At 36.9% G+C, this 72089-nt stretch overlaps 5 protein-coding genes across 5 annotated transcripts in view; 3 read left to right on the top strand and 2 right to left on the bottom strand.

The window, feature by feature from the left end:
* Positions 1 to 11252: 11252 nt before the first annotated feature.
* Positions 11253 to 24903, bottom strand: Smp_045490 (putative annexin; the record flags this gene model as incomplete). Its single annotated transcript, XM_018796595.1, has 6 exons — positions 11253 to 11458; positions 12283 to 12425; positions 13802 to 13988; positions 16664 to 17045; positions 17727 to 18136; positions 24804 to 24903. The coding sequence occupies 6 exons, from the start codon at positions 24901 to 24903 to the stop codon at positions 11253 to 11255; spliced, it is 1428 nt and encodes a 475-aa protein (XP_018651722.1).
* Positions 24904 to 28005: 3102 nt separating this feature from the next.
* On the top strand, positions 28006 to 37275 carry Smp_045500 (putative annexin; the record flags this gene model as incomplete). The annotated part of the gene is made up of 6 exons (XM_018796596.1): positions 28006 to 28695; positions 29418 to 29799; positions 33330 to 33516; positions 34087 to 34229; positions 34457 to 34638; positions 36679 to 37275. The coding sequence occupies 6 exons, from the start codon at positions 28006 to 28008 to the stop codon at positions 36730 to 36732; spliced, it is 1638 nt and encodes a 545-aa protein (XP_018651723.1). The 3' UTR covers positions 36733 to 37275.
* Positions 37276 to 40949: 3674 nt separating this feature from the next.
* Positions 40950 to 41528, bottom strand: Smp_045510 (ubiquitin-like protein sumo/smt3-related). The gene is made up of 4 exons (XM_018796599.1): positions 41470 to 41528; positions 41280 to 41399; positions 41171 to 41242; positions 40950 to 41134 (listed from the first exon to the last, which is right to left on the bottom strand). Exons 1-4 carry the CDS (start codon positions 41488 to 41490, stop codon positions 41075 to 41077), a joined length of 273 nt encoding a protein of 90 aa, XP_018651724.1. The 5' UTR covers positions 41491 to 41528; the 3' UTR covers positions 40950 to 41074.
* A 19451-nt stretch (positions 41529 to 60979) lies between these two features.
* On the top strand, positions 60980 to 64583 carry Smp_146660 (hypothetical protein; the record flags this gene model as incomplete). The annotated part of the gene is made up of 5 exons (XM_018796600.1): positions 60980 to 61276; positions 61315 to 61464; positions 61497 to 61739; positions 61771 to 61953; positions 64449 to 64583. 5 exons carry the CDS (start codon positions 60980 to 60982, stop codon positions 64581 to 64583), a joined length of 1008 nt encoding a protein of 335 aa, XP_018651725.1.
* Positions 64584 to 64754: 171 nt separating this feature from the next.
* Smp_211050 (acylaminoacyl-peptidase (S09 family)) overlaps positions 64755 to 72089 on the top strand; it is a gene marked incomplete at both ends in the record, with an annotated part of 19909 nt that continues 12574 nt past the window's right edge. The window contains 3 exons of the mRNA XM_018796601.1: positions 64755 to 65345; positions 67500 to 67794; positions 68808 to 69041. Of these exons, the coding sequence (XP_018651726.1) occupies positions 64755 to 65345; positions 67500 to 67794; positions 68808 to 69041 (1120 nt within the window). The remainder of the gene's footprint in view (positions 65346 to 67499; positions 67795 to 68807; positions 69042 to 72089) is intronic.

Consider the following 72089-nt stretch of genomic DNA (forward strand, 5'->3'; position numbering starts at 1 on the left):
AATTCGGCTGTTCCTAGTGACCATTTATTTTTGTCCACCGTTTCGAAAGGTAATGTTCATATTCAAAAGCGATTATATACATCCTTTGGTTCATTTCACCACTTTATTGTGGACACAGGTAGTACAGAGTCCATTATTTCAGTCAAGAACTTAAAATATTTAGATCCCAAAGTTGTGGTAAGACTCACTGAGGTCCCAATACTGGGGATTACTGGACACAGACTGCCCATACGACGATGCTGTGAATTTCTAATAAGAGATGATAATTCTTCATACATACGTTATGAATTTTAAGTTAGCGAAACAGGACTGTGAATACTGGGCTTAAAAAACTTGAAAAGGCTTAAAATGAAGTTGTCTTTACTATTTTGCAGAGAAAATTCTGATGCTTTACTTAAAGATTTAATGGCTGCGCGTGCTAAGTGTAGTGGCGGTATGAAAATGCAGCTTATAAAATTTCAAGTACAGGGTGATCCAGTCTTTTTTAAAAGATGAATGATTCCTTATGGTCTTCGAGAAGCAGTACATAAGTCATTGAACGATTTGTGTGCGAAAGGCATAATTGAACTGATTCAGTATTCAGCATGGAGTACTCCTATTGTTACTCCATTGAAGTCGGATGGCAAGACCTCTAGAATATGTGGCGACTATAGAATAACATTGAACTCCCGTTTGTTGAAGCAAACATGCACGACGGTAGAGGCTGAAGATATTCTAAATCGACTTCATGGTTCTAAATTGTTCTCGAAAGTTGATTTGGAAGATCCTTATCTTCAAATCCCTTTAGATCAATCTTCATCTATTTTAACAACAATTAACACTTCTTTTGGTCTGTTCAAACACAACTTCCTTCCATTTGGTCTAAGTTGTTCTCCAACCATATTTCAGGAAGTTATGAATAAGGTAGTCAGTGATCTTAAAGGTGTTGAAGTTTATCAAGATGATCTCATCGTTCATGGTACTGACAAAGAAGTTCACAACCAGAGACTTATTGGTTTATTGGATAGTATAACTGAGAAGGATATTACTTTGAATCCACATAAGTTTTCATTCTGTGTTCCTAGTGTTGAATCGACTAGCTTCACTGACGAATGCCCCGTCTTCAAAAAATCTTAAAGAGCTATGTTCACAAATGGGTGCTCCTCAATACTATTCCCGTCTTATTCCTAATTTTTCTTGTCGTGCCAACTGTTTATTTTATATTTTGACATCCAATTCACTCAAATGGGTTGAGGAACAAGAGTCATGCTTACGAAGTCTGCGAAAGTTTCTTCAAAGTGATACTGTTCTTCAAACTTACTCACCCAGTGCACATTCTGTACTTATTACTGATGCATAACCTGTAGGTATTGGTGTAGTTTTGGAACAGAAACATAGACCAGTTATCTGTGATTCACACAAACTTACTGTTACTGAACAGTGTTATTCACAAACTCAGCGGGAAGCGTTGGCTGTGTTTTGGGCTGTTAAAAGACTTCATAAATATTTATTTGGAAAGAAATTCACCACTGTTACTGATCATGAAGTTTAAGGTTCATTTATCATCCTGAAAAATCTTTAGCACGTTCTCAGCCGCTATGATTTAAAGATAGAATATTGCTTTGAGTGCCTATGACTATACGGTTCAACACTGGAGTGCCAAACAAGTCCAACATGTTGACTATATTTCTCGACAATCATTACAAGATAGACCTGTTAATACTTCAGACTGTTTGTTAGTGCAACCTTTACCGGTGAGACGTCCAGATCTCACTAGAGAAACTCGTACATACTTTGGATGTATACTCAGTGCTATACGGAAAGGTTGGAATGCTAATCTGAAACGTAGATTTCCTGTCTATTATTAAAAGTGGGATGAGTTATCTACTACTCCTGATGGTATTTTGTGTCTGAATGATCGTGTTGTTATTCCTCCTTCATTACGTAAATCTGTACTTGAAGATCTTCATAATGGTGTTGAGAAAATGAAGTCCTTGACAAGGCTCACATGTTGGTGGCCAGAAATAAATGCAGATATATGTCGTATAGCAAACAATTGTGAAAAATGTCATATGTTGAAAAGTCAGCCTTCGAAGTGGACTCCATGGCCAATATTGTCTGAGGCCTGGCAGAGAGTTCATGTAGACTATTGTGGGCCATTTTTGGCAAATACTAGGCACTTTTAGTTATTAATTCCTTTATTAAGTCGCCTGAATTTTTTTCAAAACTTCACAAAATTCTGACTTCACAAACCAAGCATTAAGGAAGGCGTTTAGTCAAGAAAGGGTTCTCATGATGTTAGTGACTGATAATAGCTCTCATTTTGCTACGGATGCAGTCACTAGCTGGTTGAATGGTATAGGGTGCAGACATCTATTTACTGCTCCCAGGCACCCTTGTTCTAATGGTCAGGCAGAAAGTTTTGTCAGAACATTGAAAACTGCTATTGATTCTATTTCTGCTTCAACATTTAATGAACTGGAGAGGGGAGTAGATACATTCCTACTGCAATATAGAAATGCTAAACATTCTGTGACGAAAGAGACTCTATCAGGTTACTGAAAGGAAGAATTCTTCGTTTGAATATGAGGTGTTTGGAGTCTGCAGGAGTAACATATTATGTTGGGAATGATCTTTGACCCTCACGGTGAATACGATGAAGATGTGAGGGTGAGGATTGGCAAAGCAAGAGCAGCATATTTACAGCTGAAGAACATCTGGAACTCAAAACAATTGTCAACCAACACCAAATTCAGAATTTTCAATACAAATGTCAAAACAGTTCTACTGCATGGGGCGGAGACGTGGAGAACAACGAGAGCCATCATCCAGAAGAAACGGGTTTTTCTTAACGGTTGTCTACGCAAGATACTTCGGATCCGTTGACCAGACACTATCAGCAACATTCTACTGCGGGAGACAACAAACCAGATTTCAGCGGAGGAAGAAATCAGGAAGAAGCGCTGGAAGTGGATAGGACACACATTGAGGAAATCACCCAACTGCATCACAAGACAAGCCCTCACATGGAGTCCTGAAGGCCAAAGGAGAAGAGGATGACCAAAGAACACATAAGGCCGAGAAATTGAGACAGACATGAGAAAAATGAACAAAATTTGGATAGAACTGGAAAGGAAGGCCTGGTACGGAGTGGATTGGAGAATGCTGGTGGGCAACCTATGCTCCATTGAGAGTAACAGGCGTAAGTAAGTAAGTAAGATCTTTGACCAGCCACGGGGATTGCGGTGCGGAATGTCGGGAAATCTGTGGTGCGAATTCTAGATATCAATTACTTGAGTATGAACAACCGATATGTTGATTAAATACAATTCCAGGAACCAGGTGAGTCTGTTCCAATTTCGGTTGTTAATTTTAATACTTATGAGTACATTCTAGATAATGCGTAGTCTTTATCCAATACACTGTCGGACAGACACAAGATGAACTTAAGAAGACGTACAATAGAATACAGACACTTAGACTCCAATTTAAGCTGTCGCAGATGTGGTGTTTTTGTATGAACTAACGATTCCTTTGTGCTTGATGACTGATTGATTTCAAATCCCAGTTACAATACTTTCGTTCGTGCTCATCTAGTACTTCTTGATTAAATTGCGTTGTTTCTGGGATTACTAGTTTGTTCCATAATTCATATACTACTAATCATCACAGCAAGCCAATCGCTGAGATTCAGGAATGGAGGAAAAGATGGACGGAACACTTTGAGGAACTCTTGACTAGATCAGCATCATTGAATTCACCGGACATCGAAGCAGCATCTGCGGACATTTCTATAGCTGTCACTCCACCAACAGTCCCAGAAATCAGCATGGTCATCAGAAAAATCACGAGCTAGAAAGCAGCGTGCCCAAACAACATTCCAGCTAATGCACTGTAGTCAGATGTAGAAGTAACTGAAAACATGCTCCATGTTCTATTCGGGAAGATATAGGAGGAAGTAAATGTGCCACCGACAAACTGTAGAGAAGGATATATCATCAGCATACCAAAGAAAGGAGATCTGAGAAAGTGTGATAGCTATAGAGGCGTCACACTATTATCGGTACCAGGAAACGTTTTTAACGGAGTGTTGCTAGACTGGATGAAAGATTCAGTAGTCACCTAACTTCGAGATCAACAATCCGGATTCTGTAAGGATCAGTCATGCACAAACCAAATCGTGACACTAAGGATAATCGTTGAACAATCCATTGAATGGAATTCATCACTATACATCAACTACCTTCACTATGAGTAAGCGTTTGATAGTGTGAATAGGAGAACACTATGGAAACTTCTTTGAAGATCGTCAATATCATCCGGAATTCATACGACGGACCACAATGCAAACTCTTGCATGGAATACAGCTGAAAGACGCTTTCCAAGCAAGGACAGGAGTCAGATGAGGCTGCTTACTCTCTCCCTTTCTCTTTCTTCTGGTGGATGACTGGATTATAAAGACCTCGATATCTGAGGGGAAGAACGGAATACAGTAAACAGCTTGAATGCAACTAGACGATTCAGACTTAGCAAACGAACTAGCCTTCCTATCGTATACACATCAAAAAATGTGCGTGTCTATATTAGAAGGCCTCAACATATACAAGGGAAAAAGCAACATCCTCAAATACAACATAGAGAACACCAACCCAATCTCACATGATAGAGAAACTCTGGAAGAGATGGAATCTTTCATGTACGTGGATAGTATCATGGATGAATGTGGAGGAACTGATGCGAATGTGAAGGTGAGGATTGGCAAAGCAAGGATGACATCCCTACAATTGAAGAACATATGGAACTCGTAACAACTGTCAACCAATATCAAAGTGAGAATCTTCATTACGAACGTCAAAACAGTCATTTCTACTGTACGGAGATGAAATTTCGAGATCTATTGTATGTTGTAATAACTCTTTACTTTATTATTACAAGAAATATTTCTTTTTCTACACATGCAAACGCGTTAATCGTCGCATATGTCTCACGAGTTGACGTTTGTAATCAATCTATGCATATCCCTTAAAATAAAACCATTATTTAGACAAATTGTTGTTTTTTGAACTTTGATCATATAGTTTAACACCTCGATAAATTTAATGAATGATAGTAATAATAATTCTCAACTCCGTCTGTACCTTCTCCGGGGGCTACTGCCGGTCTCGAGTCCGGATAAAGGAGGAGGCTTGGGCATGGGGTTAGCGACCCCATCCCGTAGAAAACTAACTCGCTAAAAAAACGCTAACCAGGAAAAAACTATTCGAACCATTTTAACTCTGCCCTGGGAGTTGAAGGAAGAATTATGACGCCTCGTAATGAAAGCCGAGATTCTTCGGAAGTCATGAGGCAGATGCACCTTCTAACAACCAGAACAACAATTTTTATAGGTCTATAGAACGTCCGGACAATGTGGGAGACCGGAAGAGTCTTTCAAATTGCTGCAGAAATAAGGAAATACGACCTTGGGGTGCTTGGGATCAGTGAAACACATTGGACGCAGGTTGGACAACAACAACGACTAGCTTCGGGTGAGCTTCTGTTATACTCCGGTCATGAAGAAGAAAATGCCCCACATACACAAGAAGTTGCATTGATGCTGTCCGAACAAGCACAAAATGCACTTATAGGATGAGAATCTCATGGACCAAGGATCATCAAAGCCTCCTGCAAAACAAAGAGAGAGGGCATTACAATGAACGTCATCCAATGCTAAGCGCCTACCAACGACTACGATGAAGACGTTGAGAAGTGCCCAACAAAGGACCTGACAATTCTGATGGGAGATTTCAATGCCAAGGTTGGAATGGACAACACTGGATACAAAGAGGTCATGGGACGACATGTACTGGGAGAAAGGAACGAAAATGGTGAGAGATTTGCAAACCTATGTGCCTTTAATAAACTGGTCATAGGCGGCACTATATTCCCACACAAACCGATTAACAAAACGACATGAACTTCACTGGACTACACTACACAGAACCAAATCGACCATATCTGCATCAACAAAAAGTTCAGGAGGACTATGGAGGATGTGAGAATCAGGAGAGGAGCTGATATAGCATCCGATCATCATTTGCTGGTCGCCAAGATGAAACTAAAACTTAAGAAGCACTAGACAACGGGGCGGACAACATCACAAAAGTTTATTAGGCCTTTCTTTGGGATACTGACAAACTCAACAAATTCAAGATAGCTCTCAGTAACAGGTTCCAGGCCTTTCATGATCTACACAATGGAGAGGGAACTACTATGGAGAGCAACTGGAAAGGGATAAAAGAGGCAATCATTTCAACATGTCAGGAGATTCTGGGCCACAAGAAGCACCACCACAAGGAATGGATCACTGTTGGTACACTGGATAAGATTGAAGAAAGGAGGAACAAGAAGGCAGTAATCAATATCAGCCGAACAAGAGCAGAAAACGCCAACGCACAAGTCGATTACACAGAAGCAAACAAGCAAGTGAAGAGGAGCATCAGAACCGACAAACGTAAATATGTGGGAGATTTAGCAATGACAGCGGAAAAGGCTGCAAGAGAAGGAAACATGAAACAATTGTATGATACAACAAAGAAACTCGCTGGAAATTACCGTAAACCAGAAGGAACAGTGAAAAGCAAGGAAGGCAAAGTAATCACCGACATTGAAGAACAACAAAACGGGTGGGTAGAACACTTCAAAGAACTCTTAAATCGACCAGCTCCACTGAACCCACCCAACATCGGAGCAACACCCACGGACCTCGCAATCGATGTTGGCCCACCAACAATTGAAGAGATCAGCATGGCCATCAGACAAATCAAGAGCGGCAAAGCAGTGGGACTAGACAACATCACGGCAGAGGCACTGAAAGCATATGTAGCAGCAACTGCAAAGATACTCCACATTCTCTTCAGTAAGATTTGGGATGAAGAACAAGTATCAACAGACTGGAAAGAAAGACTTCTGATCAAGATACCAAAGAAAGGCGATCTCAGCAAGTGCGATAACTACAGGGGTATCACTGTTCTCTCAATACCAGGTAAAGTCTTCAACAGAGTATTATTAAACAGAATGAAGGACTCCGTAGACGTCCAACTTCGAGACCGACAGGCTGAATTCCGTAAGGATCGATGAAGTGGAACAATCAATTGAATGGAATTCATCACTCTACATCAACTTCATTGACTACAAGAAAGCATTTGATAGCGTGGACAGGACAATACTATGGAGGCTTCTTCGACACTACGGCGTACCTGAGAAGATAGTCAATATCATACGGAATTCTTATAGTGGATTAAACTGCTAAATCGTCCATGGAGGACAGGTAACTAACTCGTTCAAAGTAATGACCAGTGTCAGGCAAGGTTGCTTACTCTCGTGCTTCTTCTTTCTCCTGGTTATCGACTGGGTCGTGAAGAAGTCAACATCTTCAGGGAAGCACGCGATACAGTGGACAGCTAGGATGCAGCTGGACGATTTAGACTTCTCAGATGGTCTGGTTCTTCTATCACACACGCAACAACAAATTCAGGAGAAGACGACCAGTGTAGCAGTAGCCTCAGCAGCAGCAGATCTCAATATAAACAAAGGGAAAGCAAGACTCTCTGATACAATACAACATGCACCAATCGAATCACACTTGACGGAGAAGCTTTGGAGGATATGAAAACCTTTATGCATCTGGGCAGCATCATCGATGAACACGATAGATCTGATGCAGATGTGAGGGCTAGGATCGGCCTGTTACTGCATTGGGAGTAACAGGCGTAAGTTAGTAAGTAAGTAATAATAACTCTCAGTTGCTCTATATCTTCTTTACTGAAAATTGGACTGGTGAGGCTGTAATACATGTTATCCATATGGAAATGATCGAATTTGAAAAAAACAGAACTTAATATTTTACATATTGTTGCAAAATCGTATTCATTAAACTTATCTTTTCGATTAAAACTCGCATTATCATTAACATCAGATTGAAAACTAGGACCTGAACTGTATTTTCTGACTATTTATAGTTCTTCGTGTGGTGTGTTCCATATTAACATTTAAAAAGGATTTAAAGCTCAGGATAGTATTGTTGCTCTTGATAGTGTAGTGTCCGGGATTAGGGTTAAGGAAGGATGGGAGGCTAGACGTATCGCTTTTGCACGCAAAGTTCAGGCTTGAATTAGTGGATTACCAACTCCTCAGCAGTGCGTAGGTTTTCAATTCGACCTCTCTTTGATCAAATCTTATTGACCATATAGATTACTTTATAAGGAAGACTCCTTTGGAGCAACGTGGCCGGAGTTGATCAAGTGTCCTGTATTGAGCTATAGGAAGCTTACCACTTTCCCTTTAAGAGCCACACTAAGTAATGTTCTGAGACGCGACTTGTTACCTGAAATTATTGAGTTCGATACATCTACTAACTGTTACTTAGTTTATCGAAAAATTTCCTCATTGATTATATCTTGATGCTCGTAAGTGTCTTAAATACATGAGAAGTTGAGATTAGTGAAATGTATTAGTTATGTTATGATTAATGATAGTATAGTTTTGTAAGCAAATCATTCGATTTATTTTAGAATTTTCCCCATGACTCAATAATTTAGTTAGAATTCTCAGTTGAACTTAACAGTTGATACTAAATATGTATTAACGGGTAGATTGAATCGGGCTATAATATCATGAGACAATTGATTTAATTGTTTCTTTCATCTTCCAATTTATCTGATCCAAATAAATGTCTTAGTATATTTATATGTAAACAGTTTGTTAGAAATATACCCCTGTGGTGTGGTCTACTTATATCCATATAAGTAGTATATGGTGATGGTCAGACATAGAATCTATTTTGGCAGAAGACCGATAAGGAAAGAACTGAAATGAAGCTCAATCGGTAGGAAAGTACATAAGCAGTGAAATTAGAGAAGATGGATTGATATTTACAGAAGGAACAGTGGAGATTAAGACAATTGCTTGTTATTTTGCAAATTAACTGTTTGCTATGTGGTTATCAGAATTTAGTCAGATAGTCTGTAATTTGTACTGATAATACATTCGATTGTCCCCAACTAGTGTTTTGTTCACCACACCCCTTTAAAGTAACACATAGTTCCAATAAGTCTCGTCTTCTATGTCTTATAGTTGAATGATGTATATTTCACAACTATACTAGTTTGCTCACACAGTGTTACCAAATCATTCAAGTACTATATTCATGTAAGATGCAGTGTAATCCAGTTAAGTATCAATGCTTTTATAGTCACACGAACAAACTGAAACTGCAGTTAAATAATGAAATACAGTTTAAGAATCCTATTTATATTCATTGTTTGTGAATGAAAAAAAAAGTAATTTATAGAAATCCCCATCTAGGTTGTACTTTGAATTTATCCAGTTTGAAAATCTAATTAATTAAATCTAATTAATTTAAAGTTCAACATAGATCATTCATTAATCGAAGAATAAAGATGCACCTTAATGAAAAAATAGCCATGATAAAAAAATTGACATTCAAGATAGTGTTAGAATTTCTGTTGAATCCTCTAACAGACTAACCTCTTACTATGTGAGTATTCGATCATCTCGTTTCGAATAGGGGAACTAATGACAATGATCGTATCATTCTGATCGTATTATAATTATGAGATTTGGGTAATTAGTCAGTAATGTCCACTCCAAACTGATATCAACCATCAAATCAGTGTAGACTGACTGATGTTTCACTTTAATTATCAGTGAATGGAATCAGACTAGAAAAAGTAAATAGCATAATACACTTCCAAGCATTTAGCAAGCAAACTGATCTGGAATATAGTTTCAACTATTTTATAAGCGTATTCATAATTCGTCAGTCAGCACGAAAAATTATTGAGAGGATGGAGATTAATGTTAAGGAAACTGAAGTTCAGTTAAATATATTCGTTCAACGAGGTAGTCTTCACAAGATTAGTGAAGGTCTATTACTAGGTCGGAAACAGAATGTATTCTCAAACATACATATTTCATTCTAGTTGGTCAATACGCAACACGAGGAAGTCACGGTTTGATTTGTTGCATGATGTGTTTCAAAGTCATGAAGTGACGCTGAATGTATCTCTCTTTAGTTGATCACCAATTTGCCTTATTAGGGAATTCTCGATGAACAACCTAATAGTCATTCAGTTGAATAAGCTAATATCTATCACCAATTTTCAACCTGCTTCAATCCACTCACTCACTCTCAATGAAAACTTTACCAAAGCAATTTCAGAACAAATCATTTTATTCATTTAGGTAAAACAGTTAAGCAAATATATCTGATTACTACATCTTCGTAGGAGATGAAACAAATGGAGTAGAGGGTAAAGACAGAGCAAGAGAGAGAGGGAGAGAAGGAGAGTGAAAGAGAGAGAAAGGGAGAGAGAGGAGGGGGCAGATAGGAAGTAAGTGTGAACAATATTTTCATTTGTTAATATGGTGTTTGTTAGACGAGGCAAATACTTTTGTTCATTGTGAGTTAAAACATCAGCAAGTACATATTGTAAAGAAGAAAGTCGTTGACGTTTAAATAATGAATTCGTAATTGTTTGACGAATTTACTTATCCCCTGATAAGCTTCAATATCAGCCGACGATAATTACTTGGTGTTGTATTCCATAATGCGGGATCGATAAATAGATTTATCTGGTTTGATTCTTTGTTTACAAAATATCCATTATCAAACTGTAATGAAAGTTATTTGAGAAATGAAATTCGAAAAATTATATTTGAGATATAGAATAACACGGGAAAATAATCTTAATTGTAAAGCAAATAACTTTACCATAGAATCTATATCTCTCGTCATCATTGGCTTGTGAAGTTAGTTGGGCTTCATTAAAATCACGAAGTGATACAATTTAGGCAACTATTGAGAACTTGAAAGCACTGGAATGTTATTTTCTTCGTAGTATGGGACTCTTAGATGAAAATGCTTGATTATCGAATTTTATTCGTTCCCGTGTTTTTGGTCGATACTGACGGAAGACAGTGGAAGATTGTCTTGAAACATTATGGACTGATTGAAATTACACTTGTGTACCATCGGATCCGTTCATATACGTCTAGATTTTAAGGTTTCACGAGCGTTACCATAGTATCTGTGTCCGATTACAGATTCTTGGATTCATACTGATTAGGGGTCCTATACGACAACAGAACGGTCGTCTATGGCTCTCAGCTTTCCAGTGCTTGTCTAATTTCGGTGCGTTAGCGATTTAAACGAAGTATCTGATGATGTTAAACGTGCAGTAAAGTGAGAATAACTGTGGCAAATTATCACTCAATAAACATTATTCACACTTACACATATGCATTCGTCCAAAGTTTTTCTTGTCATTTTATAAAACTTTTTCAAAATATTTTTCAAATCAATTTCACAACGAGAGGCAATAATACGAATAAGTGTTGTGTCATCTGCTTCAACATGTTGCATGGCTTTTAATAATTTTTCTGCAAAATATCGTGGTTTATTTTGTATACAACGAACTGAAATGAAATTTAAATAGTGTGATATACATAAATAAAAGAAAACTTAATGGTCATTAATTTCTAAGTTTCTTGTGCTTATTATCTGGATTATGAACATAAAACCATTTTATGTTCTCAAGAGTATCCTTATTGTAGGATTGGAACGTGTTGACTCTACAAAATTATATTTATCACCTAGTTGGGATGCTTTAAATAGACAAATTAACTAGAGTGATAAGATAATCAGGGATAGTCGACTAAGTAATCTGGAACTAGATTTCGTTCTTACTAGAGATCGTTTGGGAGGCGAACTTGAAATTTCGAGGGGACCTCAAACCACGGTGGAATTGAACCCGCTCCTGAGGCGTTAACTACGAGTTATTTGGATCGCGGTTGATATAATCGCATTGATTGATAACTGAGTGATGTGCAGTATCATTTTATCCAGCTCCTATTGCTGATTGCAAGACTTGCTGATGAGTATAATCTAGTACGAAACCTATACCCAAGGTTCCATGCTGACTACTTTAAGCCAAATTACATAGGAACAGTGCATACAATGTTTGACTTACTTAAGTTAATAGCAATAATAAAACTTCTCAGCCAACAGAATTCGGGCAACAGTAACGACCAAACTAACATGACACTGAACATCAAACTCTGATCAATCAATAAAGGGATTATAACTGTTTACTACCAATCAGATATTGATCGAAATACAACTGCTATTGAATTCCAAAGTGATTACACAATACTTCAACTAATCCCTAATTACATTAATTCAAGTCATAATTATTAATCGACACATAATTTTTCGAAAAAAATTGTCCAACATTACTTACCTATAGAAAGTAAAGCACTCAGTGTATTTCCACGCATTCTGAACTTTAAAGTATCTTCCATACTATATTTACCAATGCGTATATATTCATTGAATACAACTCGTAAATGAGCATACGATCTTGCAGCCAACATAGGAAAGAATCTAGCATTTATAAGTATATTAAAAAGGGATCATGTTTAACATTTTTTTGAAAGACCGCGCTCTATGTTGCATCAAACTGATTCTTTATTTGTTGAACCATCACATTAATTTAGTCACCTAATTTTTAGCAGATGTCATTTTCAGATAATGGGACAGATGCATACATAAAACGTTTATAATATGACCAACATATTTTACATTTCATTGTACGGAGTCCTAATCTTCTACCTGCTATTTCAAATGGTTTTCATTAAATTAAACATATTTAAATCATTCATGAAGTTTGTTCTCCAATATTCAATCACTTTAGTCAAATTCACACCAATCACTCTATAATCACAGATAATATTCGGGAGTAATAATGGTTTGAAAAGTTTCCAATTAAAGAAAGTCATAATCACTCAAAACACAATTTGATTTACAGTCGTGACCGATTCGAATATAAGGAAGGATTCTGCATTAAAATTAATGTTCTTCAGAGATGTGTTAATCTCCGTTGGGTAAATTTAAACATGTGTTGCTCAATTGTTATCATCTTAATGTGCTCAGCATAAGAGATACTATAGTGAAGATGTTTAGTAAGCCATCATAACAATAAGGGCAAGTTATTTTCAGAGTTACGTGACTAGAGGTCGTTCTTATCAACATAGTAAATTATGTGATTTAGCATAATATAAACAATATAGAAACTTGGCTTCATTGCGTACCGATCTAAATTATTCCATTTCATATCGGAATAGTTAGAGAAAATCACATCATTGATACCACCTGCAAGATGATAGATAACGTGCCTATTTGCGCGATTACTACTAACTTTAAATCACATCATGCTTGTTACATTTGAGCTCCGTTAGTCTTCCTCTTTAAACTATTACCATAACAACGTAAACGTCTGGTTCGTTTGCAGTTGCACCATGTGTAACACAAGTTCCAAATATGTTAAACAATACATTTACGACTTCATTAATCAACTTATCATCTTTGATTGGAACTATTTACCTACCATCAGCATCATTCAGTCAATGATCTTAACAAACATGAGTGAGGCATTTATAGCCAAATGCATAGTCCAGTGACAAATCAATAGTTGAAATTTGAATCCTCCCAATATACAATCTCGTAAAGATTGTTGCAAATATTCTATTTATGATAGTTAATACTTTTTGAAGCTCAAAATCTGTAAATTAATTTTTTCATAGTTGGAAGCGTGAGTCAATTGAAGCTAGACCATCAAGGAAAACCTGGAAGCGCTGGATGGCCGTTTCGTCCTATTGTCGGACTCCTCAGCAGTACTTCCAAGTATTCTTCGGTGGTCTAGCTTCAATTGACTCACCATTTCAAGTATATATTATGTGTTGAGTAAACAATACACTTACTTTGATTCATCTATTCTAATATCTTGTTTCACTGTATTCAATAATTCTTCCACATCTCTTTGTACATGATTTCTATCTACAAATGTAAATTCATCTCTATCCCCTTTTAATAGAGTTAGGAATATACGTTTGAAATGATTTGTACTATCACTGTTCACATCATCCTCTAAATCACGTCCATTGAATACTGAAATTTAATGAATAAACTTATTTATTTGTTAAAATGTAAAGAGATAATTTACAATTTGTATGAATGATCAACAAATAATCAATTAATCCTTTCTAAAATGATCCTACAATACTAATGCATACATTTAATTTGGAATTGAAGATTGAACAAAGTAGCGTTCTATAACCGTGGCATTTCAAAATTCCCAAGTATTATGTACCAATTTTAACTAAGGATGTTCTTCTTCAATGATTGATATAGCAGTCTTTCATACCGATGTTTATAAACAGAAACCCTATTTTTAAGCTATGTAAATACACTTAATTTGATGAACGCTTTTTAAATGAACGATTAATTAAGTAAACGAGACTGCAAAGACAATATGACAGGCTGTTTCTGAATAATTTAATAGTTGAGTTCATGATTTAATTAAAGCTAGACCGACATGGAAAACCTGGAAACACTGAAGGGATGTTTCTTCCAATCACGGGGCTCCTCACAAGTGCGCGTTCACAATCCCACACTTGGGACTCGAAACCAGGACACTCGGTTTCGCGCGCCAACGCTTAACCTCTAGACCACTGAGATGGGTGGCATCCAACTGTGTTAATGTATAACTTCAATTGATCCACGAAATTGCGACAAGTAACGTTCTTGAATTCTTTTGGATAAAGTACGCATCGAACAACCTATATACCTGTCTTTACATGAGCAGGTAAATTGGTAAATGCACATCGGGTTGGTCAGATGAGATAATCTATCCCTAAGATTATTGATGAAGAATGATCGACTGGAAAATACTATTCGCAACATTGTTGCGAAGAACGTTCTTTTTTAAGAATCAGAAATTCTCCTCTCTAAGACGTATAAAGCTCTAACACCCTGAAAGTCAAAGTTCATGTACAATGTTTTCTTTCCGACTGAAGTTATTTGGTTTTCGACTGTTTCGGTTTCATGTTTTCGTCAATGAATATCAATGGATACCTGCTTTGGTAAGTATTTTCTTCATCAGGCCCAGTTCGTCATCTATGACCTCGAGACTAAAAATTCCTTGTATTCGCGTAGTAGATGATATTATTAAATTTCTCTTGCGACTCATGGGGACCTAGATGTATATATCTCAGAAACATGGTAGAATAGTAAATTAGTAGTGATTGAAGAGTTCTAGATTGCCATGTTAAACAATATTCCTTGCTCAACAAAATACAGTATTATAATATTCAGATTTAACTAAAATAGTTCTGTCGGATTAACTACTTACATCAAAGTCCTGTTTTAACAACATCCACACATCGTAAATTTGCTTCACAAAAGTAATTGGACATTACGTAAGTGTAAATTATATGATATCTCAAAATAAAATGAATACTCAATTATAAAATTAAAATATTTTCATTTATTAATCACCTTAAAATTAGATGGTTCATTAAATTCACTCATTTCATTGAACTCAACAGAACATTTCAAAGTTATCTCGGTCTTGGACTTCATGTTAAATGAAAGGTTATAAGTATGCAATGTCGATGAGTTGTGAAGTAGAAAAGTCACCATGATTTAAACTTTGTTTCCGTTGTTGTTGTTGTTTAGCTAATTCAAGATTATGATATTTCATTTATTTTCACAAATTTATCTCGATTATCACAAATCGTTTTCTGCAAGGCAAGTATGGCTCAACATGGCGATGAGGTTGCTCCGAACAGATATACCTTCGTTATATAGACCTCTGGCTCCTTTTCTAAGTCCCCACCTAAACACCACAAATACCTATGAGCATATCTATCATGCGCCAGAACTACTGCTTGACGGAACATGGCTTCAATGTCCGCCTTAAGATCTATTGGTCGTTGACGGAACCTGGTCAATACGTCTACTAAGTTATTGACTAAATAAGGTCTAGAATAAAAATTCTTGCTTAAAGATGTTACAGCTTACTGAACTGCACAATCAAACACCATTCTAAACTTGTTAGGTTTCTTGCGATGGAAAACAGAGTGATGAGGAAGATACCTAATTCGTCCGTCAGTGTGGTTATCGTTTACCTTTTCGACGTAATCTCGTTCTATATACCGAGTCACGGTGTTCGCAGTCTTGCAACAACTTTGTATCTCGAATAAGTCAACCGTTCAAACAGCTAAGTCTACGTTCTGCTCATTTCTTATTATTAGTTAACTTGTGTTCGTGCCTCCAAGGCAAAGCTATTTGATAGTGTCCATTCAACGTTTGTAGTGAATTCGATATAGCGCTGAGTGCTATACGATCCTCCACAGACATCGATGTAGTACGAATAAATGGACCTTTGAATTCAGTTGAGTACAGTTGTTCAAACTTATCCTCTAATTCCTCTCTATCTGAGAGGTAATTAAGTACACGGTTGCTTTCATGAACTTCCCTGTAGGGGCCGAACTGCGTCCAACCTAATGGAGCAAAATCTAGGTTTGTGTTATTCCTTGCATTCTGAATGACTCCTCAGTTTAACCAAATTTATGATGTCCAATTTTCATTATACATAAACCCAAAAACACTGAAAATTAACATAACAGTTTGTCTTAACGTTCTCAGAAATCTCAAATAATTGAAATTAATCACACTCAATCTTTCTTTCAACTACTGACCATATTCAGTAATTCATAACAATCTCAATTTTGAGAATGAATACAAAATGTGTTTGATGATTTTATAAACTAATAACTTACGTTTTGGATAAACATTCTTGATTCTTCTGATGTGTTCATTTGTCCTTGAACAAAGAATTTCAATTATTGTATCTTCATCAGTATCAGGTCCTCTCGTTGCTCTACGTAGTTCGATTGCATCGAATTCTGCTGGTGTATAGCACAACGCAATCAGACAATCTTTAAAACAACCATTTAATTTGGAACTAAATTTGGAAGGTAAATTTTCTTTATACAGTGATTCATATTTTTGTAGAATTGCTACACGTTGAACAACAGGTCGACGACCCATTACTTCAATTATTACGCTTTCTTTTGCCTTTAATCTATCCACAGCATTCTTTAGACGTTCACAGTCATGTTCAACACAGAAATCTTGCTTAGGTCCTAATGTTGGCTTCATCTAACATTAGAAGAATAAATATTTATATGTAAGTAAATTGTAGAATCTAGCTGAAATGGTTTAGGGTAGATTGGTTTAATTTATAGGTTGTATTCATCTACCTACCATTAAAAACTTGGAGAATACAAGCCTAGTATGTTTGCAACCACATGCCTATATAAATAAATTTACACCAAGTTAACAACTAGACTGAAATACCTACCAACATTTGTCTGAGTCATCATAATTTACTGCATTGAGTGAGAAAAACAACAACGCTGAATTCTCCAAACTACATCCAATAAGAAGTAAAATGTCGACTGGGAATATGGTCAGGTATTATAAGAGCTTTGTGTCGTGCACCACGTCTGTTCATAAAAACGTCTCTCACAATGATGTTCGTATTTTCAGATTTTCTAAGCTCACCAATTGCCCACTCGATCAATCCACTCACCTCAATGAAATCTCAATAAATTAGAAGATACCAGAGAGAACGGTATGAAATTCATGCAATCTACCAACATTTAGAATACCATAAACTAATCAGTCTTGAACAGCAAACTAGTGGAAATATTTGTAACCTATACACCACATAAGTAAAATAAATTCGCATTCTCACTCAAAAGTTATGTTCACAGTTGATTCATAGAACAGTCATTGAAATTAATTATTCAACTAACAATAATAATAATAATAACATACTATATCTTCGTGTGGAGCTGATTCAGCAAACCCATAAACTCTGCATGAGCCTGAAAACTCATTCGACTGAGATGAAATCGGAATGGGGAAGTAGTTTGTTTGGAAATTTTGTGAAGTAGGATTTCCAGCAATATAAGGACTTTGCATTTGACTTGCATAATCAATATTGTATGAGGTTGTACCTGGTACATATGATGTAGCAGATGGATTATTGCCATAAGAAGGATTTGTATAACCTTGTTGGTTTGAAAATGGAGCAGTTGCATTGTTCGAACGTTGGTCGGAGAAACTACCTGCTTCACTACCGGGTATCTGATTAAAATTTGTTTCTGATTGTCCAGGATACTCACTCAATGTAGGCCCCGTTTCTTCTGCTGTACATTCAGCTGTGCTTGAATCCGCTGAGCTCTCTGATGGTGAGTTGAGAGGTGGTATTTCTGGATATCCCTCAGAACTCATTCTCAGATATACTGTAGAGGGAGTACTTGAATAAGTTGTTTGATTATGTAGGAAATAGTTCCACTCAGAGCTACCAAATACATCTAAATCCGTTTCTCAAGCTGACTCAGTCCAACAGAACAACAAAATGGATTTTTTTGGTAAGACCACTAGTGTATTGAATTAGTTGGTTAAGATGAACATGTAACTGTAAGATGATTGGTTGAACTAACCACATAAATATCAAACGACCTTCACAGTGTCAGAAGATTTTCATAGTCAAAACAGAACAAATATTTTAACTCATTTTTGTTAGTATCGTTCGATAATGTAACTTCTGGACTATTTTGCTAGGTTTGTGAAAATTTAAAAGTCTATCTAGTGAATGATAAGTTACTGTTCTGACTAACAAGGCATGCTAGTTAATTTGTGATTTGGACCACCATTTGTAAGTTTAATCAATGGCTTGAAGATGCGTATGTAGATGGCATGGTTTATAATTCTGTTGTCAGTTACCAAACATCTTACTTAATTTACAAAATACTACGTTTTCAAGTGATAAGATAATTACATTTTTCAAATGAAAATGATGCTGTTCAAATAATTAAGCTAAATATGTAATCTAATGTAATACTTAATTGTAGTTTTGAAGGGACTGATGCTTCCTGTGGGATTCGAACTGGTGTGATGCCGTTTCAGTCTTTGACATTACTTAGAAGCTTCACGATGCACCATTAAACAATTTAGTAATCCCCATTAAAATTTCTTTGGAATCGATTTCACCTCTTCAATAATAAAGCTTTCTAAGAATACTATGTCAATGAACCCCACCATGAGCCATTCTAGGGTCACTCTCGGTCTTAAACCTGAGTAACGGTAGAGTGTTTGATGTGGATTCAATGGTCTGATACCGTTAAAAGGAACCCTGATAAAAAAGACACCAACCAGAGCTATTCACATTATTTTTTTAAATGTCGAAAACACACACACTCTCCTTCTCTCAACTTCGTGAATTCAAAATACTATATCAATAATTCAGCTGAAATATATACGTACAAAAATACTGGTTCCCATCAAATTCACAAGACATTTGAACAAAATTATACCTTTTATCCCCAATTCCCCTCACAAAATCTGGTGGAGATACGACATTTTTTAACAACTTGGCAATCTTACGCCTAAAATAACAGATGAAAACGCCACTATCACTTTTTCATGATATTGTAGTGTCGGTTGATATGTTAAGCATATATACCCTATTTTAGCTTCTGGAGAAGCCAATTTACCTATCCATCTTGAATCACGTTTTCACCTTGTTAATTATTCACATATCAACCCTGACTGTTTTTTATAAGACCGTAAGTGTACACTTTTTATCTTATCTGTAATTTATTTTTATCTGACTATAAATATTGATTAACGTTTGGTTAAAGCGAGTCGGCATACCCTCCATCTCCAATGCATGTAGTTTTTGCTTCGCTCTCTTCTATTCGCTTCATCCCTCTAATTCATCAACGCAGATTAACTCATGTATTACATACGAGGATAGACAGGATGTATATTTTGACAGTCAATCATTCATAAGATCTAAATTGAGTCGGACCATGGCCCACAAAAACATGACTGGTTAATATGGATTTGAAACAAGTTAAAATAATTAAAAATAGAAATAATTTCACATCATTAAAAAATCTTTATTTAGTCAAACTTTATTAGATAAAATAATTAATAGATTCATTGATGATGAGACTATTGCACACATTCGTCCTCTTAAATATTTTTTGTCCTATTATGAATACTATTCTGGAAAAAAATGAGATGTAATGAATTAAGATTGTTATTACTTGTGGCCGCCTGGATGCCCTGATAATGTTCAACGTGATAAGACCCCCAATCAGAGAGCAGCGAATTATCGATCGGACAAATGATACATGAAAACCGTACGAGCAGTCTAGAGTACTCATCGGTCCTGCTTTCTGCCTAGCCTAGCCAGTCAAGTCCAGAACACTAATAACAGCCTCTGCAATATGAATCATTATATTTCAAACATACTGAGTTTATAAACCAATCAAACTGACCACATCGTACCATAAAATAGAAAATAACATTTGTAAAAGATTCAGCAAAACATGGCTGTGAATAAGAGACATAATAAATGATAGTCAGGGCGTAATTCAAGCATGGTAAATCATATAACTATAGTTTATAGATCAAAATAAAGCTCATAATAAGGGGAACATGAACATGAATAGTTTAGTTATTTAGCAATTATACGATAAAAAATATATGCATACTATTGGTTCATAAATAGATCCCAAAGTTACCATTCACTATCATTATCGGGGCATAACAGAGATAAATATTAAATAACTACATTTTAGATATTCACGTATAGTTATTATTGTCCGATTTAGTAAATACAAAGATAATTATCATTCCTCAAGATTACTGAAGATATTTACATACACTTCAGTAATCATTCTTCATTATTTTTTAAACAAAAGTAGTAGTGTAGTGAACAAAACACTGGTGGGGACAATCGGATGTATTAAATTAAAAATTACAGACTATCTCACTAAATTCTAATAACCATTCAATGAACAGTTAATTTGCAAAATAACAAGCAATTGTCACAACCTTCACTGTTCCTTCTGTAAATATCAATCCATCTTCTCTAATTTCATTGTTTATGCATTTGTCTACCAATTGCGCTTCATTTCAGTTCTTTCCTCATCGGTCTTTCGCCAAAATACATTCTATTCCTGACCATCGCCATATACTACTTATATGGATATAAGTAGAACACACTACAGTAGTACTCAATGATAGTAAGTAACACGAAGGTTTTGACAACAAAATAATAAAATGAATGATAACTGTCACGTTCTGAGATGCATAAATATACATTATTAATTCAAGACATTATCTATTTACCATGAATGTGAGAAAAAGGATGATTCAACTAGGAAAAGCTTATTAAAGTTTCTAGAATATGATATCAAGAATGACTTTTCAAATCAGAGGAGTGATGATGATGAATGTGAATTTATGTTTGTAACATTCCAAACAGATGAAATTTAAATAATTTCGACGTTTTGCCTTGCAGTCTAGTCAGAGATTCTTAAATATTATATTGATTGAAAGTAAAATGTAGTGGGTATTTTCTTTTGTTCAGTATCCGATTTCATCAATATTTTGTAACCGAAGTTAATAAATGATTGAGAAGTACTGAGATTTAAACATTTAGTTTACTCTACATTAAATTGTGTAAGATTCATCCATAGTTAAACCGTTAGATGTAACATTTAAGGTTTTAAAGACCTGTCATATCATTTATGCATAACTTTTAATATGATTATGATGCAAGACACTGGATACAAAACATATTTTTAGAAGTTGTAGTGTGGTGTGTCCTACTGATGTCGACAGATATAAGTATTATGTATTTCCAAACGATCGTGAAATATCTGGTGGTAGAAGATTAAGAAGATGGAAGAAAAGTGAATGAGAGCAGAAAGTGATTGGTGTAGAAACAAAAGAACAACAAACTCTGAGACAACTGATGGAGAAGAATTTATTGTATGGTTTTCAGACTTTGCTAAGAGATTCTGTAATTCTGTGTTCAAATATATTTGGTTGTCCTCGCTCGTGTTCTCGTTCACTACAGTGATCTTTGAGAATGCTCAAAATGATATGAGATTTACAGAGAGGAAACTCAAGAAAATAATATATAAATAATTCATTCAAAACTGTTGTGTCTTAACACTGGTGGTCAGAATTATATTAAAAGCTACCAAAACAGAATCCCGATTCTAATTTGGTCTATTTCGCATCTATTATTTACTCTATATCTTGATGTCTCTGACTTGGCCAGTTAAACGTTCGACCAACACTATCAACCTGCTTCCCACTAGAACTTCAGGAAATACCTCTTGGAGCCAGTCACTAGTGAGCACATGATCAGTGACCAGTGGAGTTCAACCGGATCTGTTGTGAGATAGTAACTCACTGAAGACAATGGTGGAGGGTCGCTCACTTTCGTGGATTGGTTAAAGTTAGACATTAACACCGTTGGACGCCGACCAACTCACTGGTCTAGAGGTGAAGCGCTCGCGCGCGAGACTGATAGGTCCTGGGCTTGAATCTCGCGAGGCGGGATCGTGGATGTGCACTGCTGAGAAGTCCCAAAATAGGACGAAACGGCCATCCAGTGCTTTCAGGTTTCCCATAGTGCTCTAGCTTCAATTGACACATGAATTCAACTATATAATCACTTCACTTCTACCCGAAGTTTGCGATGATGATGTCGTTCAGAAGGACAATGAAAGCTCCACGACCAAACCATCCAGCTCAGAGAACAAACCTACATCAAAATAAAATAGTCTTTGTAACTAGATAGTTTATATGAAACAAATTAGTAGGATTACAAACGTAAACAGATTTTACACATTTAATGAACCTATTAAAGTATTTTATAGGTTAATCTGCATGTGAACAGAAAAACTAATGACATGAATTCGTTTTTATAGATATAGATGATTGGTATTCTCAAATCCTTATAATGACCCAAAGGGAGTTTCGAAAATACTCATGTTGCTTTTGGTTGGGGTTATGTTTTAAGAATAACTTCTAACTTCAACCAATCCACGAGATTGCGCGACCGTCCCCAACTATCTTCAGTGAGTAACTGTCTCACACCTGACACATTTGAACTTCACTGGTCATAGCTTCCCACCAGAACTCAAGGAAATACCTCTTGAAGCCAGTCATCTGTTTGGACATATTCACTGTTAACATGATCTCATTGTATCATACCGTATGTACCATCCACGTTTGTGTTGGTTTGTATCAACAAAGAAATTTTGTGGATGAATTGTAGACACGTCAGAAAGAATATTTATCTACCTTACCATTTACATGAATGATTACATACCAGTCATAAAACTTGTATTTTGTAGCTATTGATTCACATATTAAAAATAATTTTCTACACCTCTAGTTAACCAGTAAATCTTATCAGTCAGTAATAAGGTGATCACAGCAAGTAAGTCATTGAATAAGCTTTAGAACTTTACAAATTAGTACTGCTTTTACTACTAAAAGTATTGAAATAGATCTTTTGTGGAATTACACGAATCATTTTTACTTTATTGTATTTCGAAATTACATTACGTGTAATTTAAGGTGTAGTGAATGAGAGCACGAGTGGGGACAATCGAATGCATTTCATGAGAAAATTACAGACTATCTCATTAAAATCTGATAACCATACAGTAAAAAGTTAATTTGCAAAATAACAACCAATTGTCTTAATTATGACCGTTCCTTCTGAAAATATCAGTCCGTCTTCTCTGATTCCATTGTTCATTCATTTTCATACCGATTGCGCTTCATTCCTGTTCGTTCCTTATCGATCTTCTGCCAAAATACATTCTGTGCCTGACCATCACCATATACTACTTATGTGTATATAAGTAACCCACACCACAAAGGTATTTTGTCTAAATGGATTGAAACTATGAAGACTACCTTACTGTTATAAATAACCAAAAGTTGATAAAATTCTATACAAGAAAGAAAGCAAATATAATACATGCAGATTTATTATCCAGTCAAAAATTGATAGAAAACTATATCTAAATATATTGGGTCAATTACGTTTTACTTAGATTGATCAGTTATACTTTGAATAAATTAAACTGTGTAGTTGTATATAGTTGAGATCATGAGTCAATTGAAGCTAGACCAACATTGAGAACCTGGACGCACTGGACGGCCGTTTCGTCCTATTGTAGGACTCCTCAACAATGCGCATCCACGATCCCACCTCGCTAGATTCGAACCCAGGACCTATCAGTCTCGCGCGCGAGCGCTTCACTTCTAGACCAGTGAGTTGGTCGGCATTCAACGGTGTTAATGTCTAACCTCAACCATGCGCACTGCTGAGGAGTCCCACTATAGGACGAAATGGCCGTCCAGTGCTTCCAGGTTCTCCATGTTGGTCTAGCTTCAACTTACTCATGATCTCAACTATATAAAATTTCTAAAATCTCCACGAAACCCCCTTCTGATAATAAACTGTGTAGCACCTAGAACTAATTAGTTAATGTACGATTGCAAATTTACAACATTTAGAGATTAAACTGCTTAAATTAAGAAATTCAATTAATTTACTGAACTATGTGATATTTTTTCTTAACACTAACTACGAAGTTATTCAATCTTAACAAGATAATATTAGTCGAATAAATACAATATAATTGAAACACACTGAACATCTTTTTTGATAGATAGTAGATGCCTACGACCTCAAAGAGAATTGAACCTATGATATTGAGAGATGACCCTGAGAGCGTTGTCTCTCCACAAATTGTTCATAGTCTGGTGAACTAAACTGCTCACTTAATTCTGTTTGGAGACCTATACAATTCATCGGAAAGGTCTTCAGAAGCTCAAGAAAAAGGGCTTAAGAAAGTTTGTTAGTTGAGTTTAATCGAAATGGACTCAAGAGTTTTATAAATAAAATGCGTTATGTGTCATACTGATTTATTTTTACTAATTCTAGTATTTTTGCAAATCTTTTAAAGTACCAAGTTCTAACACAAAACCTTAAATATCCTTTTTCGTAGCTGAACTAACTTGGCGGTAGAGCTTTCTTCCATATTTTCCTGCTTTTATCATCTATCTCGGAGTCAAATGTAAGGAATTTCAGGTAGACTAGGACGGGGCACGAAGCCATTGTTAAGTGCTTAAGTACCAGACATATTATATGCAACTCGCGGTATATTTATATAACTTGAGTGAGTAACATTGATGATACCTGTCCTCTTATCAATATAACTAAACGCACAGTCAGCCACAACTTGTTTTAAATTTACGGACTCATTTTAAATTTGATTAGTAGTAAGTGGGCATTTACTAACTCGCTGGATGATTTGTGGATAAAATAGATTACTTCACTGATTAAAACAGTAACTCACAGATGATATCGAATATTGGTGCTATTATGAAGTGTGTTACTGATGTCGACAGTTTTAAATAGTATATATCACCAGTCAAAAGTGGAATGTCTAGAGGCAAAAGGTTAAAAAAAATCGAAGAGGAGAGAATGAGAACAGAAAGTGACTGGTATGGAAACAAAGGAACAACAAGGTCTGAGACAATTGACGGATATTTTTCAAATGAAGTATTTACTTTTGGTGGAGTTTTGTTCTCTGAGCTGTATGGTTTGGTCGTGAAGCCTTCATTATGATTCTGAACTACATCATCAGTACAAACTTCAGGTAGAAGTGAAGTGTCCTGTTAGGCGGCCTGCTTAAACATCTGGGCTACCTGTTCCTGTAATCTACATATTTCAACAAGTTATCTAATATTGTTTGTTTTAATACATCATTATGGCTATTAAGCACACAACCTATTCCGGTGCGTTTCTGAAAACTGTACAACCTTTCGCTGTAAAGGTTACAAAAGGCCTAATCAGAGATGTCGTGTTTGCTGGGAACATGCAGCAAAAAGAATATACATTATTCATATGTCGATTGACTGAACTGCTGACATCCAACTGGCGATCACTGAATGTTTATCATCAGGAGCAACGAAGAAATAAGAAACGTAAACATGTTGAAATACTTTATGCTGAGAATTCAATTTTGTACCAAATAATATAATATTGAATAAAGCTAATAATAATAATAATAAATCCACCTGAGCTAAAAATTTTCTCTACCATCTCGAAGTATTTACTGTATGGTTCTCAGATTTTACCAAGAAATTCTGTAATATTGTAATAAAGTGCATTTGATTGTCCTCGTCTGTATTCTCGTTCACTACACTATTAATAGAACTATCTAAAGTTGGAAATATAGATAATGAAATCTCAACTCACCAGTGGTCTAAGAGTAACATATTTACCAAAAGACTAGACGAAAAGCTCAACTCCTTATAGCATTATGAATGGTTACAATTAAAAGATCTTAAACTAAAGTGAAACAATTGGAGCAGTGCATTTTTAATTTCTTTTCTTTCTTCAGAGAATCTCAGTTTGTGACAAAATCTAGTTTTAACTCTAAAAACTTTTTTTGGAATAATACAACTATAATTATCAAAAAACAATGACTACTCTTTAAACTTTAAGCATTAATAAAAGTTCAAGATAGATGAAGATAATCAATTTAGGAAGTATACGCTCATCACGTGATATGAATGATAGAAATTTATTTTCTACCTGATATTTGTTACCTTAGTTACTAAAAAAATTAATACAATAATAGTATCCAGATCACATAACATTTATATTGATTATTTCATAGTGAATTCTGTTTTAATAGTTGGATTTATGAGTCGATATAAGCTAGACCACCAACGAGAACCTGAAAACACTGGACGGCCGATTCGTCCTAGTATGGGACTTCTTAGAAATGTGCATCCATGATCCCTCAGTCGGGACTCAAACCCAACACCTTTGGTTTCGCGCGCCAACGCTCAACTTCTAGACCACTGAACCGACATCCAACGGTATTAAGTTCTAACTTCAATCGATCCATGATCATGCTCAACCCTTCATACATTGTCTGAGGTAAATACCTATCTCTACCTGACAAGTCCCATACTAGGGCGAAACGGCCGTCTAGTGTTTCCAGGTTTTCAATGACTGTCTAGCTTACATCAACTCATGAATTCAACTGTTACAATCACTGCAATCTCCGCATGTACCCATTCTAACTCTGTTTTAATTTGAAGTTTTATGAGTAAAACTTATCTTGTGAAAGATATTAAGTAAAATAATTAATCAATAATTTGTTGAATAGTTGTCGAGTAAATATCATCACAACAGTTTATCTCTAAATTCACTTGGTATTGTTTAATTGAATCTTCCCATTGATTTTTAGGACTACAATTGATCAGTCACTTATTGACATATGTGCATACTGTGCATATCGCCTCGATATTGCCTTGATTCACAAGCATTATAATCAGAGAGTTCCATAGTGAACATCAACTCTGAGATGCAGGTACACCCAGCTGACGAGTCCCAAATAGGATGAAACGCGCGTCCTGGATTTCATTGCTATCCACTATCCATCTTAGTATATCTCTAAGTTAAGAGTATGTGTGGAATGTGTACTGTGATTTTTATTATTCATCTGAACTATTCACTGGAAGTGTTTGACAATAGTACTGAATATATGTTCCAAGTTTTTGATGAATATTGCTTGACGTTGTAAATATGCATGGATATAAGAAAAAACGCTAAGGTTTAGTCTAATAAGAATCTAACTGTAAATGTTTGAGTTACAATAAATCTTTTGCTAAGCTGATGTATGTCATTTTGAAGTGATGCAAGTTCCTAGATCTTGTTGTAATAATACTGAATCCCACTTCTCTGATACTGTATACACTAAGGGACAATTAACCAAGTAAAATTCATCTGTTCTTCAGCCACTGATTAGAACCGGTGTGTTCAACTCCATGGTGAACATAATGTAGATATAATTTTTAAAGTTTATTTAAAAGTTCCTATAGTGTAGCATTTTCTTTTTGAATGTCTCTGAACGAAACTGAAAATATGGAACTAGAATTCCATTCACTTTCTTAAAACATGAAATCAAATGTCATAAGATATTTCTATGAATACAATACAGAATACTAGTTTAATTTGATCTACGAAAATTTTACATTGTGAAGGTTGTTTGTCTTTCTCCATTGGTCTATTTAACCAGTCCTAAATGCTATTTTTTTTATTTTAACCAATAACTGATCATATGAGTGACCTTGTAAAACAAATCAATTTATTGTTAGTTAAGTCCTTAGCTCTCTCATTTTAATCAAATCACCTTGATAAATGGATCCAAACTTTTCAGATCTTTCAGCATGGAACTTACATAATCCCCAACAGCCTAATCCAGGTTATCCTGGTATGTCTTCTGCAGGTTATCCAGGAATGACTCCAGGGGGATATCCTGATTCGTCTGGGGGTTTGCCGAGTTCAAACACAAGTACATATCCAGGAATGTCTTCTGGAGGATATTCTGGCATACCATCAGGAGGTTTTGCAAATTCAAACACAATTGGATATCCAGCACCTACAATGAGTGGGTTCGATGGACAGTCAGGAGCAAATTTCAATAATACACCTTACAATGCTCCTGGTGGTTTTCCCGATCAGCGTTTGAACAATCCAACTGCTCCATTTCCAAACCAACAAGGTTATACAAATCCTTCTTATGGCAATAATCCATCTGCTACATCATATGTACCAGGTACAACCTCATACAATATTGATTATGCAAGTCAAATGCAAAGTCCTTATATTGCTGGAAATCCTACTTCACAAAATTTCCAAACAAACTATTGCCCAACTATACCACCATCAGGTGGATGTTCGTTTAGTAACGACCCAGTGAACACAAATCGAGGATCTGTATACCCGATGTTTAATGATTTTCCCACTCCAATTTCATCTCAGTCGAATGAGTTTTCAGGCTCATGCAGAGTTTATGGGTTTGCTGAATCAGCTCCACACGAAGATATAGTATGTTATTATTATTATTATTGTTAGTTGAATAATTAATTTCAATGACTGTTCTATGAATCAACTGTGGACATAACTTTTGAGTGAGAATGCGAATTTATTTTACTTATGTGGTGTATAGGTTACAAATATTTCCACTAGTTTGCTGTTCAAGACTGATTAGTTTATGGTATTCTAAATGTTGGTAGATTGCATGAATTTCATACCGTTCTCTCTGGTATCTTCTAATTTATTGAGATTTCATTGAGGTGAGTGGATTGATCGAGTGGGCAACAGGTGTGTTTTAATATCATTCCCATTTGTACATCTTACGAGTGAGAGGTCTGCAGTAGATAATTATGTTAACAAGAGTTTTGGATATCATTATTTTATTCAGTTCCACTCGAACATTTTGTTCAAATTGAGCATATACTGTACATTTATTTTAATGAATGTGAAGTAGCAAAGGATTTTTGATCACTGGAACGATTAATGATTATATGGATCTATCGAATACTACTGGTGAATTATTAATTCCTTTTAAAATTATAGGCTTTTTCCCCTATAAATTCTTTCCACTGGTACACTCTTATTTCCGGTGAATTCACATTATTCTGGAGTTATTTCGTTTTAATTTGTTAATTATTAGTCTAAGTAAACAATAAATATTCAATAAACATCAACAACACTGTAAATAATTCTACAGCTTACTTATTCACTGATATCGAATCAATTAATTTTAGATGGAGCCAACTTTAAGAGCAACACCTAATTTCTGTGTTGAACGAGACTGTGAACGTTTAAAAAAGGCTATGGCTGGATTAGGAGCAAATGAAAAAGAGATCATCGAAGTAATGGGTCATCGAACTGTTGATCAACGTGTAATGATCGTACAAAAATACAAATCAATGTATGGAAAAGATTTATTTGCCAAATTTAAGTCTGAATTACATAGTCACTTAGAAGACTGTGTGATCGCGTTGTGTTATTCACCAGCGGAATTTGATGCAATTGAACTTCGTAGAGCAATGAGAGGAGCTGGTACTGATGAAGATGCATTGATTGAAATTCTTTGTTCAAGGACAAACGAGCAAATCAAAAGAATCAAGGATGTTTATCCAAAATGTAAGTTATTAGTTCGTAAAACCAAATACATTTTAAATTCATTTAGTATTGTTTGTTTGAATCTTCCCATTGATGTGTTAGGACTGCAACTGGTCAGTCTCTAATTGGCATATGTGCATACTGTGCGTATTGCCTCGATATAGCCTTAATTCACAAGCATGGCTAGCTACTATCCATCTCTGTTTACCAAATACATTTTGTTATGAATTACTGAATGTGGTCAGTAGTTAAAAGAAAGAGTCACTATGATTAATTTTAAACTATTCAAAAATTGTTTGCTATTTTCCGGTGTATTTGATCCTATTTATGAAAATAATTAAACAGTGTGAACTTGGACTAGCTGAAGAATCATAGAAATATAAGGATTCACTTGGAGTTTTCCACTTTACAACATCACTATTTTACATTCATAACCTTGTACTTACGACAGAACGTTTTTTCAATGGGCTTCTTAGGATCCCTGTCTTAGCTATAACTTATCTTTACTAAAATTTGTAACTAAAGTACAATATCGAGGTGATTCACTTAAAATTTACTCATGTTCATTGTGAGTAATGAAGTGTAGCACTGAATATCAACAACGGTAAGATACATACACTTATAGATACTATAAACCGGTTATATTCACTTCCTTTTATAAAGTTTACATCTAACCCTATAGAATTGGGAAAACAAGTTTTTGCTTAATACGAACTATTAAAAATCATAAATAAAATACTTAGTTTTACTTCTACTATAAACCTAGTGTAACGTAATTGAGAAGTCTTAAATTAGAACGAAACAATTATTCAATATCCATTGATTTTCGATAATTCTCTGTGTGATATTAGTTTGGTGGGAAAATCAATTTCGAACTATCCACATCTCTTCATATCATCTATTGTAAATTTGTTGACATACTTCTCAAGCGTTAGTACGATCAATCTAACACACTATATAAACTTTTGGGAATAACTAATCAATAACTGATCAATTGCAGTCCTAAATAATAATGGAAAGATACAAGCAAACAGCAAGTGAACTAGTAATTAGTTTAATTATACAGTATTATACATATAAAATACGTAGAAAAGAGCTATTCACGTGACGTCATTATATCGTGGTTATTAAACCTTAATTTCTAATCGATGTTACGCATAAATAACTTTGTATTTTGTATTATATCGACCCGCAATTACATTACGCGCGCGTGACTGTTAGGTCCTGGATTCGAATCTCGCGAGACGGGATCGTGGATGCGCACTGATGAGAAGTCCCACAATAGGACGAAACGGCCGTCCAACGCTTTCAGGTTTACCATGGTGGTCTAACGTCAAATGACTCATGAATTCAACTATAAAATTAGTAAAAAAATCTCCACAAAACCCCTTCTGACAATTACATTTTTATCAGAAGGGGTTTTGTGGAGATTTTAGTAACTCAACTCTATAAATTACATTTTTATTAAATTCGTTTAACTCAATTAATTTCTTCCTTTCAAAACTATCTATTAAATTTATTTAGTATTGTTTATTTGAATCTTCCCATTGATGTTTAGGATAACTAGTAATTTAAATAAATAATAATATTGAATAAATTTAAGGTTGAAATAATATGAAGGTCACCTATTTTGTTGTAACCTACTAAATAAAATGTAATGAATGTTTATTAGTAGTAACGTATGAATAATAATCCATCTTCTAGAAAAAGATGCTTAAATGTTACTATCTTTCATTTAAAGTAGTAAAGAAAAAAAGAAGCTATCATTCTTTTCAGACCCTTAAATAATTTATAGCAAATCAATGTACAATAGAATGAATACTAATTATTATTGTAATGAACAAGAACACGACCGAGGGACAATGGAATGTAATTAAGTTCAAATTACAAACTATCTTACAAAGATCTGATAACCATACAGCAAACAGTTAATTTGCAAAATAACAATCAATTGTTTCAATCTTCACTGTTCCTTCTGTAAATATCAATCCATCTTCTCTAATTTCATTGTTTATGCATTTCCCTACCAATTGCACTTCATTTCAGTTCTTTCCTTATCGGTCTTCTGACAAAATACATTCTATGTCTAACCATCACCATATACTACTTATTAGGATATAAGTAGACCACACCATACTATGTTCAAATTGATATGTACTGATTTAGTGTGTACATAGATTGAAAGTAATATCAATCGATGAAGTGAAGAAATCTTGCTACTTCAAAAATCATGACTTATTTGTTAGTTACAACAAATTTAAATCTTAATATAACATTTCTAAGTGAATATCTTAGGATGATTGGACAGTTGTTCTATGTAAACATTCAGTGACCTTGTTATACTTAACTTTTCTACTGACTTATATTAAACACGACCATACAGCTTTTCGGATATAAATAAAAAATATGTATACATGATGTATAACTGTTCGAAGTTGGTAGGCTTATTCATTATCATTCGATATATATTGGTAATTCAAAGCATTTCACTGGATATTAGGTACATATACCTATGCATATAAACTTTAATCAGTGTATATTTATTTATTTGAAATTCGTACATTATCAAAAACATTGTAGTTCTCAAATTTTAGTAATTTACGCAATGGATTTTTATCAATCTTTATTGGTGTTATGTCTGACATTCTTATGTCTGCGGAATACTTGACTGGAATATGTTTGATATTAAGACCCTGAATCTGACGACGCTTAGTGAAAACCAAAAACTGTTGATGAGGACTTATTTAATCCATAAATAAATCTAAATGATGTGTGAATACATCACTTTTATATGATCTACTTACAGTTAGACTTGTGTAAATTGAACTGTGCAGTATTTGATATTAGATTAATATGGCATTTGTAAGAACTAATTATTCCTTTGTACTTGGTTGCGCGCTTATTACGAATTACAAATATAATATGTTCATTTGTGCTCATCTAGTTCCATCTGTCTTGAATTGCAATATTTCGAGAACTCTTAAGTAGCATGTTAATTCGAATACTTCTAATTATCAGAATTAATAACTTATCATGTGAATACGCATTTGGAATATCATTCTGATCGATTTCATACAAACTAAACTTTTCTCATCTGATTCCATCTTACCAATTTGTCCATAACCAAGTTTACCCACAAAGCAAACATGAGCTACTTAAATCCCAGTGTAAGAATTAATGATACTACTTGTCTACAAATATCAAAGCGAAGTTCAAACCTATGGATCAGTAGGTGTCTCAACCATGTCTCAACCATCAAGTCACTGCTTTACAATGAGTTTGGCATGTGTATGATATATTTATCTGATTTATCGTTAACCCATCAAAAAGCTTCTAATATTGGTACCACTCTCTGATGAACTTGAGATATACATAATTGGTTCTACAGATTTATTGTTGCTTATTCTGTCGTCCTGACGGAGACTTGACTGTGCATTTCAGAGATGTCCCAATGATTCTTGGGCTCCAGTTACTAAATTCAGTCAGTCGTGTAAACTATAAATTATTTCTTCGCTTTTTAACTATTAGCTAATTTTTTCATATAATTTCAGTACTCAATGGACGTAACTTAGAAAAAGATGTCGACAATGATACTACACACCATTTTAAACGTATATGTATTGCTTTGCTGCAAGCAAATAGAGACGAATCTACATTTGTAGATACGAATCTTGCACGGAGAGACGCGGAAGATCTATATAGAGCAGGGGAGCAAAAAATAGGAACAGACGAATCAAAGTAAGTGTATTGTTTCCTAAGTCGATATCAGTATAATGAAGCAATTTTATAAAATTGAAGCATTCTGAAATGAGAAAAAGAATTAACTGACATAAACCGGATGTTTATATCATTGTATATGTGATTGTGATCAGTCACAATTTTAAATCAGAGTTCATTTTAATTGAATTTGACTTTAACTGAAAGCATGCTCTAATCATCATTAGTTTTTGATATAATAGAGAATTAAACGTGATTAGTGTGAACTACAATGAAGTAACTAAACGTGAACAGCACATCTGATGTTTGAACTAAATATATTTGACTCAATCACAACTGACTGACAATATAGTTAAAAGGCCAGAATGTAATACAATAAAGTCAAGTTCATAGTTCTATCATATTAGTCACCTTTTTTACTTTCTACTTATGTTTCAGTCCCAAAAACTAATAAGGGAAATAAGTACACCGTTATCATATTAAATAAATGTCATCCTCCAATAAATGAAAGCCAGTTTGATGACTTACACAACATCGATTTTTTTATGACAAACACTTAAAAGTAACTTTTTCAATATCTATACAAACTAGATTCATTCACATCTTGGTTACGCGATCCTATGCTCACTTAAGAGCTGTATTCAATGAATATACATCACTTGGTAAGCGTAATATGGAAGATGCTTTAAAATCAGAAATGCATGGGCATACACTCAGTGCCTTACTCTCTATCGGTAAGTAATGCTAACCATCATTTTTTCTAACATAAATTATGAGCTGATAAATAATGATGACCACATAATTTAAAATTATTTGATGAAATCTTTAATCACCAGAGTATTGAATGGTAGTTGTATTCAAGTTAAACTCTTGTTAGCTGTTCATCGATATAATCTTTGAATCAAATAATCCTTATATGGTGTTCATTATCAAGTTTTTCACTATTTCAATTTCATTTCAGTTCGTTGTATACAAAATAAACCACGATATTTTGCAGCGAAACTACTAAAAGCCATGAAAGGTGCTGGAACAGATGACAGGACCCTTATTCGTATTATTGTATCTCGTTGTGAAGTTGATATGGGACAAATTAAAAAAGAGTTTCATAGTTTAAAAGGGAAAACATTGGAAGCATGCATACATGTAAGTATGAATAACATTTATTAAGTGAACATTGGCAATTCTTATTGAAATCTAACCGCTATATATATAATCTACAGGCCATTTTACACTTTTCAGGACGGTTGAGTATAGATTGTGAGAATACGTGCAATGCTTTATGTAGCTACACATTAAGTGTAAAAGCAAACTGATCTACACCCAGAACGATTCCTGACTTAATAAGTGCTCTTATTGGAAAGTAAATTACATACAGACTTCGAGGCAACTGCTCGCGTTGCACAAGTTTGGACGTCCTTAATGTTCTCATTCTCTGCTTATTCAACTCCTCTTTGTGTGATAACTTATACTACTTATTAATATTTAGTAACCAGTCCCATTTCCTGTGAGCATATGGTGCATCGTATCTTTGCTGTACTTACATAAATTATTATTTACCCTACTTATTATCGTAATTACATGTTCATAACACTTGTAACAGCTAAATTCAGTTTTTTCTGCCTTTCTTGGATGTCCTTTTAAACTCAACAACTTCCATACTTTTGTGTTCATAGTCTCCGTTTGACTGTTGATAGTCATTATTAACTTTAGACACAGTTACCGGCTGCAATTTACGCTATCATATGTTGTAATTCACATTTATAAAATTGTAGCAGGAAGCGTTATCTTCCAAATGGATATAGACACACTAACCCCCACAGATGCTTCATGAGTTGAGGTTTGTAACTAATTTACATATATTTTATGCCAATAGAACTGTTCTTTGGGTAAATCTTCATTTCTAACTTGGATTCCACGAGTATTTTAGTTGGGTTGTTCGACAAAAGTGAGTGTTAGTATAGTGTTACTATAACAATCATTATGGCCTGATTACTTATATGTACCTAATTATTCGTAAAAATAATTCAACAACCGTTGAATCTAAACCTATTTATTCATACAACTGTCACATTGTAAAGCTGTACTACAAATGCATAACCATAACAGGTAAATTTGAAGACAATGTCAAAAGTACTGAACCACCACCAAGTTTTCTCATAACAATAATACTAAACATAATTTAAAGTTGAATAATGAACGTATGAGTTCAGTCCACGTACCTGATTGACTGCATACGTGACCGAATTACAGGAAGTTTTATTTATTATTTATTTAAGCATATAAATATTGATACAAAGGAGTACCAGATATATATGCGCCGCACAAATTTCATTTGATTTGTGTGAGGGCTGTGATACTGCCCAGGTGCTGAAGCAGGTGGTTTTCTTAAGGGACCACACTCGAAGCCTTTGAATTAAAGGTCTGATCCACAAGGCAGTGGAGCATTGTGAGGAGATGCAGTCCCATGGTAGCCAGTGACCAACCATTGATTCATACGCTATTCGTTCCTTCAGGATACTGGGGCCCATGTGCACCATTGGTTTGGAATCAGGGTTTTCCAACTCCCCTAGGTGGATCCTCTATATCCACCAACCCGGTTAAAGCGCCGGACATTCGCTTTTCGTCCTCTCAATTTCGTAAACAACAACCCCATCACGAGAAGGCAGTGAGTAGGACTTACAGGAAATAAGCAGCGTTTCTCTTCAAAATAAGTTTATCACTACTTATGAATAAAGAGTCAAGCGTTTTTATCGTGTTTTGTAAGTTGACAACATAATAAACTGCGCTACCTACCAAATGCGTACAGATGTGCGTCTGTCTCACAAAGATATTATCAGATAACGTAAATTTGTGTTGTAAAGAAAATCAAACACTTGGGCCAGTAGTTGGAAAAAACTCACAAACTACTATCATTTCGACTATGTTACCACTCATCTTTTAATATCACTCTGCTGATATGAAGTGAGAAAAACTGGACCAATAGGAAATTATACCTGACTCAAACACAAGAACAATTCCCAATGTGTCACTTCTGTAGTAAAATTACTTATCATCAAATTAAACGTGGGACCAACATTTACGGTCCATATTTCTATAAATTTTTAACCGGCTTCATTGTAGGCAATCAATGGTAATTTATTAAAATTAAACGGCATAAATTTGTTTACTTCTCACTCTCTGTAGGATGAAACGTCAAGAGATTATCGTCGTCTGTTATTGGCGCTTATTGGAGCATGATCTGCTGGAATACAATTTTATTTACATTCAATAAAGCTATTAATAATGAATCAGTTCATAAAAACATGATACTGAGTATTTTTAACGAATTATTTTATAGCTACAACTTTAATTAACACAAGTATTCCGCTAGTCTAACAAAAACTATGCTATGCGAAAATATTTATAAGTTATTTAATCGTTTTATCTACTATGCCACTTTTTTTATGTTCAGAAAACACCGTAATCAGATATTCTTATTTTACTGCTAGTTTTTATACAAATAGAGTGGTTTGCTTTGAGATGGATGAATTTGTTAACGTTTTTGGTTAAAGGGGGAAATGGAGTAAAGGGCTTTGGGAGAATATGGCAGATATTAACTGGTGCGATTACATGAAAATAATGACCTGAGGTTGGTTAGTTAGATTGTAGCTGACAAATGATTTCTGAAGAACTAGTATTTGCATTTTCCTATTCTTTTTTTGAGTTAAATTTGTTCATTGATGGTAAAAGACAAACAACAGTCCAGCCTGTACTGATTATACAATGGATATCAGCTTGGGGTGAATAGTGCTCATGGACTACTTGAACTTGGTAAACACAACAAAGTGAGCACTGGATGATCATTATCGTAAATACCACCTTTTCATTATAAGATCAAATCACACAATCAGAGGTCAACCGAAGAAAACAGGCGTACAATGCCATGTAAAAATAATAAGACCTGTGAAGGTAACCTTGCTAGAACAGAGCTGATCATAAAAAATCCACTCCAACTACCCTCAGAGTGTAGAAGAATCTTCATTTAGAAGAGTTATGATGCCTCATCATGGAAGTCGAGAACCACTGTTAAACAAGACAATCGAATGGAACTCGTCACTATACATCAAATTCCTTGACCATGAGGAAGCGTTTTACAGCGTGGATAGAAGAATCTAATGGAACTATATTCGACACTATGGGGTATCTGAGTAAATCGTCAACATCATACGGAATCCATACAACAGACTACACCGCAAAGTCGTGCATGGAAAACAGCCGATAGATGTATTCCAAGTGAGAGCCGGAGTCAGACAAAGCTACTTAATCTCTCCTTTCCTCTTTCTTCTGGTGGCTGAATGGATTATGAAGAACTCGACATCTGAGGGGTAGCACGGAATACAGTGGACGGCTTGGATACAACTAGAAGGTTTAGACTTAGCAGATCACCTAGCCCTTCTATCCCATGCACACCGACAAATACAGATGAGAACAACTAGTATAGCAGCAGCCTCTTCAAAAGTAGGCTCCAACATTCACAGGGCAAAAAGTTCCTAAAATACAACACAGAAAGCACCAACCAAATCACACTTGATGGAGATCTGGAAGAATTAGGAATTTTAACACACCTGGGCGGCAGTATTGATAGGCGAGGGGGATTTGATGCAGATATGAAAGCACGGATCGACAAGGTAAGGACAGCATCTCTACAAGTGACGAACATCTGGAACTCTAAACACTTCCTAGACAAAACCAAAGTCAGAATATTCAATACAAATTTTAAAACAGTCCTACTGTACTGAGCTGACGTGTGGAGAGCAACTACAACCAACGCCAAGGAAATACACGTATTTGTAAACAGTCGTCTATCCAAGATAGTCCAGACCCATTGGCCAGATACCATCAACAACAAACCAGGTCCCAGCTGAAGAAACTAGGAAAAAACGCTGGAGGTGGATAGGGCACAGCAGAAATCACCAAACTGTATCACGAGGTAAGCCCCAACGTGGAATCCTGAAGCTGACCAAAGGACATATTGAGCTGGGAATCGTAGGCAGACATCAAAAGAATGAACAGCACTTGAAACAACTGGAAAGGAGACCCTAGGACAGAAATGGTTGGAGTACTTTGGCCGGTAGTTTATGCTACACGAGGGGTGACAGACGTAAGTGAAGACGACCTATCAGGAACAAGGTTATCGGGACAGATTGACTTAGTGTTTATAGAATTAGAGAAAGTATTATGTAAAGTAGCCGCTGATTATGTTTTCCAGAATATCTAAGAAAACTTTACATTTGAACTATCTAGCTCAAGGGATACTACCATCTGATCTATAAATCTCCTACATTATTTCATAAGTAACAAGCCATAGAAAGCACTGTCTGGTCTTACCCGTACATACACCAACAATGGTTGGAGTTGAGATATTTATGTGGACCGACTAGTCTGACATCAAATCAGGAAAGTTTTCAAAATTTGATGTATGACAAGTGTCACATGGATATTTCGTTTTCAGTATATAATAAAACTACTCCATTTTCTTGACAACTCCAATTATTGATGTGAGGTGTGGCCATTTGGAGTATTAACATTCGCACTAAGTCCTCCGACCTTTCAATATACATTTAGGTAAGCTTGCTTTTCTTAATAGGAATTATATGCACATGGTGCCGCGTCACGTAACTATCACATACAATGGCTCCAGACATATTGAAAACGACTACTCGGTTTGTGAAGTTCTGTTAGTCCATCGAGGCAGCATCACAAGGACCAGAACCGACCAACTCAAGGTAATGGATCTCTGTGAACCAATTTGGCATTAAGTGAAAATTCGAAGTAAACATTTTAGGACTGCATAATCATTTTTTGTTCAGTAAACCTTCCTTACAGTTCCTTACAAATCTCAGGATCGATTTGAGGTACTACTTTTCAATCAATAAACGTAGTATGTAACTACCTGCCTCATATGAGTCTCTAGGATGTTTGAGTATCCTGTACAAGAGCACTTTGATTTTACGGCGCCATTGGTACCGAATGTTTTATACAAGCATGCTTCCCCCTTATTTCTGTGGTTTTTTATTATTTTATTTAAACACATAAATATAGGTACAAGGAAGCACCAAATACATATGCGCCTCACAAACCTCATTCGATTTGTGTGAGGGCTGTGATACTGCCCAGGTGCCCAGACTGAAGCGGGTGGTTTTCTTAGGGGGCCACACCCGGAGCCTTGGACCTAAAGGTCTAGTCCACAAGGCAGTGGAGCATCGTGAGGAGATGCAGTCCCATGGTAGCCGGTCACCAACAGTTGGTTCATACGCCATTCGTTCCTTCAGGATCCTGGAGCCCATGTGCACCATTGGTTTGGAATCAGGGTTTTCCAACTCCCCTAGGTGAACTTTCCATGTCCACCAACCCGGTTAAAGCGCCGGACATTCGCTTTTCGTCCTCTCACTTTTGTGAACAACACCCCCGCCACGAGAAGGCAGTCAGTAGGACTTCCCTGGCAGAGGCTTTATATTCGCGTGGCCATATGAGAGCATTTCGAGGAGAATAAACTCTCCCCACTCTCGGCCGTACCAGGGCATTTGGGGGCAACCACTAGTGTTTTAAGAGTTCTGACGATAAGTGAGGTAAGTAGTGTAATGACTCAAATGCAGGATGAGGAGTATCTTATATACGAACACAAAGTCCGATTCCCAGGTGTCCATCCACTTCCAGTTTCGAATCCCAGTATGAAAACCGGATGACCACTTTGAGAAACCATGAAACGTCACACAAATACAGCCTGTAACAGTCCACTTTATTGTATTACGCTAACTACCAGATCTCTAGTAAAATGATTCAAAGCCATCACATCTTTTCCATATGTAGCTATAACATGTCGGGAACCACGAACTCTGGCCCAAATACTTGAAAATTTGTAAAGATGTAGTCGTTCGGTACACCCTTGTCTAACCATGCTAGGGACAGATGATCACTGGCCGAAAATGCGTTATAGGGAAATTTGATTCGACTTTTCGATCAGCTTATTGAGAAAGGGGGTTTGCATCCAGTAGTTTGGTAATAAAGTCTTAAAAATGATGACATATATTCCTTTAAAGCACTTACGAGAGCTACCTACCTGAATCTCTCCGTCATCGATGTTCTAGGTTAGTGGTATTAAGACTCAAAAAACAAGAATAGGTTCTACAACTCCGCTATAAGTTGCTTTTGGCAATCAAGACAGTGATGTGATGACATCCCACCTGTTGACTGCTGACTTCTAGCAAGTCACCATGCGTTGTCTGGCCATTCCAACGCCATATTAAACACAAAAGGTGTGACAGCGCATACACTAAACCTTTACGTAGTGACTATAAGTAGTTGTAACACTACTAAATTCAGTATTCTAGCAAGGGCTACCTAATTGTATGTCGAACTAAAAAGATACCACCCAAACACGCTAGAACCTGAAACTCACATTAAAAACTTGTAATGAAACATCTTCAAGAATTATAATATTAAAGAAAATGCGTAGCTGAAGATTTGACAAGCCATCATCTATGGATGTCACATAGACAACAGGGAAATGTATACATAGTTCTGGGAGGGCAATCTTTAGTTACAATCCACCAGTTTGTGCCTGGAAAACCTCAACGGTATCATTTTCTTCCATTTCCAACTATAAATTTTAATGTGAACTATAAGGTTAACTTACCGAGCCAGGAGTATCAGTTTCATGAACGCTGTTTCCATCGAAAAAAAACCGCACAGCAGACTGATTAACGCCCTAAAGGAGATTGAGTATATGCTGATCAAATGCTTACTAATCGATCGCAGTAAGCAGTAATTAATTTCTTGAAAGGTGTGCTTTTCCGTATCTTGAAGTGAATAATTGACCCTTCTTGTCCTTGCACTTTGATATTAATGTGTTCTGAAGGAGCTTCCTGAATTAATTAAGAAATTCTTTGGTTACCATCATCAGAAAAATAGTATTTATATCGCAAAAATGCTTACCTTATTGGCACTATCAGTCATCCCGACAAATTTTCCCTTAACAGTTTAAAAGAATCTGCTCAAACAAACGCTATCTAGCTCCGTTGTCCAATGCTTAAGGGATTCAAAATACATTGAATATGAATAACGGTGTTTTAAAGGGCTATTTCTTCGTCCTATCTCTCAAAATACCACCGATTATTGCAAATTTTCTCGAAACTACTCCATGTGTTAAAGTTAGTTTATTATTGATTTAAGTTTTATTCAGTAAACTGAAAAATGTTCCAGTTCTCCTCAAAGACTTGAATAACATTTACGTGTAGAGACAAAGAGTTTGATTTCTGAGAGCTACATATATCAGACCAAACCTAACACAATGTCTCAATGGTGGGCAAGTAAATGACCAAAGTATTAGATTGCTGTAGCTCTAGCCCTTTTGACAGTTATCTAATGGTACGTACATTGTGAATTTAGGCGAAGCTGCATATACCACTACTATGCAGTTGTTGAGACTGGCTGCTCGCAAATCATCACTCAGCAGCCTGGTTAAGGGTATCGTGGGACTTGAGGATTGGCGTAGAGTAGAAGTAACAAACGATCAAAATAAAAAATTCATGCAAAAGACCTGGTTGCCGTTTTGCCGTTACATCTGGCATGCAATGTGACAACTGCAAAGGTTGGTTCCACGAAGCATGTACAGATCTAACAGCAGCAGCCTATAGCAGACTCAGCAAGTCCGATCGTAGGTGGGTATGTGTCACCCGCAACACCGATACGGTAGTTATGTTGGGTACTATCATTACTTTACTGACAGGTCTGAGAGATAAGTTGTCTAAGAATTCGGTAAATGATAGCATCACGACGGGTAACAAAACTGGAACGCATAGGGCAAATAAGAAAAAGGATACTGACAGGTCGGTTATCGACGGTGCTGTTAACAGCACGAGTGATGATGTGCTGAAACTCAGCACCATCTTAACATCGACTGTCATCGACTCCTTCAGTAAACTTGGGTCCCCCAGGGAACGGTCCTTGAATGAGACAGTGGTTCCCAAAAATCCTGTAGGTGGTTGGACTCACGTTAACAGGGGTAATAAAGCCCAAGCGTCCCCGCCGAAACTGAACGTCCCAAGTATCGTGCGGAAATCAATTGATGCTTTGGCCGCACAGTCTACCCCCAAGACTGTCCGCCCGGTCATCACTGAGCCCAGGAATCGAAAACGCGCCTCGACATCCAAACAACAGGATACCAAACCTAGACGCCCTGGAAAACCTGGGAAATCAATTACGGTTCGTGACGACTCTGTCATAATCATGAACCTTATTGACAACCCCGACCTTCCTCTCAGTTTGCAGGACAAAAACGATAGGATGCTCTGGGGAGAATTATACAAGAGGCTTGAACTCCCTAGAATAGAGCCTTTGACCGTCACACGGCTCACTCGGGGGAAGGACTCTAACCACCTAAACCACCCGAGGCTGCTTCGTGTTACACTTAAGAATGCCTCCGACGTAGAGGACGTCCTGCTAGCCAGTCACTTACTGAAGTCCGATGGGAACGTAAGAATACTGCCCGACATACCGTATTCTGAACGAAATCTCGTCCGGAACATCCCTAAGGAATCTCGCGAGGCGTTTTTCCGTGGAAGAAATATCATTGTGCAAGGTGTGCCGGAAAATATGGACCCAACTCAAGCAAACTCTGATATTCGGGAATGGAAATTCATTAAGCATTCCTTAAAACTTAAGAACATATTGACCCAACAGGTAATGCGACTAGCCAAGAGAGACGGAGACTATAGGCCCCGGCTAGTGAAGATAACCTTACCCTCCTCCCACATGGCGGCTGCAACTCTGGAAGCATTTCGTGCCAATAGACGTCGATTGCCAACTGGCATCCATATGCATCCAGATAGGCCCCACGACAGCAGGATCAAGCACAAACGAAAGCTGGAGCTGACAATTCCACTCGTGGACTGTCTTGATCATTAAAAAAAACGTGTTAAGGACAGGGACTACCAACTCGGTAAACATCGTATAAGTAGGCTACCTGTCCACTCACACACGGCTCATATAGACAAACAGAAAGAAGCTCACGTGTTCCAAATTGAAAGCATAAACTGCCTATACACGAACGCCGCGAGCTTGCCAAACAAAATGGATGAGCTATGTGGACTTAGCAACGCTAATGGTGCCCATCTGATAGGAATATGCGAAACTTGGATAACGTCTCAGTTTACGGACCAGGAGCTAGCAATAACTGGGATGTCTTTATTTCGCAACGACAGAAAAACAGGAATGGGGGGTGGGGTAGCACTATACATACGGTCATGCCTGGATGCGCACCAACTTCACAATCAAGAGTTTCTCAATCTTGATGAGTCAGTATGGTGCTCAGTAAGATTGTCTACCACCTCGAGGCGTCTAGTTGGGGTCATTTACAGGAAGCCCACTGCCGACATCGAGTATGATAAACGTCTGCTGGAAGGATTAACTCGCTCTACGCGTCTCGGATTCTCTCATATCCTGATTCTAGGGGACTTCAATCTTCCTAGAATCAACTTCGTGGAACATACATACATTGGAGGTGACAACTCTACTGAAGCTCTGTTCTTCAACCTCATCGGTGACCTGGGATTATTTGAAAATGTGAAGTCGGCAACTCGTTGGAGAAACAGTCAGACGCCGTCGCTCTTAGACTGGGTATTCACAAATGAAGAATTCCTAGTTGACAACCTCTCAATCCTGGCTCCCCTGGGGAAAAGTGATCACGCCGTCTTATCATTCAGCTTTGTCAGCAGAACGGAGCTAAGATATCCTACTAGCAACAAGCGCTGGAACTTCAAACGGTTGAATGTGTTAGCTTTACAGGACTATCTACAACAGGTGGATTGGGATGTTCACCCTGAACTTGAAGTGGATGGTCATTGGGATTTTTTACTGCACACGATCTTATGTGCTACTGAGCATTCAGTTCCTCAAATGGTCCCAAAAAGCTACAAACAACCTCCAATCATCAAGAACCGCACTCGTCATTTGCTAAGCCGCAAAAGGCACTGTTGGGCCGAATATAAACGAACTGACAATAACGACGCATACAAGCAATATAAACGCATAAGGAACATATGTTCAAAGGCAATAAGAGAAGACAGGCTTCAGTTCCAGATCAAGCTTATCGATAAATTCGTCTCCAATCCGAAAAGCTTGTTCAGTTACGCAGCTTCTCTTCGACAAGGCAAAACTGGAGTTTCCCAACTGCTTGGTCCTAATTGCCCGACCAATAACGACGGTGATGCAGCCAACCTTTTGGCTGAACAATACTACCGGACATTCCAGCTGATCCACATCAACCAAACTGACGAAAGCCTCACCTGCACCTGTACAGGACTTTCCGAAGTGGATCTGAGTGCTGACCTGGTGCTCCGTAAACTGCAGCACCTAAGAAAAGACACTTCTCCTGGTCCGGACATGGTTCATTCCGCTGTTTTGAGGGAAGCAGCTTCAGTCCTGGCGACACCACTTAGCGTGATGTTTGCACACTCGCTAAGCAGAGGCAAACTACCGGAAATTTGGAAGCTGGCCCACATCACACCAATTTTCAAAGGAGGTCGACGCAGTGAACCCTCAAGCTACCGACCAGTGGCCCTTCTCTCCATACCTTCCAAAATTATGGAATCCCTAGTATACGACGGCATACTAGAACACTTATCATCCTCAAATTTCTTCTCACCTCAACAGCATGGTTTCAGAAAAGGTCATTCTTGTATGACCAACCTGCTGACTGCGGTGGATAGATGGACAACCATCCTTGATCGCAAGGGGAAGGTTGACGTCATCTACCTGGACTTCTCAAAAGCTTTTGATAGGGTCAACCATATATGTCTTATCAAGAAGCTTGGACGATTGGGTATAAAACCCCCTTTGATTGATTGGCTCTCTTCATATTTAGAAAACCGACACTTTAAGGTCAGGGTTAACTTCACTCTCTCTCAGGCTATGGAATGTCCTAGTGGGGTCCCCCAGGGCTCAATACTAAGACCTCTTCTCTTCTTGATTTACATTAACGATCTTCCTCAACAAGTTTCATCTGACTTATTGCTTTTTGCTAATGATGTGAAACTTTGTAGAGAGATACGTAATCATAATGATATACTAGTTCTTCAGGAGGATCTGACCCGACTTCAAAGTTGGGCAGACGACAACGGACTTACCTTCAACACTTCAAAGTGCAAAGTAGTCCATCTGAGACATGTTGCAGACTATAGTTATAACTTAGGTAACTCCCCTCTAGAAGTTTCCCAAGTCGAAAAAGATTTAGGAGTGTTGGTACCCTACGACCTGAAATCGTACGTGAACTGTGACAAAAACGCCTCTCAAGCAAACCTCGCACTGGTAACATTGAAGCGCATTTTTGGCCAGTTTGACGGTAGAACCTTCCATATAATCTTCAACAGTTTTATTCGTCCCCATTTAGAGTACGGAAACATAGTATTTCCTCCCTCCCTCCAAAAGGATAAGGACACTCTGGAACGTATACAACGTCGAGCCACGAAATCAGTTCGGGGACTCAAATTCAAACCTTATGAAGAGCGCCCCAAATCACTTAACCTTTACCCGTTAGAGTACAGGCGTCTTAGAGGTGATCTTCTTATGACTTATAGTATCCTTAATACTTCTGGTCATCCCCTTAAACATCTTCTTAAGCTTAGTCATAACACTAACCTAAGAGGTAACACCCAGAAATTGGAGACCCTACATAGCGGAACAGACTGCAGACACAACTTCTACTCCGTCAGAGTTGTCAAGTGCTGGAATTCGCTGCCAACTGAGCTAGTCCAAGCGACCTCCCAGGAGTCCTTTAAGAGGAAACTTGACTTATTCTTAAGGACTAAGGATAACATATCATTATGATTTACCAAATTCTTTTTTTCCTCTCTTATCGTTTATATACCTAGGTTCTTACCTGGAGGTATTGGTGATCCACTGCTATCAGACACGGAAGCCCGTTAAGCGAAAGCTTCTTTTATTCGGTCCTCAACCATTTGAACCATTTAGATGAGTCTAATGATAATAATAATGATGATAATAATAATTGAAACTAGGTAAAGACTAATGTTATAGTATCAAGCAACTTCTGAAGAGAAATACAAGTAGGTATATTCGTTTCTAACTCTATGTGAATATTCATAATTCTAATTGAAAGGTAGTCTATGAGTAAATAGTTAATTATTCAGAACTTTCTTGAAACGGTTTGATGAAACTGTTGTGATCTCATCTACTGGGCCAGCGTTCCAGGTGCCTCACTGTTATTGTCCAACGAAGCGATTTCTTGAATGAATGTTCTACCTTCAATAAATGATTCCTTCATTCGAGCACAACTGTACTACTAACCACCGTTGCCTTCTCCCTCGTTTGTCTTCAAGTAAGCTGGATAGAAGGTACACCATTATTGTCCGATTCAGTTATATTGATTGTATCTCTACACTACATCACTTGAGAGGCTATTGTGACATGTATATTAAATTGTTTTCGTAATGACAAAATGAAGACCTCATTTTTCCTTTCTTTTCACATTTTACATGTAATCACAGTTATATCCATTATCTATTGCTTCTCTGTATTATTAGTAAGAAGAAACGGATAAAATTGTTTGGTTGCACTTACACACTACCGGGATTATTAAGAACATCTTTGTGGTTGGTTCTTCTGCCTTATTGACCACGACCTGTGAATGAAGATTATAATAGTGTCATGACATTCTTTTAGGCCAATCTACACTAGGTTGGAGTTTTGGCCCTTATTATTATTTGAAATGTACTATCCGGTTTAATCTTTCACATTACGCCGTTGGCGCTACCACGTTCAGAGGAATATCGGTTAATCAAGTGAACTCATTTGTGGTTATCTCAGAGAAACAGCTTACAAGCAACATTCATTCCATAACAACTGTTATCATTTCCGTTATTTAGTGTGCCATTTTTATTGCAAGTGTTGCTTGTTACTTTTCTCCTTTTCTCATGGACACCTAGGTTTTTAGTGTCAAGTCTTTTTGGCATACCATTAGTAACTGTGTATTGTCATATATTGGGTAGACTCTTTTGATGTGATCCACCACAAGGCCCAGTCTGTATTCTCCTTTCGTGTGTTCGGGGGGGGGGGGGTTGAACTCCTCACATATAGATTCCCTGTTATAATAACCCATGGTTTCACCTTTCGTTCACCCAAATTCTTCCTAATCTCTTCATTTATGTTCATCATCTTTTTAGTTCGTGTGAGATTGCTGTTAGCTTTTTGTTCACAATGATGGTTGTTCAATCACACTTTTGTTATCGTATAATATGTCAGGAATACCCTTTCTCCTTGATGTATAACTGATTTTGTTCTTTAGTGGTTTAGTTATTTGATGTAACACATGTTCGGTCGTGCGAAGTCTCCAGGTCAATTGTTGGCCATGTAACTTGGAACCCGTATTGCTTAGGCAGTTTGAACATATTGATATTTCATTTGTGTTTAGTCAGTTTAGTAAATATTGAGGAATGATTGAGGCTTGTGATTCTTCGCAGGTGATTACAGTTTGATCACATGCATAAGGTAGCTATACAGAAACAAACAGGAACTCTAGGAGCTTCAGTCACCAAGTAATCTTTGTTGCTAATGGGCAACTAATATTAAGGGCGATTTTAAATATTTTACTCAGATACAAGATTTACGATGAAGACTAGAGAACCAGAGTACCGCTAGCTAACACTTTATTCAGCACAGCTACAAGCAGTCACATTCAGTAATTTCGGAGTAGAAATCAATGATAGGAAAGGAAATCACATGTTTAGTAGTCAAAAGACTAAGTGCCTGTTTGTTTCTGCTCAATTACCAAACACGTTTTACTATCGATCCCACACATGAGCAACCGAAGTTATTTAGTAAGCCGGATCATTGAAAAAGGGATCGTTGCCCCGAAGATCGTTTCACCAAGGTGGAAGAATAGCCAAAACAAAGCAGTCATTGGCTGGTTGGAAACGGATTATTCAAATAGTCTAGACTAACTACGATAGGGAACGTTCAATTTGTTCCACCAGTTTTATCCGACTTGAATACAAACTGCGTAATAGATGGCGTGTATGGGGATACTCACTAAATTCGTTGAGGCTTTTTGATCTTATAGCATTGCCATCAGCTAGCGTATACACACTGTATTCGGTTTGTGCTTGGATATTGGTATGAAGCGGTAAATAAATCCCCAAAATAAATAGTTATGTAAGTCCTCGACATTTGATGTTGACCTCATTAGTTTTACTGGACACAATCTAACTGAAGGTGTTCGGTCAAGTATCCTCACTAGATCACGAATGGGTATGCCGTTCTACGCATCTCTTACAGCCGTTAGCCAGCTCAGAATAAACGCTTCCCTACATACCACAGCATTTCAAATGCATCTTCGAACCCCATAATTTCTGACCTTTGGTTTCACTGGGTTGGTATACTTCAATTTTGAAAATGTTACCTTTAAAGTCGTCGCCAAACTTGGAGTGCCTGTAGCGTTTTTATACACAAATCACAGACTCTACTGATTTAGACGGAGACATTGGGTTCACACAGTGATCTTCATTAGTTGGTCAGTACAAATCTTCTATTTTGGTGTGTAATCAGCTTCAGTGATGATTTGTTTGACGATTTAGTTTTGCTTCATTATCACCACAAGCCAAGAAATACGGATTCGAAAATTGTGACCACGAACTTTAAGATAGTCTTTTGTTCTTTTAGAGGACAGAGATTCAGTGGTAATATTTGCACACAGAGTCCAAGACTGAAATAAACGTCATAAACGAGGCCGTCTGCTCGGAGATCACATAGTGTGGGGAGGGGTCCTCGCCAACGTGAAATCGTTTTTGGAGAATATAGACAAAAGCATAGACCTCCAGGATTTTCGAGTAACCGGCTCTTGTAAGCTGCCCACAGTCCCAAATTTAGTGGTAACAATAACTTATTCTCAACACCCACAAGTAAAACGTCCTGCTCAAGCCTCTTTGTCGATGAATCAGGACTCAACATTGTCACAGAAACATGGGTCATAACATTTGTGGGTCTATTCTCACCAGTCAACAAAGAATTCCTGTTTTGGAACTGATAGGTTTGTCAACAGTCAGGGCACAGTACAGCGTTATCACACTAAGATTACTTGTATGTGTTGTCGAGCAAGTCTTAGCTACACAATAGATGCATAAACAAGATAGCTACCTTTAAAGCCAAATTTAGACATGTTTTGATGACTATAGGGGCAACGTACCGTTGTTCAAGTTATTATGCCGATAACTTTGTTTCGAGTGTAATCTATACTTGGAGCAGGGATGATAATATTCTAATATTTGGTGATTTTAACAGTGTATCAACTAGATAGACCTCCGAGCATAGAAAAGTGATCAACTATTGAGCAGTCTTCGGTATGTGTAGCGAAATGTGTCATTGGAGTGAAGTGTTTTAACTTACAACAATGTTACGGGAGAACTGAAGACATTTGGCTGATTAAAACCTCTTTACTGTACATCAATTTTACTGTGTTTTTTGGATGTGTTTGTTTTACTTAACCTTTGGACTGGTTTGTTTATATCATTCTTTTCGGACATTTTGGTTTCTTTTGTCATTGGTTTGGTATTTGGGAGTTTTTGCTCCGGGAACCTACAAAATTGAAGGTTTGTTTTGTAATTGTTATAATTATTGTTGTTAGAACGACTTTGGTCGATTATTTGTGAATTGCGAATAAACTTGGTATCTAACTTGGAGTTTTGGTTCTCTTGTCTATTTGGGTTCGTGATTTGCAAATACCGGCGGCCCGTACTTCAATAGTTGGAACGGGGCAAAAACTCATAATTGGACGTAACAACAATAACTACGTTATTGGACCGTTATCGTGCATTTCTGTGTTGCAGACACTCTGCGAAACAGTGATCACACTGTGTTGCATTTTCAGTATATATCTGATTTGTTACCTCTGCCCAAATCTCTAAAAGTCGGATGGTTCTGATATAGGTTATTGTGCTAACTTTCAGTGTGTTATTCTTAATACGATAGCGGTTAAAATATTAAAAAAATTTATTTGGGAAAAGTCGCTCAGTCAAGTATAATCCAATGATCTGTGGAATGCAGAACAACGCGGATTTTGTTAGAAATGTTTACTGTCGGTTAACTATAGTGTTTATTACAGACATACTGAAGCCACAGATACACTCATTTTGAGACGCGATATTTAACTGAGCGCGTGGCCGCCAAATGCATTAAGTCTGTTATATTGGTTAACCTGTGCTCAGGTATCCGGCTGATTCGAGCCATTTAGATTTGGTCATTTCCAATATTCCCTTATCTGATTATCTGTCTATCTATTTATTTATATGTTAATCATATTTCATCATATCGATTTATAGTAACCTGATAGGCTCTGACTAACTGAAATTCTGAAAACTTTTTACTTCAATATACTACGGACTAAACCTATCTAATTCAATCCTAGGTGTATTTCCCAGCAATGCAGTTTCTATTCTAATACAACTGCTAGCCATTCCAAGTGCCAGTATCAATATAAATTCGACCCAATTACAAATAGGTCCAATTCGGGGATTATTTCACTACTGCTATTATTCCAGTTCAGTCGTGTCTACTCAGTTCAATTATCGTGGGTTCATTTATCAATACTGTGCGCGCTATTTAATTTAATTACTTAAATACATACATACATATTGATGAACATTTTATTCTGGTTCTTACATAATTCACTTCACCCCGGCTATAGAGTATAGACACAGCAAATATAACACTAGCCTACTCATTGGGAGAGGAGAATAAGTGACAACCCTATAAAAAAGTACATCACTTAGTACTCATAAAGAAGAGTCACAATTCTGGAATTATAAGTAAATTTGCTATTCCTTTGAGGTAAGTGACTATTTCGGGGGGGGGGGTAAACGAGACACTATTTGAATGAAATCCTGTAAAATTGAGCTTGAGGCATTATCATATGTTCCAGTGTATTAGAAATAATTCCAATTCATGGTTTGTAAACAAATGAGCATTGAGACCCAGCAACTGGTATGGGTTTTCAAGAGTCGTAATCAGCCTAGAAGGCCTCCAAGTGCTGCAATGGTTTCATGGATATTCAGGGTTTGACAACACCTTTTGCTCAACAACTTTGCGATCGAAGAATCCCTAACTCAGCCAACCTATATGCCAGGATAGGAGGAGTCTGAAGATATATTTACAAGGTCTTCGACACCTCGAGAAGCGTTTGATGTGATCTGGCTAGTTCTTGTGAGGGGTGAACGGATAACGGAATTGTGTTCTGATGTAGACGAGCGACTGAGCACCTTCAGCATGATGTGTCTATTAAAGCCAATGGGGTCAGCATCAAATGTTGAGGACCTACTGAAATATTTGTTTTAGCGACCCGTTTGCTGATACAGCTCACAGCTAGTGGGGGTGGTGATGACCCAACGACGCAGCCAGCCAAGAGTTTAAAATTAATGAACTAGTTTTTAGCAAACACCTATGTTATCTTGCAGCCTCTGGCCATCTTTCCTTGCCACAAGAAAGCAACGTGGTACATGATGATAATAATAATAATAAATATACAGTGAAGAGTTCATTTCATCGTAATCATCTTTCCCAGTCATCTTGGAAAAGAACAAGGCAAAAATGTAAGCGCATGTCAAAATACCGTGGTATTTGTGTAAGCAAGCAAAAAGTGTGGTAAAATCCGTTCTATATGCCCATATATGCCATATGACAAGGAGAAAGGTTTTACACAAAAGACTTTTGGAATGTTTCCGCAAAAAACTCATACATCAGCAAATTAAGAAATTGTCTCCTCTTTAAACCGAATATAAATGTGAACATATTTAAAGAATCGATCATTTTGATTTTGTCTCAAGACAATTGGCTACCAAACGAAATAGTTATAGAACATGAAAGACGGAATAAAACAAGAACTCATAAAAAGCCCTACGTGCAGTATTCGTGTAAGTTTTCTGGGAAGTTTATGGTTTTTCCAGGGTTCATCTTTTTGGCAGGTTTTGGGATACTAGCCTCTTTATATATACCAGGACAGCAGAATTATTCCGTTATGAGCTTGATGTTTGCTTGAACTCCTCCATGAGAAAGTTCATTCAGCGTGTCGAATAAATTGAGTCAATAATGTGTTGGGGTGATCGGGAAAAATTTCTCGCAATAGACATGACATGCTCAGGGAACATTGAGAAGCACTTTGTCCAATCAGCGCTGACTAAAAGTTTTGTTAGAAACATCACGAAAGTGAAAAGTCACATATGGGGTTTCTGATTGGCTGATTACTACACTGCTACTATGTTGAGTAGTATTCCAGAAATTTTAGGAAAACCCAAGGACTTCTACATTACTATAAAAACCCTATATTTTCTGTACACAAATAAACCTTTGGAGTAAAGTTTTTCTCGCATATTTTGCGCCTTTTCTCTCGTGTTCAAGTCGCTGTGTAGATTTAGCTTGGAGGTTACGAGACTAGCTTAGGATCCGAGTATAGCGTTCAATCGGCGAGACTTATCACATTTTTGGAATTATGAGACGATCACTGGCAGTGGATCCATTAAAAAGCAAACTTTCCTCCCTTGTTCTCAACTGTTTTATCGACAGTTTCAGAGCTGTCAACAATGACTCGTGCGTGAGAGACAAATGCCTGACATTACATTGCTAGCTTCAGAAATGTGTTGTATATCTGAAATAAAATTGGACGTGTAGTCCAGCTATCGAGGCTCAGGACGGGACTGCTTGACTGAAGACGAGATAAGATAAGAAAAAATAGGTTTATGGTGATGAGCATAGTGAAGTCGCAGACTTTCACGGACTTTTGAAATTGCTGTAAAACACAATACACAGCTAAAAATTTGTTAAGACAGGCGACTCAGGAATTCGGCATTGATAAACGACGTATTAAGCGCCAAAACCCTGATTCACTACTAGAGTGGCGTTACTGACCAATAAATATGATGGTGGGGAGATAACTTCAATCCACCCGTGTCTGTAGGGCAGAGCATTTAATTACGGCTTCTTATGGTCTAGTAGAATGTCACGAATCAACGGTGTTGATGCTGATTTATTTATGCAAAATGACTCGTTAAACCGTGTTTGAAACGCTGAATTGGTTTCACTTCCTACCGAGCAGTCCTATTACAAGCAAACTAGACAATTCTCTAAAAACGAAGCCTCCTCATGACGCTGTAAATTCTAAAAACAAAAATGTTCTAAAAACAAAATATGAGCTCAAATCGCTTCGACGAAGAAGGGAGACAGCCATTTGTATCACGATACTGTTTTTAACACTATATTTTATAATCACAAAATAATCCCAGCTTCCAGCTTCTTTCTGAACCATCTTCATCTATACAGTTCATTATCCACTCATACCTTGTTTACATTTATTCTCTTTAACAGACATAGTTATTCCTCCATGAACATTGTCTGTTCTTCAAATTTTAGGCTTCCTGTGTAACTAATTCCTAGATCGTGTGCTGATTTAAGTATCTGGAATCTACTTTTATTTAAGTAATGTTGTCGTTCATAAGGACGCTTTCGGAAATGCATGATCCCGCACTTGTTGAGGCTAAATGGTATCTGCCATTTTTCGCTCCAGATAGTTAGGTTATTAAGATCATTTTGAATCAGGGATACACTTTCACTTAGAGCCTCAGGCTTATAGCTGTATACTGTTTCAGGATCATCAGCATATAAGTATGGTTTCCCAAATTTTATGATGTTACATATATCGTTTATATACATAAGGAACAAGAGTAGACCTAATACACTTCCCTAGATCGCTCCACTGGTTATTGGTCTAGGTGATGAGAGACAGACATTGTACTTTACCATTTGTTTACATTCCCTTAAGAATGAAACAAACCATGAATAGAGTGGGTTGTTGATCCCGAAGGACCGTAGTTTGACCAGAAGCCTTTTGTGTGGGACCATATCGAATACTTTTCTAAGGTCTAAAAATAGGACTGATACAAAGAGTCCGTTGTCTGGTTTCAGAGTTATATCATTCGTGTAGTCTACTAGGCATGTATCACATGGCCTGGACCCAACAAATACATGCTGTGAGACTGAGATGAGATTATTAGTAATTAGATGTTGGACTGCCGCAGCCTTAACTACTTTTTCCATCACTATAGACATCACGTAAGTTATCTTTATTGGTCGATAATTTTCAACATTTGCTTCAGGTCCTGTTTCAATTTTGGGATTGGTATGTGTAGTTTTCCAGGAAGTCGGGTAACACGCTAAGGAGAGTGATATCGCAAATAGTTTAAGTGATAAAAAACACGTATCATCACCTTCGCGTTTAAGCATGCTAGCCGGAATATCATCTGGTCCATCAGTGTAGGAGTGTTTGAATGTACTAATTGCCTTAGAGATATTTTGTACATTGAAGTCTACGTTAGTAATCTCACAGGGAGATGCTGTGATAAGTTCTGAATCATTTAGTGGTTTTTCATTAGTTAATAATGAACAAAAGTGTTCACTAAATAGTTCCGTAACAAGTTTAGGATCTTCGTATACTTGTTTGTCTTGAATAAATATGTTTCCTCTCGATTTACAACGTTGAAGTTTATTTTGATAGAGTATGGTGAGTGAGGAGGAGTTACTATTAGGTTTGACAGCATGTCTTTTCTGTTCGACCGCTTTTTGTATACTTATTGCCTCTGTTCGGACAAGTATTGCTGTTATAGTGGATGTCGAGTCGTGGACGGACTATGATCACCACTACTATTCGATTACGTGTCCAAAAACGACTTGGTTCCCTTGATAGCCCGTAAATCAGAAGGCTTTACTAGTCCAGATCAAGTATATTTATTGGCGATCTCGTGGTATCGAAATAATACCGAGACGTGCCAAAGAGTACAAGCGAATAAGCAGTGCGTGAGCAAGCTTGAACCAAACAAGGCGGATAGCGGAACAAGAAGTGAAACGGATACAGTTAAACAAATACAGTAAAACAATCTCTGGTACAATTGGTTACAATAATAATAATTGTTTCTATTATTCCAATCGTGTTCTTATCGAGACTGGCCGGTCACTACAGGAGCCTCGTTACTAAAGAGGAAAAGTCATTAAAGTTGTGGAATAGAGTACAATGTATTTGAAGACGTCTTCGGGTACCGACCGGCATATACAGATCTTTATAGAACTTAAGTCTCCAGTATTCTAAATGTGCGATTCTGTTGATAATACTTCTGATGTTGTGGTAAAATATATTGGTTAGTGTGTCGGTTTTGTTTGTAGTAAAGAAAGTTCCTCAATCAGTGCTTCCTAAGTAATTTTGTAAGTTATTCCAGTCCACCTTGCTATAGTTTCTACGAAGTGTTACAGTTTTACGTCTACCGGTTGTGTTTTTTTATTAATGCTACATACGACAATGTTATGATCACTACCTGGAAACGTTTTTCCAATATACACAGTATTGGGGGGTGAGGTCACTGATAAAGACTAAACTCAAGATATTTTGATGTCTGGTAGGGCTACTGACATACTGAGTCCACTGTCCTAGTTCTAGACATTCAATGAATAATTCATAACGTTTCGGAGCCCTGACTGGAAACCAAGAAATTTCAGGCATGTTGAAGTCACCGCAAATGAGCTTCCCTGTGAATAGCAGGGATGATGCTAGTAAGAATACCCCTGATAATGCTGATGTTTCATCTATTGATGCGTTAGGTTTACGGTAGACACATCCGAATAGTAAGGTAATAGAATCTGATGGCTTTAAAACAATGCACACTGAATCCTTCAGTTTGTTTAGTTCAGGCATATCACATAATAGTGAGTTTAAGCTAGAGTGAACGTAAATAAGGCATCCTCCGCCTCGTCCTTTCAATCTAGCACTTCTATATAGGAAATAGTTATCAAGAGATATACTTAGGTTGGAAATATTACTGATAGTCCATGCTTCAGATATCGTTATAAGCGATGGTTGACATACGGATACAAACAGGGCTAAATCCGTCCTTTTATGCAAATCGACCTGGCGTTGATAAGACACATGTTAAACAAATGGCCTACTAAGTTAAAATGAGTGAGAGCATCTCGACCAAAGTTGTAATAACCCTCGCGGGTGTGATATGGGTTTGAAGTGAGAGGTTGAATGTTCCTCATTAGCTCTGTATTTTGATAGCTAGAGCTAGCAAGGGATGTGTCAGATGAGCTAATGAAGTTGCTTGAGGAGTTTACCCAGAAGGCAAGGGTGGGAGTACTCTATGATGGGAATTGTACGGGTGAAGCGAGTTTATGTTTCGCATGTAGTTTGAAATTACGTGGGCTATATGCTTCAACAAGGGTGTCACTAATGGCCTTATTCCAAAGAAATCCGACACAGGTTGACTGTAAAATGTACTGTTATTTGCAAAATAGTTTTAATGGTTAAGCTCGTAGCCTCTGTTATAGCTATTTACGTTAGTGTGAGCATGAGGGAGGTCTGCTGCACGTAACCGGAAGCAGTTAAGACGGTTATTATACATGGAAGCCGCTCCACCATCTCAAAGCCGCTTTTATGTAGTGAGTTGATACTGAAGGGTGTGGAAGGTTTTCTTTCTGAGAGTAATTACAATTGTGATCCTGGGGAATGTAGATGGGGTGTGGGGTGAGGAACCTATAATTACTGTGCTTATTAATCGTTTCAGGTTTTAGAGGGTAAGTGGAGTGATCATTACTGTGGTAGTTTTTGTTAGTGTGAGTGTAAAAAGGTTTGTTACGCTCAAGCCTGCCACCCATTTTGCAACTTAGAGGTGCTGATGGCAAGTTACATGGTATCAGCGGGTAGAACCTATTAACTGTTATTGGGATACCCACAGAACAGTTGGTCTCAGTCTTACGTGTTTCCCTATTCGGTATTTTGTCTCCCTAAACTTTTTTGTCAGAGCTGAAGAGTTGCGTTGCCATTGTGAGATGAATTCAGGTTCATTCGAGTTATCTTGTAGTGTCTTTAGGGGGACTAATTTTCAAGTGAATATGTTTAGTTGGATGTATGTCGTCACATAGCTCACACTTTAGCACTTTACTGAGTGAACAGCCGGGATCAGGGATGTCTTTATGCTTTTTGGTGACAGTTGGAATCTGTATATTTTCCAAAGGTTTTTAGCCTGCAGACTCATCTAGATCTACGGATTGACCTGTCGTTTGTGGAATGACATCATACATATTTTTTATTCGCTTTATAGTATTTACTGTGTTGCAAACTGTCTTTAGCTGGTTATTTACTATGACACTATTATACGATTCTATCGCTTCACGTCTTCTTACACAACGTTGAGAGGGCGCTAGGCCAGGAGTGACCTTTATGCTCTTGTATGGAATTAAAGAGCTAATACTTTTGCTCAAATCAATAAATTGTTTAGCACCGTCACAATAGTTAAACTTAAGCACGAGGGGGCAAGTCAATCTATCCAACTTTTTCAAAGGTAGCTGACGTTCAGCATATCGCATGCTCTAAGGCTTTCGAAGATGCAGGTGGTTCTATAGTCGTGATTTGGCTTCTAACATTTCTGTTTCCAAATGGTAGTTAAAGTCATCTTTCGTAAACGTGAATCAAATCTATGCTTAATGGCGAACGGACACAGTCTACAACAAGAAAATGAAGTTTCAGACAATACGGTATTGCCATCTATCAACACTCGTTTGCACGTGTCTATGGGTAAAAGGTCTATACCAATGACCGGCATAAAAACATCTGCAACGACGAAAATCTAGTAGATGAGCTTGCGTAAACCCACGTTAAGGTAAAACAGTGTATTCTGCAGTGTGTGGCGATTGGTTTTCCGTCCGCTGTCTGTTTATCGGAGTCTGGATTTTGTAAACGGTTAGTGGTATTCACGGAATAACATGTTGTGCAGAACTTCTCCTGCAACCGCTAGTCAGTTTAGACCAGTCACTTCTCGATATATTATTAACCTCTCAAATATATCTTCAAACCTCCTCGCTTCTGAACTTTGATTTCACTGGGTGGGCACGACCCAATAATAGGTGTTACTGGTTAGGGTGTTGTCAACCTCCAAATATTTGTGGCATCTTCAAATGCTTATAACAGATGCAATAACATATGTGAAATTAAGTCATTCTGAAGATAATTATCACATACTGCTTTTCAAACTCCCCCAGTGCTCAACGTAGATCGTATGACAGACACAAACATGTTTAAGGCTGAGCCCAAAGTTTGTCCTTGAGCGGCTTACCGTATGACCTTGTGACGCGAAATAAATGCTTCGCAAAGTGTGACGAAAAACGCTTTTCGAGCAAACATTGCACTGGTAACATTGAGGAGCATTTTTGGCCAGTTTGACGGTAGAACTTTCCACATAATCTTCAACAATTTTATTCGTCCCCATTTAGAGTACGGAAACATAGCGTTCCCTCTTTTATCGTACTTTCCCTGTCTTCACAACCTAATTTTTATTGTGTTGCATATATATTTCGTGCATTCTTGTACCGGTATTAAACTAAACCAACACATATGCCTATGAAATTGATACAACAGCGCGTTATCTTTAGGTGCATTGTTAGATTTGCAGACGACGTCTTTTGTCAATGTAGCCCCCGATTCCCCGGATAATTGCAAGCCATCTGAATGAAAGATATTGTGTTATCACACCTATCCACAGCTACTTAATACTTTGAGTTTTTTCAAAGAACAATCGCCGTTGGGATTAATCCGATCCACGACTTCTGTTGAGGTACCTCAATATGTCACGTGACATATTCCCTGTAAACAATATAGTTACTCTTTGAGCAACTGGCTACCAGGGATGATCAGCGCTTCTCATCGTTGGGATGGACATAATGTTTGAATTAATACTAAAATAAAATGCCGCTATATCATACAACTTAAAACTTACGTGTGATGACTTGATAACATCGGTACTAAGTTTTGAATGCCTGTCATGACTTAAAAGCAATAACCAATGTGTAGACCTACTGCAAGTTTATTATCCACAGCTCACACACTTTTACGAACTGGGTGGCATCATGAGGCAGTTTTAAGTGAAACAAGTCATATGTAGAAATATCTGTGACAGGTGACATCTTATTGTGGCAAATAGTAGACGTCTAGTTTCCTAAGGATGTTATGTTAGCGAAAAGGCGAGATATCGATTATGAATAGGAGAAACGCGTTTCTTCCCAGCGGATATTCTGGATATTTCACTAATGTCACTGAAAATCTTTGGAGAAATAGTATGAAATCGTTGAATAAGCCCCAAAACGTTTACAGTATTTTGAGGCTTTTTGTCCTATTTTTCACAGACTTCTAATGGAACTTCCCCAGAATTGGCGAAATTTTCCTAAAAGTTGGGAAATTGGAGTCAAAAATATTTCAAAATTTATTGTAAGTAAAATAACAAACAGCCGTTATAACTGGAGGATGTGTTTACTACTCAAGATTCATAGATGCGAAGGTAAACACAACTAAGTGCCACAGATATAAGAATAGTAAAGGAAGATAGTCGGAACTTTAGGGTCCTACAACAAATTATACTAAAGTCTGATCAAGATGAGATAGGCTATTATAATAGCTTGAGTGGTTTGTCGGGTTGTCTCTGCGAAAAAGATTAGGAAACTAGAAACTGCCCTATTTTATTGGTCTCTAAATGCTAAAGGAATAGATTTCAGAGGGAAAAACTACCCCAATAACTAAATGTGTGTATATATGTATATAATATAGAACCAAAATAGCGTGACTATGAACTTGCCAACTAGCAAACAAATGATCTAAAATAGACATGAGAGTAAAAAAACCAGTGGTCATTCACTTCAACTCGTCACAATAAGGATTTCTCAAATAAGCTTCACAAATACGTAAAGCTCGTGGGAAGACATAAACTAGCCTCTCTTAAATCAGTTGAGAAATTTAAGAGTAGAACTCAACCACCTCAAGTTTCTTTTCTAGTTAGTATAGGGGAGTTCTTGTAAAGATGACCCAAGCCTAGTAATAGACTCTCTTATGACGTGAAGGCGAATTTAATTGTCACGAGATATTTTCGGCCGAATGTATGATATTTTTTAATGGTAGCATTGACCACTGTTTCTCCATCCAACGTGATCTGCTGAAGAAAGACGTGATTTCTCTTCAATATAACGCTTCAATATATTTTAAACAATTATGGTTTAGGCCTTCCAGAACGCGTTTTTCAGAGCATTTGATATTAATGCGAATGGATTTTCTCGATATAAATAGTGTACACTGCGCTAGTTTATAATTATTTCCATTATAATTGGTGCACTCCGAAATTTTTTGAATTTTAGGATTTTGATTTTCTTGTTTCAATTTAAGAACTGAAAAGTTATTTTGTTATATTGACGTACATTTTCTGAGTCCAGTTCAAATAAATGTGGTCGGGCTTCTTAAGCTTCAGCTTATGCTAGTCCCTCCATCTGTTCTATCCCGTGAATTGGTCAGTTTCTGTCAGAAGATAGTATTGTTCGTTTAATGATCTGATACGTAATAACAACACTATCTGGACTTGAATACATGAGCAGAACATTTATCTTCGTGGCATCGTCTGTTTTTGCGGCGTCTGCGTTCACTCTGTTTTGTTTCTCGAGACTATTTCAAAGACCGCATGTTAAAAAAGTCTCATTCAAGCCATCAGTGCCTCGTTTCACATCAGGCGATACGTCACTCCCTAAAGTCATTGAATTTGACAAGGAGAACTTAACACTTGATTTCTGTACATCCATCTGTACACTGATCAATATATCTGATTATGACACAAGACAGAAGCTTGTCATCAGTCTTCATGAAGCTTCATCTTTTCGTCGGAATTTTGTAATCAATTTATTTCATCATTAACCATTTGATTTCAGGATGTCATTAGGGATTCTAAGTGCCTAAAACTCCTTCTATCTCTCCTGGATTCTACCTCAGGGACGTTAACAGGACGCCAGCAAAACTTAAACATTCTTCACGTTGTAATGAATCTGGCGTGCGATCAACAGAATTTTCCAATCATAAAGGTATGAGATTTTCATTCAAATAGTCTCTTTAGGACCATCTCGATGATATTTTAACTATAGCGAATGCAGTGGAATACAGTGATCAAGCATGCGTTGCTCTTCAGGTCCTGGGTAATATAGCATTAACTCCAGATGGATGCAAGTTGCTACGTAATAAATGTGGCTATCTCTGTAATATGTTAAAAATGCGCGATCCATACGTCCTACGAAATTTACTAATAGTTTTTGTGAATCTGTCTTGTGATATAGATTGTTGTGACGAAATTCTTACACAGGTATATCTATAGCTTTCATACACAGCTTCAGAATCCTGAGGAATTTATGAAAACTTTGGAGTATTCATTGTCTTCGAATGCACCCATATCAGTTTCTCTAAAAATGATGGCTCTTCTCAATAATCTATATTCTCGAATGATAAAGAAGCAAGAAATTTTACGAGAATCGTCTGATTTCTCACCCTCTTCGAAGTCTATAGCTAATTCACTTAAGGTACCTTCTAGTCTAGGATCTGTAATGTGATTTTAAAGTTTCTGTTCAAATATCCATTCTTTTGCATTTGTATGTTTATATTTCCATACCTTCGGGTTTCCAGACAATGATATTGTCGATAAGGCACTATCGCTCTGGCTCGTGCAAGAAAATCACTATCGTGCCACTACTGTTTTGCTGTATGCATTCGATTTTTTCATTTCCATACAGGATCATATCGTTCACTATTTCAACTACTAAGTACTAATCGTGCTTTTCGTTTATTTGTATTTTGTACTTTGATCGCTTAATGTATGTTGGTGGCTAAACAGGATGGATCTAGAAGATTTAACGGGTTTCGGTCCCTGATTAGTCTTACCCATATACATAGTTTCCGGGATTATGATATAATGAATAGTATATTAATTTATTACAGTTACTGACTATCATGGAAATGTATTCGATGACTTTTCTTTATTGCTCCATGAATTAGAACCATCGTTCAAAGTCATAGTTAGTGGTCTGTTTAAAGGTCTACTTGGTTTGGTGTGGGTACCCGAATAAAATATACATTTTTCTACGGATGTCAGCTGACAGTTAATTTTTTGATAGTTTCTTATAGTGCTAGGTACACGACTCGATACCTTCGACTAAATGGACGGGTTCTTTTAGAAGACATACACTGGTATGCCATCTCAGAATAATACAACACTCGTCAGATTTTGTTCAAAGGTTTTCGTCCCAACCGACCATGCAGGTCATAAAACTGTGGCTGTAGTTTCGGCACTTCTCAGATGATTCATTCAGTATGTTTCTAGTAAGTGTACGTGATATGCTAGAAAAGTTTCTGATACATGGAGAAGACATCTATTGTTCCTATCTGAGCCGTTAACCAGCGTTATCATACCTAGTTCTTCGTGTTTGATTCGATGATGTATATAAAGATAACTGAAGTGGTTCACCTATTCAGTTACGTCTATTACTGTTGCCAAACTATTTAGTGACTCAGATCGCTCCTGAAGCGTCAATTTAGATTTTTGGAAATAGGACTGAGAAACACATTTCAAACCCTTTCATAATTCTACTCAAGTTTTTTTCCTGGTACCCAGATACTAGGGCTATCTTAATAACCGTATAGAACGAATATGACTTTATTAGAAAAATGTATTGGTAAGAATAGGTCGAAGAAACAGTGTGACTACTGCCGAATGTATCAGTCCATGGTAAGTCATCCCTGACAGACGATGTTAGATAGACTATCTAACTATCAGTGATCTGTCGTTTAATGTAGAAACGGTTCAGCCTGATGGATGATTTGACTAAGTCCCAGTGAAGTTTCGTTGGCCCTACAGAACATTACTTTTAAATATACATGAATAATGCTAAAATTAAACAGAGAATGGTGAAATTAGACATCCCTGATGAAGATAACTTTATGTAAGTAGTGGTAGTTGGCGGAAATAGCTTGCTGGATTTATAGTTATCAGTGATTTATGTAGCTGTTATTCTTTTGTTTGATCGCTAACATTCAGTGAGTGTCCGGCGCTTTAACCGGGTTGGTGGATACGGAAAGTCCACCTGGGGGAGTTGGAAAACCCTGATTCCAAACCAATGGTGCACATGGGCTCCAGTATCCTGAAGGAACAAATAGACTATGAACCAATTGTTAGTCACCGGCTACCATGGGACTGCATCTCCTCACGATGCTCCACTGCCTTGTGGATCAGACCTTTGGGTCAAAGGCTTCGAGTGTGGTCCCCTTATAAAACCACCTCCTTCGGTTTGGGCACCCGGATAGTATCACAGCCCTCACACAAATCAAACGAGATTTATGTGGCGCATATCTACTTGGTGCCTCTTTGTACAAATATTTATGTGTTTAAATAAATAAATAACGTTCGGTGATGCAAAAACATAGATCATAACTGGCAGGTGCAAAATCATCTTTTGGATTATCAACTACAATTTATGAAATAGTGTAAATGATTCTCTCTGTCTGGTTTTCATCGACGTTCTTTCTTATGAAATCGGGTTGTTAACCCCATCCCAGTACTCCTCTTTTACCCGGGTATCGGGTCGGGAGTATCCCTAGAAGGTCTCTGAACGGAGTAACAATTTTCAAAAGCTAGAATGATAATTAGTAGTTCAATAACATTTTAATATCTTTTCGAATGAGCTATGGGTCGTAATAAATTTTGATTAGTGGAATTACTCTGTTGAGGGTCAAATCTGTGACTTAAAGTATACAACCAAATTAACTATCAATCGTCTGTCATTACTTTAATCTCCGACATTTTTCCACTGCTTTTTGAAGAGCTTCACTTGTTTTTTTATTATAAAAGTTGAAACTAGTTGAAGGTTACTAGACTTAAACAGTTACATGAATAGCAGATTTTACTGTAATTCACATATCTTCATTCGGTTTACTCATGAAGTATTTATTGTTCGACTAATTATTGTCAATATATTTTTTTCTTTACCTTTTATTTCTTATATATGTCTTTTTTGTTTTCCAGAATAATTGCACTCTAGTTAAATCACGGATTATGTTCTTGATATCTTCATCAAAAGACCCGGGTGAACTCGAATTTCATTTGCAGAGACTTGTATCTTCTTTGGAAAAAGTGGAAAACTTCAACATTGAGTTATGATGTCCAGCGATTTTGCCATTATACATTACATTTATCAAGTGTTAAGCGAATTTTTGTACATTTCTATTTTTCATCCAATAAACTCCAATTATTTCAATGTTTTGTCTTGTATATTTTCTTGTCGTTGCTTCGCTGATGGAAAAAACATAATATATTCCAAAACTTTTAGTCATGCTACCGAAAAAATCTTTATCAACGCTATTTGGGTTCCTCAACACTCCAGTGTTATCAGAAATCAAAGTTTTTAAGTGTCCTGACCACGCAAAATGTAACGAATACTCCATCATATCTGAGTGGACGCAGACAAACACCTTTCGAAAAGACAGTGTTTCATATTCAAGAACTTATCTGGTCACCTTGCCTCAACATGACATTCATGAAAATTTACTTGTGGACTACACTTCACAACTACATTTTTCCTCATTCGGGCAGTGTTTTCCTTTTGCCTCACAGAACCATGTGCGTACTATTTGGGATATCAAGTCTCCTGAAGGTTCTCATCGGGCTGTGTGTATCGAATGTAATCCTCCACTGGCTTCAAATCCCTCAAAACATACTATAGCTAGTACCGCAGATTCAGGTATTTTCATTCAAGTATGGATAAATGGACGTTTCACAAACTCTATTAAGCTCCCAACGACACTTAATGCTCGTCATGGTCGTGTCTATCCTTCGAATAGTGTGACATTCCATGGAGCTGGATGGTCAAATGCAAGAGATAAGATTGTTTATTTGGCAGAAGTCTGTAATAATCCTATTGAGGTAATAGTTTCCATCATTTTTTATAATCATTGTATACATTATCGAAAACAGACAAATATATTTCATGAGTGTAAATTTGATTTGTCCAATCTTGAAAGCCTACCCATTTATTACTAAGTCATAACCTGTAACGTACTAATTATTGTTTGTATAAAGTGTGTAATGTTTTTAATTTGTATTAATTGATCTTGTGCGTCTCAATCGAATAGCTTCAAGTAATAATATCTATCTAGTACGACCGAGGGTGGGGAGAGTCTACTCCCTCTCCAACTGTTCTCATATGGCCACTCCTATATAGCCACTGTCAGGGAAGTCTTATTCACTGCCTTCTCGTGGCGCGGTAGTTGTTTATGAAATTGAGAAGACGAAAAGCAAATGTCCGGTGCTTAAACCGGATTAGTGGATAAGGCGAATTCTCCTGGATTTTTAAAACTCTAATTTCAAACCAATGACACATGCGTTCCAGAATCTTGAGGGAATAAATGGCGTACAGAACTGTTGTTGGTGACCGACTACCATAGGACCGCATCACCTAATGGTGCCACACTACCTTGTGGTTTAGACCTCTGGGTTAAAGGCTCGGGGAGTGGTATTCTAATCAACTCACTTCGATTTGGGCACCTGGGTAGTATCCCAGCTCTTATACAAACTCAATAGCTTGCGTGGCGCGTATATATTTATGTGCCCCTTCGTACCACTGTTTATGTATTTAAATGAACAAATCATAAATGCTTACATGTTCATGTACCTTATGCAATCTATTGCGCAATGTATGTTTCATGACACTGTTTATATACTATACTAATAGCAACCCATTCGAAAACCAACGACGTTGTACTTGTTTGTTTGTTTGTTTGTTAGACTGTACGTCACATAGTAAATGACTTATCTAAACCGTGTAAGAGTTGAATATCTAATTTAATTAACTATATCTTTGTGGTAAAGAGTATTCAGTGTTTAGTGAACGGACGATGAAATCGAAAAAGAAAACTTTATACCACAAGACTGTTCATTGGGAATTTTTTGGAACTAGACAAATGTTGGGCTTCCAAAGTATAACTTGTATGAAGTGAATATGACAAATTACTGATGGGTAATATATCATTTGTCACAGGACACATTGGAGGTAAAATATTTAACGGTGTTATTGAATGATTGGATTTAGTACATAATTTGTAAGAAACAACCTTGTCAAAGCATCGTTAGCTACCTTACAAATATCTCAGTTTTGTGCTATGTGGTTAGGTGGTCAAATAGTTAAAACACTCAACTACCAATCTTTAAGTCACAGATCTGAACTCCGCTCCACCTACCTTTTGTTTATGAAACCAGATAGTATCACACTACAACTTAAAATCAAGCACTAAGATTATGAATGATTTCTGCATTTTGTTGATGTTGTTAACCGTAATATGTTCTCCATCGGATGTACTTAGTTTTCCTAAGCAGACAGATGTACAAAAATTTGACATAACAGATGGTTTAAAATATACTTCTCTCACGTATATTACGATAATACGTCAATACGATAAGACTAGTCACGTTATATCAAAACCACGATTCACAACCTAAAAATAAAGAATCAAATTAACACTAGTTAGTGCTTTATTCAGTACGGTTACAAGTAGTCAGTCTCAGTGAGTGCGGAGTAGAAATCAATGAGAGGAAAAGAAACTACATATTTATTAGTCTGAAGGGTGAGTGTCTGTTTGCCCACTCTCAGTGACCAATCATATTTCACTTTCACTGCCACACATCAAAAACTGAATATGTTTTTCCGTAGAATAGAGACCTAAAGCAACAAAGTGGAGTTTTGTTTGTTCTTATACAGTTAACAACAGTTTCAGAATGTTTGTAATTTTCATTTATGATTTACTGACTCGTAGTTGAATGGCTTTTTGTCGTTACAAGTCTTCTTTAGAATCAATCCTTTTTATGAAAATGTTTAGTTAGTAGGTTTAGCAACCTTCCCGTCGTCATCCTGTCGTTTCGATACTAGTTATGTGATTCAATGTGCTAACTACTTTAATACAATAAAGAAAATAGGATTTTGAAAGTTTGACCCATTATAGATCAATCTTTATTGGCTCAAAGACAACATCAATACATTCATGAAATCTCTGTCAATTAATGTAATTTAATTATTATTCATAGTATACTACTAACGATCAATCACTCAAAGATGACACTTCATCGTTTGTATTCCAAGAGGATTGGGGTGAAGGCAATGAAGGATCACATAAACCCAAACTTTGTATACTTGATCTTACTACTGAAACTGTTAGTTTTGCTCCAATCGATGAAAATAAGTATAATTTAGCTTGCAGTGAACCGTTATGGAGTCCAGATGATAATGGGATTATATTTGTTGGTTATCCTTTGCAAGCTTATAATCTTGGGTTAATTTACTGTACTCAACGTCCATCTCACCTTTATTTTTGGGACATAAGTAAGTTATGACTGATTAGTTAAACAATGCAGTCACTAATTTTTCTGTTCATAAATTGATACACAGAGGTGTTAATTTATGCTATTTCTTTCCAAATCTGGAAGTGAAGATTTATTCGTTGGATAAGATTAGCCTCATGAGCGCCTTTAAAGTTGTAAATAAGTTAAGACCATTCAAAGAACTCAACAAATAAGATATTCTTAATTTTTGTTTTATGTTGTGATGAATCTCGTGGAATTGTAATAAGTTTAATTAGAATCTGGTAAAAAAAATCAACAGTTAAATGCTCCAAAGCGTTCGTCTGTTGACATCACTTTGAAGTGAAAGTCATTTTCAAACTAATTGATTCCTCAAAAACAACCAGGTTGAACCAAACACGGTTGAAGGAAATATTTTAACAGCTGATCGTTAGTTAGCAAAAATATTCTGTGATCATCGTGGGCATTTTTTCGATAAAGTCCTAACTCATGATCTAAGTTAGATGGTGAAGTTTATCCACAACTTTCATAGTTTTCATCATAGACTGATATCAACTAAAAAGTTATTGAAAGTTAGAGAACATTAAAGAGCTGTTTTGTCTTAGTTTCAGGCTTCTCAGCATTCACATTCACGAACACTCACAGAACCAAGGCAGCGATTTTAAGCCTCTTATGATGCACATATACACTGAATCGTAACTCATCGGTCTACGTCCTGTTAACTAGAATCAATCCCCAATGTCATTCAACCAGTTGCCAATGTCATCGATTAGTTATTATCTCACTCTTTGCGTAGTTAATCCCACAGATCATGGCTCCTTTTTGGAAAACTCAGAAAAACCTACGTTTCTCTGATCGTTGAAGCATAGGTCTTAAAATACATTCCTTTTTGATTGCTAGTATTTCGTATTTATTAAATATGGAAAAGCCATAAGCCACCAATGGTAGTTTTTCATAGATTTATCTATTTTTCACAAAAAAGTATTTACTACTTATATTTTTCAAATAAACTCATCACTTCTTCCTTCTTCAAAGAAAAGAATAGTATCGAACCAATCAGTGTGCCCGGTTATTCAGTTCAATGTCCGCGATTCAGTCCAAATGGAACTTATTTAATTTGGCTTCAAAACCCTGTTGGTGGGCCACATGGTCAGTGTGTTTCATTAGTTGGGACTCAATGGCCAATCAAATGCTTGAAACCTGAGATTATTGTACCCGTTATCAATAGTCCATGCAGTGATTATAGCTGTACTATTGATAAATTTCCAGGTAATAATTTTTTTACTATTTTGTGTGTTACGGAAATTGCTGAATTTGAAATGTCACATCATGGACTGACTTTGTTTAAACAACAATTGAAGCCAGGAAACACTGAATGGCTTCTTAGTGCTAGTATGGGACTCGTCAATAGTGAACATTTACGATTCTACCAGAAATCAAACCCAGTATCTTTAGAATTCTCAATGAACACTGGACCTTCCAACTGATGATCTGGGATCCAATGGTTTATATTCCAGAATAAAAATAAAGCTAAAGTTGAGTGATACAAACTCGTAATTCCTTATGGTCTTTTCCAGTTTACCAATCATTTATTCCGATACTAAAATTTGGTGTAACTGATGTTTTATGGCAAGAATTTGCATGATCGTAAATGTATAACTTTTCTTATGGATAAAACTATTTACCCCATAAATGATTCTGAGTAACAAAGTGACTCATTATTATTCTTGTTCTTCGTAAGCTTAAATTAATTTTAGATTATACATGTAGTTAGCACGATAGCTAATCTATATTTATGAAGCATTGTCTGACTGAAAATTAGTGTTCTATTTGATTAACTTCATTTAAACTCCAAGGTTATATTTGATGTTTATTTCGTCTCATTTGGATTTCGTTAGCTAAGTGTACTTGTATTCTAGTTGCTGTGGTGTTCCTACTGGTACCCAAACTTGTCATTCATCATTTAAGAAAGCAGATTACTACTTAATTATCTGATTACTTAGGGTGTGATAAATAGTAACTTAGTCAGTCAAAGTAGAACTTAGCAGTTATGTGCATGGGTTCAAGTTGCTATACTACATTAGCATGGCAAGATAAAATGATCAAGACAAATCTCAGGTCAGTAGAAGTGAGAACAGCATCATTAGTAGTAGAAAAGACTAGGTATCGAAAAAAGAAAAAGTATGAGATTTGGTGACTCAAGAACTAAAGGGAACGACGAGTGGATTAAATGCTACGTTTTTTGTTCAACAGTTATTAATTTTTACTAAAAAAGCACTTTCGGGTTGTTTACTTTAGCCAAGCTGAATTATTCTGACTGTTTTATGTTATCAATTTCTCGAGCAAATACTTCAATACCATACTTATAATAGTGAACTCGAAGATGAGCAATTCACCTTGTTTTGAAGTTGTTAACACTAATTTCAACTTGTAATCAAAACAATCAGTAATTTCATGTTATTGAATGAAACTTTATTTTTAGTATAGGGGGCTTGTAAAGATTGTGGGATTTTGTAGTTTACCTCATTGACTGATCTCAGTGCGAGTCAGTCTGACCCTAAGCTGGGTCGTGAATGGACCTGCGAATGAGTCTCTTACTAGGACGAAACGGTTATCTAGTGCCTTCTGATTTTTCAGTAGTTATTTAACTACCATAAACTGGAAGCTGGTTATTAGTCTGACATGTTAGGTGAGAGTAAGCCATGGTTAGTCAACATGAGAAGACAGGCACATGCAGTTACACTAAATTTATATTATTTTACATATACATTTGCTTACATTGATGAATTGTGAATAAGTACAAGATTTAGATATAGGGCTTCTTGTTGATTGATTCAAATTATTCAACATCAACTGTAATGACTCAATCAAACAGTGACTTAATGATTGAATTAATTGACTATCGAACACTGAATGAACTCTCATTTCAAACTATGGTACTGTTGTGAATGAGAACACAGGTGAGGACAACCAACTATATATTTAGCACAAATTACAACGTTACTTGGTAAAATACGAAAAACCATGCTATGATACACTATTTGCAAAATGTTCTTCAATTGCTTCAGGCTTCATTGTTCCTGGATTTCCACACAAATTGCTTTTTATTTCTGTTCTTCTCTTCTTGATCTTCTCAATCTTCTGCTGTCAGATATTCTATTCCTTACTCACCATATATACTACTTATGTTGATATCAGTAGCTCACACCACACTCGTCCCCCCTTTTAATAAGCTGTTCTCGCAATCTTTCTGATCGGCGTACCATTGTCTCCTTTGGTGCTGTTCGTGACTCGTGCTCATGATGTTCTTGAAACCATCTCTGTAGTTGACTGGCATTTACACGCTTCTGCTTGTCTTCTCTCCGGATCGTGTAAACTGGGCCGCGTCTCTCCGTGATAATGTACGGTCCCTCCCATTTCGGGATCAGCTTTCCTGACCCTGGTCCCCCTTCAGTGTTAGCTCTCCGTTCTCTACACTTTACCAGGTCCCCCACTCTAAAAGGCTTCCACGCTCTTCTCTGCTGTTCCGCCTTCTTGATGTCTGATATTTGTTTCTTTTTCACGTTCTTTATTGCCTCCGTCCTCTCTTTCCTTAATCTTGTTGCTGTCCACTTCTGCTGCTGTGGCCACGTCTTATTATGCATCGGAAGTCGTGGCTGTCTACCATACATCAGTAGGAAAGGTGATTTCTTGGTTGTTCCTTGGATGGAGGCACGATGCGCCAGCAAAATTAGTGGTAACTCTTTCTCCCAATTCCCTCCTTTAGATGCTAACCATTCCTTTAATGTCCGGTTGTTTCTTTCTGTAAGCCCGTTTGTCTGAGGGTGATACGGTGTAGTTCGTATCCTCTTGATGCCGAACTGCTTTAAACGGGCCTTAAACTCGTCACTTTCAAAACAGGGACCCTGGTCGGTTAGTATCATCTTCGGTACTCCATGACCCGCTACAATGTGCCGGATTATTACTTCGGTCACTGTTTTCGCCCGCTGGTCGGCAATCGGTACAGCGTCGACCCATCGTGTAGCATGTTCCGTCATTACTAGTAAGTATCGGTTGCCGCTATCCGTCTGTGGAAATGGTCCCATCACATCTACTGACCATAGATCACCGACTGCGGTTACTGGGACCGACTGCAATGGCGGTCGCATGTATCTATCGCTTTTCATTAATTGGCACTGCTGGCACGTCAACACATATTGGGCCACATCGTCTCTCATGCCTGGCCAGTATGCACTTTGCCGTAGTAAATCTGTCGTTCTTGCGATACCTGTGTGCGCTACCTGATGGCATTCGTGTATCATCTTACGCCGCCAGTCT

This window comes from Schistosoma mansoni, chromosome 4 (genome assembly GCF_000237925.1).
Source record: "Schistosoma mansoni strain Puerto Rico chromosome 4, complete genome".
Classification (NCBI taxonomy): Eukaryota; Metazoa; Platyhelminthes; class Trematoda; order Strigeidida; family Schistosomatidae; genus Schistosoma; species Schistosoma mansoni.

Coding starts and splice junctions, on each gene's coding strand:
- Smp_045510 (XM_018796599.1), bottom strand. CDS start 41,490: ATGACTGATAGTGCCAATAAG. Junction 41,400..41,469: donor TGACTGATAGTGCCAATAAG/GTAAGCATTTTT, acceptor TAATTAATTCAG/GAAGCTCCTTCAGAACACAT. Junction 41,135..41,170: donor AAACTGATACTCCTGGCTCG/GTAAGTTAACCT, acceptor TAAAATTTATAG/TTGGAAATGGAAGAAAATGA.